At 35.2% G+C, this 72089-nt stretch overlaps 6 protein-coding genes across 8 annotated transcripts; 4 read left to right on the forward strand and 2 right to left on the reverse strand.

Moving 5' to 3' along the window:
* Positions 1–19799: 19799 nt before the first annotated feature.
* On the forward strand, positions 19800–22754 carry LOC147387306 (putative pyruvate, phosphate dikinase regulatory protein, chloroplastic). Its single transcript, XM_086420052.1, has 3 exons — positions 19800–20310; positions 20755–21394; positions 22420–22754. Exons 1-3 carry the CDS (start codon positions 19846–19848, stop codon positions 22521–22523), a joined length of 1209 nt encoding a protein of 402 aa, XP_086276178.1. The 5' UTR covers positions 19800–19845; the 3' UTR covers positions 22524–22754.
* A 624-nt stretch (positions 22755–23378) lies between these two features.
* Positions 23379–27138, reverse strand: LOC147387307 (uncharacterized). 3 transcript variants are annotated; one of them, XM_086420053.1, is made up of 4 exons: positions 26719–27090; positions 26447–26552; positions 24005–24176; positions 23379–23799 (listed from the first exon to the last, which is right to left on the reverse strand). In XM_086420053.1, the coding sequence occupies exons 1-4, from the start codon at positions 26854–26856 to the stop codon at positions 23739–23741; spliced, it is 477 nt and encodes a 158-aa protein (XP_086276179.1). In that variant the 5' UTR covers positions 26857–27090; the 3' UTR covers positions 23379–23738. The 3 variants fall into 3 exon arrangements, with proteins under 3 accessions (XP_086276179.1, XP_086276180.1, XP_086276181.1); XM_086420054.1 differs by having other exon boundaries at positions 26447–26546; positions 26719–27080; XM_086420055.1 differs by lacking the exon at positions 24005–24176 and having other exon boundaries at positions 23755–23799; positions 26719–27138.
* A 16724-nt stretch (positions 27139–43862) lies between these two features.
* Positions 43863–48838, forward strand: LOC147387308 (peroxidase 39-like). Its single transcript, XM_086420042.1, has 5 exons — positions 43863–44471; positions 46905–47047; positions 47129–47320; positions 47396–47558; positions 47811–48838. Exons 1-5 carry the CDS (start codon positions 43940–43942, stop codon positions 48224–48226), a joined length of 1446 nt encoding a protein of 481 aa, XP_086276168.1. The 5' UTR covers positions 43863–43939; the 3' UTR covers positions 48227–48838.
* Positions 48839–51243: 2405 nt separating this feature from the next.
* LOC147387309 (peroxidase 3-like) lies at positions 51244–57679 on the forward strand. The gene is made up of 5 exons (XM_086420041.1): positions 51244–51854; positions 56233–56375; positions 56455–56646; positions 56722–56884; positions 57140–57679. The coding sequence occupies exons 1-5, from the start codon at positions 51323–51325 to the stop codon at positions 57553–57555; spliced, it is 1446 nt and encodes a 481-aa protein (XP_086276167.1). The 5' UTR covers positions 51244–51322; the 3' UTR covers positions 57556–57679.
* A 172-nt stretch (positions 57680–57851) lies between these two features.
* On the reverse strand, positions 57852–58882 carry LOC147387310 (peroxidase 60-like). Its single transcript, XM_086421554.1, has 2 exons — positions 58867–58882; positions 57852–58159 (listed from the first exon to the last, which is right to left on the reverse strand). The coding sequence occupies exons 1-2, from the start codon at positions 58880–58882 to the stop codon at positions 57852–57854; spliced, it is 324 nt and encodes a 107-aa protein (XP_086277680.1).
* A 9145-nt stretch (positions 58883–68027) lies between these two features.
* LOC147387311 (peroxidase 3-like) lies at positions 68028–69570 on the forward strand. The gene is made up of 4 exons (XM_086420044.1): positions 68028–68323; positions 68403–68594; positions 68670–68832; positions 69062–69570. The coding sequence occupies exons 1-4, from the start codon at positions 68114–68116 to the stop codon at positions 69475–69477; spliced, it is 981 nt and encodes a 326-aa protein (XP_086276170.1). The 5' UTR covers positions 68028–68113; the 3' UTR covers positions 69478–69570.
* The last annotated feature ends 2519 nt before the right edge of the window (positions 69571–72089 follow it).

Consider the following 72089-nt stretch of genomic DNA (forward strand, 5'->3'; position numbering starts at 1 on the left):
TCATGGGAGCAAAAAATGCTGTTTAGAAGCTTTTTGTATCTATTCTTAACTGGATTTTTGGCCTGTCTTTGTTTCCTTAGTCAAATATATTTGGTTGATGGGTAATTTTAAGAATTAAATTGAGTTATGGTGCGTCGAATTCTGTGTTTTCCTTGATCATTCTTTGATTTTCATTTGCATTCCCTGTGAATTTTGTTGAACTGGTATTCCCAATATTCAAACTTTTAAAAACAGAAGAGGATAATACGATTAAATCGTAAGAATTCAAAAATTCCACCTCTGGGTTTCCAAAATTGGTGAGATCATAGATCCTTTATTCATTGAGATTTGCATTTAACATACATATATAACCAACAATTTAGTTATGCTAAAATTTTAGACTTAGTTAATGTGTCACAACTTTGCTTGATCTCAACAAGTATGTTTCTTTTTTTATTTTACATACACACTTGTGCCATGTACATTTGGCTTGTTAAAATTTTTCAATGAAGGATGAATATGTAAAGAAACTAGCAACATGAAAACCATATATTGTCAGTGATCGTTTGTAAAGCTTGCAATAGAGATGCAGAGATTAAGATTAAGAAATGGACTTTGGGTAAGTCGAATTCGTTCCACAGGGACAATGAGGATTTAAGGATTCATTCGGATAAAAATGCCAAAACAGAATTTAGAAACAAAAACAGATTAGTTTTAAAAACAAAACAAAGTTGTAGTAGAAACTAAATTGAAATCTAAATAGAAAATAAAGATTGAAATTCTAAGAGAGAGGATTAGAGAGTTCAATGTAGCCTTTGCAAACCATCCACAATGCAGATTAATTCTGAATCTAACTCAATCCATGTAGCAAGTCATTGCTCATGGATCGGAAAGTGGAGCCGTTTAATCAACGAAAGTAACTAGAAGTTATTCATGTAAATCCTAATCTGATTAAGATTGCTTAATCTATTTTTCGATTCTTCACAGAGCATAGTCATTCTTGAATTTATCTAAGTAATGGCTATCAAAGTTGAATCAGAAATATAAGCTAAAGGATCTAATCAAAGAAGAATTTACAGAATATTTAACAAGATAAACAAGAATAATGAATTTGAAACTACATTAAATGGATGGACTTGCTCTGGCATTATTGAACTCTCTAAGGAGATTCTAGCCACTCATTGCAAGATTCATAATTGCAACAATTAATAAAAAGCAAAGAACATGGGTGAAGAAGATGAAGATGATGATCGATCCGAATTGCTTCTTTTATAACTCTCCCAACAATTACACAAACAATGAATGTTTCCTCTTGATGTTCTCACTACACTCAAGATCTCACAAAAAGGAAAATTACAGAGAATTCAAGAGAAGAAATCAAAAATTAGAGAAGAAGAGAGCAAGGAGAAGACCCATTCTCTAAAATCAACCCTCAAATTTATAACATTCGTATTCGGGTAATTGGGTCAATTTTTCGGATGATTTGCTTCGAACTACCCATTCAGTTACAACCACCGAAGCAATTGGAAGCGTCTGTGAAAATCTCGAGGATAAATTCCTCGAGATGACCGTGGCGCGGTCATGCCTAGCCGCGGTGCAGTGACGTGGCGCCCAAATCGATCGAGATTTTTCTGGATGCTTCCTTTCGGCTCGTGTATTGTAACCGTAATTGTTTCGTGATTTGTTAGCTTCCACGTGCGCTACAATTAACACTAATATATCATTAGCTCTATTAATTGAGATAAATAAAATAATTTTGCAATTAAAGGAACTAACATTTATGCAATGGTAATCTTAGTGCAATTGTGGTCCCAAAATTGAATAATTGGGACCTTATCAGTCAGTCCAGGTTTGGGAGTGCCTTTCGTGTTCTTTTTGTCTTTTGTCGTATTACGAGTATTTAAGACTGTCAATCTGGTGGGTCCTAACCTTCAAATGCAGAACTATGGCCTTCATGCATCGTGAACACGAATTTTCTTTTTTCAGAATATAAGGCTAGGTTTGTGATTCAGTCTGAACTATGTTATTGATATGTTTATCTGCTTTTCTTTCAATTAGCTTCGCTTGTACGGTGGTGATTGTGGGGATAAGTGTTAAGAAAACAGGTACAATTGAAAAAAACAAAACAAAATCAAACATAAGATACAATCACACAAAGAAACACAGAGATTTTACATGGTTCACTCTAGATTGAGGTACATCCACGGATCACACCGATTCCACAATGAAGAAAAACTCGCAGTTATAAATTACACTCATTTACCAAAACGAGAAATATAAATACTCCAGGAAACCTAACTAGGATTTTACATAATATTAGTGAAATTACGAAAATACCCTTAAAAATTTTCTTTCGAGGGTTTCGCCAGTGTGAAGACGTGGCTTGATTTATGGTACCTCCTTGTTGACTAGTACTATCAGGCTCCACAAACCATAAAAATAAGTATAATGAAGTGGTTGACAAACTCAATATGGATATAGATTGAGTCAAGTATGTAATACATCTCACTTGCTTGCCCGATTTTTAGATTTGTAGTAATTCTTTTCTTCCAACAATCACTGGTGTAGAACATGTCTTAAAAGAAGAAAATATACATAGCCCATCAAATTTTGTGATCCATCCTCAACGAGTTTCATAGAGTCAAATACACAATCGTCCAAGAAGAGAAACCTCAATAGAAGTAACTTATTGGTCAAGTGTAAAACTGGAAGTAGACAAAGGCATTGGTTTTAACTCTGTTCTTACTACTTGTATGCTTTTCAAAGCTTTGACACTTAACTCTACTTCTTATTGTGTAAATGTTTTGTATTCTATTGGGGGGGACACTGAGCTCAGGCGGTGAAGGGGGGAACTGCCCCTTAATCCATGGACGTAGGCACAAAACTCGAAAATTTTCCCTTTAATTTAGTCACACTACCGAATCACGTCAAGGGTTTTCTATTTTTGGAAGAGAGACCTGTTTTCTCTGCTCCCGGTTTTTGCTAAAGAGATCTGATACATGTTGGAGCTTGTCTTCATGCCTAATATAATTTGCAAGGTGTATTTAATGCATCTTAACATGTACCTGCACATGTTAACAAAACCCAAGAAATTAATAAATTAGAAGGTACTTCAGCATGTTGCAATAAATTGCCTTGATTCGAAGGATCAATCAAATCCAAACAGACTATTTTACATTAGGAAAACAATCCGACTAGCCTTGCTAAGTAAGGATTCCACTCTTGGCAATCCAACACCACAGCTCTCTAAGTTGCTTCAAAAAACTCAGATTAAAAGAAAATCGAAAAACAATCCAAGGTTTTGAAAATAGATGGCTACCGAACTTCCACATAACTCCTAAAATTAAAATTGAAATTCAATGGTGAAAATTAAAAATGCTAAAATGACAAAAAGTATTTACTGCAATTCTCACAAGTCTGACGTGGGATGTGCACATAGCTATAGATGTGTTTCCTCGCGATACGAGTAAAAATGATCTATGGTTATGTATGCATGTCCACGTCAAAATTGTGAGAATCACAGTAAATTCTGTGTTACCCCAGCACGACTCAATTAATAATTCCTTTCTAGGATTTTTTTTCCCGAAGTTCATGAAAGGTTTTTCTAAGGCTAGTAAAACTCTTCGTTGATTGCTCACCTGCTTTCAATTTATAAATTTATTTATTTTCAAGATTTATGGCCACTTGATCAGTTAATTGCTCAACTCCTTCAATTCATAAATTTCCTGAATTATAATAATGAGGACGTGGTTCACTGACTTCTCTTTTTTATTTTTCTAATTTTTTAATTAGTTTTTGTTAGTATGGTTGTCGACAATAAATTTCAACGGATCTACCTCGAGATCCGCGAAAAATAATCGCAAATGATTTTATTGATTTTTTTGATGAAATGTGGATACAGATCTCAGTGTTTCCTCTGATTAACAGTCAAATACAAAAATAGTGATGATGACGTATGTAGCTTTTCTTCTCTCCGAGCTTCGTGCTTTATCGACTGAGAAGGATGCTTTGACGTTGGCTTTACTTTGTGCTTGATCTTCTGTAGAGGCTTCTGTAGATTTTCTTCTCTCCGGGGTTCGCGCTTTATCGGCTGAGAAAGTTTTCTTGACTTCCGGAGAAGAGCTTTATGCTTGATCTTCTCTTTAATCGGAGTCCGGATCTCTGAAGAACTTTTGCTTTGTCTCTGGAGGAGGGCTTGAGAGCTTCTTCTTCTCTAGAGGGAGAGCTTCTGTCTTCTGAGAGAAAGTGATCCCGATCCTCTCTCAATGAGAAAGGCTCTTGTATTTATAGACTTAAAGGTAATTTAGCTTTCCAATTATACCCTCAACTTAAGAAGGTTTAATTGATTTATTTAAAAGGCTAAATTTGTCCAAATCCAATTTTAAAGATTCTATGGATCATTATTGGGCCAAACACATTTGTTTGGGTGTAAAGCCCAATACTTAATATGTGGATCACTTGTATTTACTGGATCATGGGCTTTATCTGTGAAAACCCAAAATCCAGGCTTGTAAGAGGCACGTTCCTATTTAATGGACTTAATTTGGATTTGAGGCCCATTATAAAATTAGGGATAAAATTTGTAAAGGCCTCCTTAAAATTTTGATGCCTACAAATGCCCCCTCAAGGATGCATCATCGAATGTGAGGTTGAGGATGAGGTATCCTTGATTATGTCGACTGACACGTGAAAGCTTCGAGTTTAAAAGGATTTGCCACGTGTCTTTGGAAACTTGTAGTAGGACATTTTATTTATTTTTATTTTTATTTTTTTATTTTTTTATTTTTAAGAATGGGTGATCCTTGAGAATAACTTAACTCACATGAAGATGTATAACCCCAGTAGACTTACCTTTCCCGTAGTTGAAATACATGAGATTAAATTCATGTGTTTGGTACATGCATATACTAGAAGATAGTATTGGTACTTCATCAAAAGCACTTAGAAATAATTGTTGGGTTGCTTGGCTCTGAACCCCTCCTAGCTTCAACATTGAAAAATTTGCGCGAGTATTTCCTGTGAGGATCTTGCTGATGGAGACTAAAATAAAATTGATCATGATACACAATAATCATTGATCAAGGTATTTCTCACTTAAACTCCATCCTATGCAAACCAATGGCCCATGTATTGGCTTTAGAGGCCCACATATTCAGGCCCACTGCCTTTTTTTTATTTTTTATAAGCAACCAAAAGACTCAAGCCCATTAAATAATTTTTTTGGGCCTAGAATCATTACACCCAAAGTTAATTATGTGAGAAGCATAGGATCATATCTCCTTGTCATAATCCCCAACACTTGAACAAAACTTAAATTGGGGAATCTAACTTCTTCAAGAAAAGCTCTCTGTTGTGGTTCAAAGGCATGTAAATCATCCGGTAATGGCTTAGAGATCCAAAAATTTCAGCTCTCAAAAGAAAAAATTAACATTGGGGGTTAGATTAGATGGTGAAATCAAGTTTTTCACCTTCTAGAAATTCCAATGGCTGGATTGGAGTGGTAATTGTTTTTGGTGGTTGAACCAAAGGGTTTTTTTTTCTTTCGTTGAGGAAATGATAATCAATGGCTGAATCAAAATTTTGAGAATGGATTTGGATTGAAGGATCGAAGGATTTGGTCAATCCTCAAACGTTTCTGTTTGAATCAACTAACTAGAATTTTGGGATGATCTCAAGAGCCCCTGTGAGTCGCATCTGAGTCACCTCAGATTTAATTGGGCCGAGTTAAATGGGTAGCAATGGACCCAATTTGTTGATTGTTGGCTCAAAAAATTTAGTAAGATAAGAAATCTTACAAATTGGTAAGGCTAGTCTCACCCATAAGAAAAGTCCGAATCAGGCTCATTCGGTTTTTTTTTTTCACTTCGTCTCCAAACATTCAAGACGGGTTCAAGAAGGACTCTTCCTTCTACAAGCCAATCGGATCAATTCGGTGAAGATCTTTCAATCCTCTTCAAACACTAATATCCTATTTCAAGAAGGATTCATCTCCTATGAATAGAGCACACGACGGCTGTAGAAGGTTCATCGTCTACTATTTGTCTCGCCCTCCTTATTTTTCTTTGCAGATTTTGATGAGGGAACATCAAAGGGGGTAGTAACAACTACCTTTTTTGAAGATTTCTTGCTGGGTTTACCCATCTTAGGAATCTTATTTGATGTACAAAGAAATTTAGAAGAAGGGAAAGAGCATCAAAATCAGATTTGTTCTTGGGGACTGCAGCAAGTTGATTCTTTACAGTCTCGACGTTAGAAACTTCTTCAACGTGGCAACAACAACATTGGATTTATTCTTTTGTTCCTCAGAATCAGAATTGTCAGAAGAATTTGAGCAACTTGGAACCACTTTCTTTTCTTATTCCAACCGTTTTTCAAAACAGAGGTTGGGGCTGGTTTCTTTTTGGCAGCAACAACAGTTGGCAGGTAACCTCTTTTTCTTAATCTCGTTCATGAACGATTTTGTTTATTTGTGTCTCTCTTTTAGATGGATTTTTATCCACATTAATGGCTGCAAGAAGAGGACCACAGTTGATTTTCTCTGTTGAATGATGGAGTGATTGCATGATTGCAACGGTGCCAACTATGGGCGATATTTGTTTCGTAGGATTCATGGAATGATGCCACTGATGAGGGATATATCTTCTTCGACCCTCTCTCTCCTCTTTTTGAATTATTTTTTAGTACTGCAAGGAGAAGCAGGTTCATCATTGGCTAGTCGTGGAGTTCGAACTTCAAAGGATCTCTATCCACTAACTTGGTTGTGAGGTGCGCAAAAATCATCGAAGATAATGGTCCTTGCAGCATCCAAAATAAAATGGGGGCGAGTGCTGCAATTTGGGCTGCATTGTTCATGGTTGAATCTTTGCCGATGTGCCATAATGACTGGATTAGATCTGAGTACACTTTATTTCTTTTTACACCACTCTCTCTTCTAATTTTTGTTTGTTGTCCAGGAACACATCTTGTGTGCATTCCAAGAATACCACACTATTCCAACTTCTGGCTGCTACAGAGATCAGTTTATCTTTGTTTCAATTTCATTATTATTTTTTCTTTGTTGTTCTTTCATGCTAGAAGCAAGTGACCCTTCTTACATCTTCCAAGCATAAGTAGGGTGAAAACATTTCAATTGCTGGGAGTCCGAAGCACAAGGCATGCACCCTTTATTTTTAGCCAAGACTAATGATTCATGTCTCATGCATTCCAAAAATGCTTTGAAACAAAGTTGCAGGCTTTCCAAATTTTCAACCTTTTATCCCATGCTGTGTGTTGTGTTGGGTGTAAATTGGACTACAGAACTACTTCTGGAATCTGAACCACTAGTAGTAACCACCAGCAATGTTTTTTTTTTGAAGTAATCGGACCCAATAGCAGTTTGATGGAATGGCTACCACCAACTTAGACTCCTTGTCAACGAAACCAACGAGAATGGAGCCAAGCGATCAAGTTCCCATGCATAAAAACAGTTCCTCAATGGATTCTTTGCTTCTTGAAGATTTTGCCCAGATGAACCTCAGATTTGCAGCATCTTAATCGATGAAGAGGAAGACGATAAGCATGCCTAGAAAGATCTTCGGTGTAGATGATCATCAAACTCAACCACAAATCAATTGCTTCTTCATCACAAAAACAATATCATTCAATTGCAGATTACTAAAATTCAATTTTACTATTAATTTCATCATCACAATTTGGATTGTCTTCCTTTTTTTTTTTTTGCAGGTTAGCTTGGGTTCAGGATTGAGAACAAGGTCTATAAGAAATCAAGATCAATGAAGCACCATATAACAATTTTTCTTTCGTGATCTTTTCCATATTCAGTCATGGATTCATAGAAGAAATTTCGATCCCATGCTTATTAGCTAGTTTTTAGAGCGACGATGGTGGCGTATCTCAGAGCCGTGCAAATCGCTGACTTTATTTATGGACTTCCTCGTGATGGCTACTTGGCCAGTTGTTCAGTGGCTCTCCAGGCTGATGTTGGCGTAAGAGGCTCTCCATTCTCATCAAGAAAAATCGCCTCTCTCTCTCTCTCACTCGTTCTCCTCCGTTGGATCTGCTGAAGTTGCTATTGATGATGATGCTGCTTGCGCCAATGTAGCTCTTTCAATTCAGCTTCCTAGCCATGGAGATACTCATCAAAGGAAATTGTGTTCGATTGGAGTAACAGCGCACGAGTCAAAGAAAGTACATGGTGCACTCTAGATAAGTCGTTATGCTCCACTAATAGCCAAGCTTCGGCTACAACGCAAGTAGTAACGAAGAGGCTTCTCAGCCATTCAATATTTGAATTCGAGGATCCAACGGCGTGAGGGCAGGGGATTAACATAGTTTGTTCTTTGCTGAAGATAATCTCTTGAATCGTTAGGTCTTTGTAATGGCATTGGACGGTCATAACGTGATGCGCTCCAATTGGAACCATGGGAGCTCTCAATTCTACCAATGAGAGATGGTGATTAGGCAACAACATAGCAGCCATGGACGGTTGCGGTGATAAGCAATTGCTTTTTTATCTCTCTAACCTCCTTATTTCCTCTTAGAATAGATTTGTCTCTGTCAACAGCAGCATGCAACATAGATGATGGCAAAGGTAGCTATGGTGGATGAAGACCAAACTGAATTTTGGGTTTGAAAATTCATCCCACATGGTGGTTTGTTGATCTCCAACAACATCATGATCAATTCACATATTCTTCTTATTTTTATTAAATTTTTTTTTTTTCATATTTTTACAAGGGCAGAACATGCAGATCTGGTAGGAATGAGATGAAATACGATTGTAGTCACTATGTTCACAATCAACTGAATTGGGTGATCGACCTTCAACTTTTCCATTGTAAACCAGACTTCGAAGGAAAGCTTGTAAAGCCATATGAGGCAGAACTAGTAAATGGGTATGAGACTTGAGTAATCAAAAGACACCAAGCCCATTAAAGATTTCTTTGAGCTTAATTACTTAAACCTCAAAGTTGGGTTTGTTGTACATGTGTTCTCATATTCAACGAAGCAAACGATTTCACACTTCTCTGTCACGAAATGGAATAAAGTTAGCGTATTCTCCTCCAAAACTTTTCAACAAGAGTTCTAAATGCACACAATGGATTTAGTTTAAAATCCATGTTTCATGGCTTAATATCTTCGACATTCTATTTATTTATTTTTGTGACAAAAACTCATTGAAGGCTCGAGAGGTCGCACTTTGACATCTACAAATATGTATCTCCCTCCTTCCATTAGCATTAACATACTTTTTTTTTCTTCTTTTTGTCTCTTCTTTCAGTGTTCATGAACAAGGACATCTCTGTACAGCAAAATAAGGCCCTCTCTCATCCTTTATTTTCTTTATTGTCTTCCTTTGTTTATGGCAGGAACTTGACGTGGTGGTCAGAGGTGCCATGGACATGTTGTAGGTAGTAGGTTGGGATACTTGGACCTAGTGCTTTAGGTGGGGGTATTCCATTGTGGCCAATGATTGCTGACATGCTGCTGAGAACGGAGATTTGGAATGCCATATTGGTTATCACCTTCAATTGATCGTTGGACCATTAGTAATGATTCATTCATGTAGAGCAGCCTTTGCCTGACTACAATTGCTGCGAATTTTTTTTTAATATCAAAGAACGTGGTAGATCACTTCTTTAAGCAATGTGCATACGCTAAAACACCGCGTGATGTGAAATATGTACCCGTAGAAGAACCATGCGACGAGGAATTTGTACAGCTAGTTGGCCAATCTCTAAAGCAGCTGTTCATCAGTAATGCTCAGGAATGGACAACGTCAACTGGCTGACAAACGTCAATTGACTTGTAGAATTCATGATACTCAAGATTTGTAAAAGATCCATGCGACGACCTATTTGTCTAGCTAGTTGGCCAATCTCTAAAGCAACTGTTCATCAGTAATGCTTAGGAGTGGACAACGTCAACTGGCTAACAAACGTCAATTGGCTTGTAGAATTCACGATACTCAAGATTTGTAGAAGATCCATGCGACAACCTATTTGTCCAGCTAGTTGGCCAATCTCTAAAGCAACTGTTCATCAGTAATGCTTAAGAGTGGACAACGTCAACTGGCTGACAAACGTCAATTGGCTTGAAGAATCACTTGAAGTAAGATTTGTTCAAATAGAAGAACCATGCGACGAGCTATTTGTCCAGCCGGTTGGCCAATCTCTAAAGCAACTGTTCATCAGTAATGCTTAGGAGTGGACAATGTCAACTGACTGACAAACGTCAATTGACTTGTAGAATTCACGAGACTCAAGATTTCTATACGTAAAAGATCTATGCGACGGCCTATTTGTATAGTCAGTTGGCCAAACTCTACCGCTTGAGCATTATTGAGCATGATGATATATTTTTTTTGTTGATGTGGTTGAACCTGAAGTAACTTTACAGGCTGCCTACGTACCCAAAAACGGGATCAAACCATAACGTAGTTCAGATGGATGCTCTAAGTTTTGCCTAGACCGCCCTCTCGGGTTTTCAATCTAGCGAGCTCAATTCTTTTTTTTGGACCATTCACAGTTTTAACTCATGCGGGTCAGGAGTATCATGTAGTTTAAACTCGTACGATAATGAGCATTGCTAAACAGTTTAGACTCGTGCCGAGGAGCGTTGTCAAACAGTTTAGGCTCGTGCTGGGGAGCGTTGTCAAACAGTTTAGGCTCGTGCTGGGGAGCGTTGTCAAACAGTTTAGGCTCGTGCTGGGAAGCGTTGTCAAACAGTTTAGGCTCATGCTGGGGAGCATTGTCAAACAGTTTAGGCTCGTGCTGGGGAGCGTTGTCAAACAGTTTAGGCTCGTGCTGGGGAGCATTGTCAAACAGTTTAGGCTCGTGCTGGAGAGCATCATTCTTTTAAGCATAGTATCTTTTTAGGAATTTGCCGTTAATTGGACCAAGACGTAATCCTTCTGGTGTTACAAGAAGGTATGCACCATTAGTGTATACTTCTTTCACTACATGAGGCCCATCCCATTTTGGATCAAACTCCTTTCCAGAACGGAGTGAGAGGATGATTGGTCGTTGTACAACGAGAACTAAATCACCAACTTGAAAAGAACGTGGTCGGACTTTCTTATTAAATGCACGTGACAGACGAGCTTGGTAACACTCTAGTCGTTGTTGTGCTTCCAATCTCTTTTCGTCCAATGCTTCAAGTTCAGCTAGACGTAATTTGACATTCTCTTCGCAAGTTAGACCTTCTTGGATTGCAATCCTTAAAGAAGGTATTTGTCGTTCCAATGGGAGAACAGCTTCAACTCCATAAACTAATGAGTAAGGTGTGGCTTGTGTGGAGGTGCGGTATGAGGTTCTGTATGCCCATAATGCTTCTCCAATTCGTTCATGCCAATCTTTTTTCGATTTTGAGACAACCTTCTCAAGAAGCTTGCAAAGAGTTTTGTTGAAGGCTTCGGCGAGTCCATTTGCTGCAGCGTTGTACATTGTAGAACATCTCTGCTTAATGTTGAATTTCATGCAGAATTGATCCATCAACGTATTGCTAAAAGATTTCCCATTATCTGTCATGATATATCGTGGAATGCCGTAACGGAAGACGATATTACTTTTGATGAAGTCAACTACCGTTTCTTTCTTGACCTCTCGAAGGGGAACTGCTTCTGCCCACTTAGAAAAGTAATCTGTTGCGGCGAGGATATAGAGATGTTGCCTTGAAGATTTTGGGAGTGGTCCAACGACATCAAGTCCCCACCCGTCAAAGGGCCAAGATGCGATTGTAGGATGCAATGACTCTGGTGGTTGACGAATGTAATCTCCATGAAATTGGCAAGCTTTACACCTCTTTGCATGGTTTAGAGAATCTTTTACCATAGTAGGCCAGTAAAATCCCATCCTCTTCAGACTGTGATGGAGTTTTGATCCTGACTGATGTGAACCGCACACTCCAGAGTGTACTTCTTCTAAAGCATCTCGGATTTCATCATCTCCGAGACATCTCATCAAGATATCGTCGAAAGAGCGACGATATAACTTATCATTGAAATATAAAAATCGAGACGCCCTACGACGTATTTCGATTTTATGCTTTAGGTCGTCTGGCAGCTTCCCATGCTGTAGATAGTCAATAAGTGGCGTCTCCAATCTTTGACTTCGGCTATTTCAACAACGTTTGCTTCGTGAGACTCACAATTTTCATCTATCAAAGGAGGTAATACCCACCGATGACAGATAGGGATACTCATTGTCTCTCCTTCTGGCATAGCCAAACTTGCAGCAAGACTAGCTAAAGCATCAGCCTGCTTGTTTTCAGCTCTTGGTATATGCCTAATGATGATGTCTTCGAATTGTCTTACCAGTTGTACAGCATAGCAGTGATAAGGCACTAACTCATGCTTTCGAACGTCATACTCTGTCGAGAGTTGGTTAATGACAAGTTGTGAGTCCCCATACACATAAAGTTGGTGTAACTTCATCTCTAGCCCGAGTTCTAAACCAATGATCAGAGATTGGTATTCTGCAACATTGTTTGAACATAAATTCGTCAAGACAAACGAGAATGGCAATACTTCATTTTGTGGGGTGATAAAAATTACACCTGCCCCCGCTCCATCTCTTCTAGCTGCGCCATCAAAGAACATTCTCCAAGCTGGAAGCACATCAATAGAGAATACTTCTTCGTCGGGCAAGTCGTGAGACAATTCCCATTCAGTTGGAATAGGATGATCAGCAAGAAAATCGGCTAACGCCTGCCCTTTTACAGCCTTTTGAGGGATGTAAATAATTTCAAATTTTGATAAGAGAAGGGCCCATTTAGCTAGTCTTCCCGACAAGACTGGCCTTGTCATGATGTACTTGAGTGGGTCAGCTCGCGCAGTGAGTCGAATTGTGTGCGACAACATGTAGTGCCGGAGTTTCTTTGTGGCAAAGATGAGCGCTAAACATGTCTTCTCAATGGGTGAATAATTTACTTCAGCTCCAACAAGAGTTCGACTCAAGTAGTAGAGTGCACCTTCTTTTCCTTCATCATTTTCTTGAGCCAACAATGCTCCTAGTGACATTTCTTGTGCACTAATATAGAGAATCAGTGGCCTTTCAGGAATTAGTACAGAAAGAACGGGAGGCTTGAGAAGATACTCCTTGATGCTTTTCAGAGCATTCTCACAAGCTTCATCCCATTCTAATGATGTATCTTTCTTCATCAATCGACTGAAGGGATGACAACGCCCAGCTAAGTTTGAGATGAACCTACGAATGTAGGCAAGTCGACCTTGTAAACTTTTGAGTTCATGAATGTTCTTTGGTGTCGGCATTTTTTGAATGGCTTCAATTTTATTTCGGTCAATTTCAATACCGCGATGCCGAGCCACGAATCCCAAAAATTTGCCCGAGGTAACTCCAAAAGCACATTTTAATGGATTCATCTTGAGCTGATACCGTCGTAATCTGTCGAAGGTATCACGTAGATGTTGTAAGTGATCTTCCCTTTTCTTGGACTTTACTACTAGGTCGTCAACGTAACATTCGACTTTGTCATGTAGCATGTCATCAAAGATTTTCTGCATAGCTCGCTGGTAAGTGGCACCAGCATTCTTAAGTCCAAAAGGCATAACTTTGTAACAATATATACCTTTTGGGGTACGAAAGGCTGTAAGCTCTTCGTCTTTTGGCGACATTCGAATTTGATTGTAACCAGAAGATCCATCCATGAAAAACAAAGCTTCATGTCCTGTAGTTGCATCAACCATAAGTTCTATGATTGGGAGCGGAAAATCGTCTTTTGGACATGCATTATTCAAGTCGCGAAAATCGACACATACTCGAATTTGTCCATTCTTCTTTCTTACTGGAACTATGTTGGAAATCCAGGTTGGATAATTTACTTCTCGGATGAAGCTAGCTTCTATCAACTTGTTGACCTCTGTCTCAATCTGTGGTATTAACTCTGGTCGAAAACGTCGTTGTGCCTGTTTTATTGGACGAACTCCGTGTTTAACTGAGAGCTGATGAACAGCGATCTTCGGGTCAAGTCCTGGCATTTCTTTGTAAGTCCAAGCAAATACATCTCGGTACTCTTGTAGCAACTTGAGGTACTCGGCTTCTTCATGCTGGTTTAGAAGAGTGCTAACGAACGTAGGTCGCGGCTCTTCAATTGTCCCTAGATTTATTTCTTTTAAGTCATCTACAGTGGCTTGTCCGCCTTCTTCAAAGACCGGTGGAGCATTTTCGAGTTCTTCATCTGACGACGTAGAATCTTCTTCAGGGAATTCCTCGATGGTAATATGATTTACCAAAACGACATCTTCAGAATTGTCTGTTTCAACAGTTGAAGTTCTGCTGTTGCTCGTTTGGTTTGTGAGGATGATGGTGCGTCGTTTCACAACCAATGCATCTGATATCGAGACTTCTAAAGTCGTTTGTCGTTTCATGCGAGATGGAATAGTGCTATGCAAGCCACTACTATCTTTATGCTCCACATGTTTATTCATTAGCTTAGGTCGACGTCGCGATTCTTTTCGTATTTTTACCCCAACATTCTGACCAAGTCTAGATATAGCAGACGCACGAGGTTTATGAATCCGTACTTCATGATGATCATCTAAAGCACCTAATCGGTCAAATACCGACGTGGTCGAGATGTGGCCACCAATTCGATCAAAGACCGATGTTCGTGGAACTGGTGTTTCTTCAGACTCATCAATGATTTCTACTGTAGTATGTTGCGAAGCAGCCGTCTTCATCTTAAAAATTTTGATTGGAGCTTCTGATGTATACCCTAGCCCCGCTCGTGTGAATGAAACCTTTTCTCCAGCTCGAACGAGTTTGACTTGTGTTGAAGTTAAACCATGAATTTGATCAGTTGGTAGTAGTTCACCCAATCGTACGGGTTCACCTTTTCCGTAACCAGCAATTTAGAATAACTTTGAAGTTTTAGGACCGAACCAACTTTTGGACTCTACTTTTGCGAGGTTGTCTTCATGGTTCTTCGCAATTGACGTAGTTGGGACAACGTTTTCCACTGGTATCCTCACTATGTAAGATTTTTGGAGAGGTGTAACCGGGAATGTCAACTCTTCTTTCAACGTCTCCAATTCGATTTTAGAGACAGGAAGTTTAGTTTTTGAAGAAATCTCTTCGAAAGGTGATTGTCCCGGCTTCCGTCTCGATTGTGGCACGTAGCAAAGCATTGGGGTTGGCGATACAACTGTGGATGACGCGTTCACCATTGATTGACCCACTTTCATCTGTCGAGCTTCTGATTCTTGCTTCTTTACTTGTTCTTTTTGAAGTTGAGGACCAGGAGAAATCTTATCGGCATCATTCATAGCATGCTTTCCTTTGTCGGGTTTTTGCTTATTGGAAGGAGGTACCGAAATTGGAAGTGCTTCTTGAATGACATCCCCTTCAAAATAGAATTTCGCATCTGCAAAATATGTTTCTGCCTTGTCAAACGGTTGATCTTCGGCTATTACACGTTTCTGTACACCATCTTGGTAATACTTGAAACATTGATGTAATGTGGATGGTACTACCCCAGTTTCATGCAACCACGGTCGGCCGAGAAGCAAGTGATATGAAGTTTTACAATCAATCACGTGGAAGAGTGCTGTTGACTCCAAATCTGCGATTGAAAGCTTGACTCTTATCATGCCGATAGCTCTTTGACCACCCAGGTTGAAGCCCTGAATCATCAACTTACTGCGAGCAAGTTGATCCGATGAGATGCCAACTTGTTTCATAGTACGAATTGGCATGATATTGACCGCAGAACCACAATCCAGGAGGATTCTTTGAATTTTAGTTTCCCTCACATAACCTGTAACATAAAGCGGCCTATTGTGAGGTCGAGACCCCAATTGGAGATCCTCGTCAGTAAAGGTGATTGTGGCCATGCACAAACCATCTTCTGGTAGATCTATGTTGGGTTGAACTTCTTGCTTTGATTCAGTTGAGCTTTGCTTTGAAGTAAGCTGAACTTTTTGAAATTCTCTGGACAAATCCAAGTCGACCTGCGAATCTTCTGTTTTCGAGGTGTTATTGTCTTTTTTCAGTTTCTGGTCTCCATCACAGGAAGATCCAGGATGTTCTTCTGATCTACTATCGATATCATCTTCAAGCACCTCCGCTTCCACTTGGTGACATGAAACCGTGTAGACTTCCTTCAAGAGCTTCCTTGGTAAGAATTCTAAAAGAGTAACCGGCACACAGGGTGGTTGTTGCAAGATGTCTTCAGGGTCTGCGGGCGGAACTCGGAAAGCCTTCTTCTTTGTTGCTCTCTTTCGATTCTTTGACCCTGTACTTGGTTTTGACTTTCTTCTCTTTCTCTTTGGCTTCGAAATAGAAGGAGTCGACACATATGTAGGACGTCTTTTTCGACGAGTGACAACTGTCCAACCTTCATCATCAACTGAAGCAGACTCTGAGATGTCTGACTTTGATTTTGAAGCCAAATGAGATTGTGGTCCTTCTTGAAGTGAAGTGGGAAAGGTGATGATTTTTCTTTGATGTGGTCTTACCCCCAGCGTGGGATGGGCCTTTTCAACATCGGAATGTACGAATATGAATTGTGATGGTTGAGGTAGAACTTTTGGGATTTGAAAAGATGAAATCTGCGTTGCATACTGACTTACCAAGAATATTGGATCAAAAGATCCAAATGTGACAGATGTCATGTTGGAAGTAGCAACATTTTCGGCACAGTCAAGTTCAATTTTCCCTTGACGTGCCAAATCCATGATTTTCTCCTTGAAGACGAAACATTTTTCAATCGGATGACTGATCACCCTGTGATAGCGACAATACTTCGGATCATTGTCGCGACCTGCTTTCTCGGGTCGTTTGGGCACTGGAAGTTCAATGAGTTTTAATTTCAGCAACTCTTCGAACATGCCCAAGACATCAGCATCAGGAAAAGGGTACTCTTTTGCTTCAAGCTCTTTGAGAGTCTTCCAAGCTTTTCCTTTTTCTTGTGTTGAATCAGCTCGCGGCTGATCTTCTCTTCTCTTACCTGTGATCTTGACAGGTTTGCTGGTGGTGGTAGACAAGACTTCTTTAGTTTTGAAAGACTTACCGTCCTTCTTTTCCTGTCTTCGAGGCTCGCTTATTCGTGGAGTTTGATGCACAGCTATACTCTGCTCCATGTCGTGGGCTCGAGTAGCCAGCTCTTCAAAAGTGTGTGGCTTGATTCCTTTCAAAATGTAAAGGAGTTGCCAGTGCATCCCTTGAACACACATCTCGATAGTAGAAGATTGCGAGAGTCTATCCATACAGTTGAGGGAAAGATTTCTCCATCGCTCTATGTACTCGATGACTGGTTCATCCTTCCTTTGTTTGACGGCGGCGAGCTCCACCATACTTACTGTTCTTCTAGTGTTGTAGAAGCGGCCGAGGAACACCCTCTCAAGTTGATCCCAACTGTCTATTGAGTTGGGTTCCAAGTCAGTGTACCAATCAAACGCATTGCCGCGGAGGGAGCGAACAAATTGTTTCACCATGAAGTCACCGAATGTACCGGCGTTGTTGCAAGTTTCGATGAAGTGGGCAATATGTTGCTTTGGATTGTCTTTTCCTTCGAACTGTTGGAATTTTGGTGGTTGATATCCCGCTGGAAGACGCATTTGTTCAATACGTTGAGTGTAAGGTTTGGAGTAAACCAATGAGGACTGTGGCATGCCCCCATACTGAGCACGAATGGTGTCAGTAATCATTGCTTGCAGTTGTTGAACAGAAAGCGAAGCGACAGACCCCTGTGGTGGATCTCGAGTAGCTTTTCGTAAACCAGAATAGTCTGCTCGTTGTTCCTCTTCGTGCGGAGCCATGTATGCTTCAGGGGTGAATCCTGGAGGACGTGAGGGTCCAGCACTCGACTCATTCTCTTTGTCTTTCTGCTCCAAACGGCTGGCGAGAGTTGCAATTTGAATATCTTTTTCTTCCATTGCTTTTGTTAACTTGTTGATGGTATCTGCTATCTGAGCAACTTGTTCCTCCATCGTTAGTGCACCAGCTGTCATTACTGCTCTGATGGATGTGTGAGTTTGTGACGGAGAAGTGATCGATAAAGATCTAGATGATCCCTCGCTTGACTTCGAATCAGATCCAGAATCTGACGAGTCGTCTTCTACCATGTCCGCCCACGATTCTTTCATGGTAAGTACCGTTTTTGTGGCACGTTTCTTGGAGTGATGCTGGAGAGGCTCCATTAGCTTGATTCCGCCAGTCTTTGTCTTTGTTCGTATCACATGATGATCGCGACTAGTAACTTGATCAGATTCAAGATTGGAAGAAAGGGTTTTCTTACCTTTCTCAGTAGTGGCAGATGCGATAGCGTTGACGTTACGAGATGCCATTGATGCTTTAGGTGATGTTCTTGCAGTTGACTGAAAGATGAGAGGCTGAGATGGTCCCACCGGGCGTGCCAGAAATTTGTCGACAATAAATTTCAACGGATCTACCTCGAGATCCGCGAAAAATAATCGCAAATGATTTTATTGATTTTTTTGATGAAATGTGGATACAGATCTCAGTGTTTCCTCTGATTAACAGTCAAATACAAAAATAGTGATGATGACGTATGTAGCTTTTCTTCTCTCCGAGCTTCGTGCTTTATCGACTGAGAAGGATGCTTTGACGTTGGCTTTACTTTGTGCTTGATCTTCTGTAGAGGCTTCTGTAGATATTCTTCTCTCCGGGCTTCGCGCTTTATCGGCTGAGAAAGTTTTCTTGACTTCCGGAGAAGAGCTTTATGCTTGATCTTCTCTTTAATCGGAGTCCGGATCTCTGAAGAACTTTTGCTTTGTCTCTGGAGGAGGGCTTGAGAGCTTCTTCTTCTCTAGAGGGAGAGCTTCTGTCTTCTGAGAGAAAGTGATCCCGATCCTCTCTCAATGAGAAAGGCTCTTGTATTTATAGACTTAAAGGTAATTTAGCTTTCCAATTATACCCTCAACTTAAGAAGGTTTAATTGATTTATTTAAAAGGCTAAATTTGTCCAAATCCAATTTTAAAGATTCTATGGATCATTATTGGGCCAAACACATTTGTTTGGGTGTAAAGCCCAATACTTAATATGTGGATCACTTGTATTTACTGGATCATGGGCTTTATCTGTGAAAACCCAAAATCCAGGCTTGTAAGAGGCACGTTCCTATTTAATGGACTTAATTTGGATTTGAGGCCCATTATAAAATTAGGGATAAAATTTGTAAAGGCCTCCTTAAAATTTTGATGCCTACAATGGTTATAAGGATTGTGCCCTCATTAAAGGGCTCTTGGGCTCAACTTGTATCATCTAAAAACATGATCCAATACATCAGGTTTGTAGAAGATAAAATTCTATGAACTTTGAAAAAATGATTTTAAAATTCGATTTCGCATCTCATCTCATCAATGTCAGATACTAAGTTGTCTCAGATGAGTTTTTCAATACGTTTGAGACATTTTGTTAAAAAAAATGAAAAATGAATGTGAGATTTAATTTCTTGTCCAAAAGTTTGACTTGTCCATCTCGTCCATGCCTGATACTGAGACGATTCAGATGATACATCTCGATCTCGGATGAGTTTTGAAATCATATATATAAATCACTTAAAAATTGCACAAAGTTGATGCAGTGTTAATAAAAATTGGTGCGGTAATAGGAACTCTCTCTTCTTCTTTTTTGTCGTTTCTTAAATCTTCCACAAATTTCAATTTGGATAATACTGAAGTAATGTTGTAAGGTGAACATTTCTGACGTGGAAGTGTGTCGGAATCATAAATATTTTTCATCGAGATCTCACACGTATCTCAATGAATGCATATATGGCTTCTACCCTTCCACGTCTGAAACGTCCTCCCGAAATGATACTCCAGCACAACTCTTTCAATTTTCCGCTATTTTCGTTTCTACTCCGAAACGAAGCGAGGAAAAAAAATGATGGATTCTTCGAGCTTCAGCTTCTCTCCCACTCCTACCTCTGCAATTACTGATCCTAAATCCAACCCTAGAAAGCCCTCCACTCTCCCTATTAATCAGAACAACCAACTTAACCTGGAGACTGATTCCAAGCCACAGGTTCGGAAGCTCAAGGGTAGTCCCCAGCTGAACCGATGGTCCAGAGCTCGTACCATACGAGCTGGCCGAAGGTTGGACCGTCCGGTCCATCTCACTCAGACCGATCCGGTTCAAGCTGTGGATGATTCCACGAATCTCTCTCTTCAAGGGGAGATGACACACAGCGAAGATGAGAGCGATACAATGATGGAGGGGAAATCAATCTACATGGTTTCTGACGGAACTGGATGGACTGCTGAGCATTCCGTTAACGCGGCGTTAGGGCAATTTGAGCACTGTTTGGTGGATAGGGGCTGTGCTGTAAATACTCATCTGTTTTCAGGGGTAAGTATGCCTTTTTGCTCCTGTAATTGATGATTCCATGATATCATATCATCCGAAGAGAAGCTTCAATATGAGGAGGTGTTTGGTTACTGATGTAAGTTTATCCCTAAATCGGGTTTCTTGCAAATAAAACGGTTCGATGATTGGGGCATAAATTAGGATTTAAAAATAAAAAAGAATAAATAATAAAAATAATATAAAAAAAGGCTGAAAGCAGTTCAAGGTGGTGAAAATGGATTGGAAACAATTCCCTTGAAGTTTGTTATTTATTTCTAAATTATTTTTTGCATGAAAAGAGTTCAATAATAAACTTATGGCAGTAACCAAACACTATCACTAAGATGATTTGCTTGGAAGTTTGATAGGAGCAAAAGATTTTATGGTATTTTTACTTGCTTCGATGAGTATGATTGAAATATATTTATATGTTACTAATACCCTCAGATTGATGATGTGGAGCATCTAATGGAGATCATAAAGCAGGCAGCCAAAGAAGGTGCAATGCTACTCTACACTTTAGCTGACCCATCCATGGCAGAGTCAGCTAGGCAAGCTTGCAAGCTTTGGGGTGTCCCATCAAATGATATTCTAGGACCCATCACGGAGGCCATCGCGACCCATATTGGTGTCTCTCCATCCGGCATTCCTCGTGGAGCTCCAGGCCGGACACGTCCTCTCTCTGAAGAATATTTCCGCCGAATTGAAGCCATTGAATTCACAATTAAGCATGACGATGGGGCCCTACCCCAAAATCTCCACAAGGCAGACATTGTCCTTACTGGGGTCTCTCGCACTGGAAAGACTCCATTGTCAATTTATCTGGCACAAAAAGGATATAAAGTGGCAAACGTACCAATCGTGATGGGTGTAGAATTGCCAAAGACAATCTTTGAGATAGAACAAGAGAAGATTTTTGGGTTGACCATAAACCCTGTGATCTTGCAAACGATTAGAAGAACAAGAGCTAAAAGTCTAGGCTTTGGCGGTGAAATGAGGAATAATTATTCGGAGATGGTTCACGTGAGAGAGGAGTTGGTGTTCGCTGGTAGGATCTTTGCTTGTAATCCAATGTGGCCAGTCATCGGTAAGCAAAACAGACTTTTTTAGACTTCATTTGCTTTTAGTTTTTATATTATATGTTTGTTTTCAACATCTTCATTGAGAACATGGAGAAATAAAGTTAATAAGTAGAGTAGAATTTAAGATAAAATGGTTAGCTTATCCATCTATTGCCTATCATCAATGTTCATGGTGCCTTCTCCTTCACATGTGGTGAATGTATGCTATCAATCTGGACAGATCAATGTTATGGGTAACCTCTCGGATTAAAATCTAATCCATTTTTGCCTAATCAGTGATCTTCTTACTGACTGTTAACGTTAATTTTTCCCTCAACCATTCAAAGATTTATGTCACGGATCTAGCCCCTCTTGTTACCTAGCTCCTGTGGAACACTCAAGCTAATCCCCATAATCTAGTTCAAGTTAGATTTACCCATGTGTCGTAGGAGTCACCACAATTCACTCAAATGAATTCTCACACACAGTTGTGTAGAACTTGGAGGGTTTACACACTCTTCAAGCTTGAGTACAAATGAGGTCTCCTTCCCTATTTATAGACTTGGAAGGAGGGTACAAGAATTATCTAGAAAACTTTTACATCATTCCCCAATTAGAGAACCTTTCTAAATTATCTATACTTCCTAAAATCTAGAACTCACCAAAGAAATATCTAGACACGTTCTAGAAGTTTCTATTTTGTATAACACAGATCACTATCGGAACTTTAAAGATTTTTCTATCATAGTCTACACTTATCTAGAACTCTTCAGACATTTCTAAAACTTTCTAATTTTTCTAAAACATTTACAAATGGGAGAATTTCTGGTTGCGCGATAAACCCATGACTTGTAGCACTAAATCGAAGTTAACACTAAGCCGGGTTCCCCAAAGAAGTTTCCCCCATTAGTATTCCCTAATTTTACATATAAGACAAAGTAACATGCTAGACTAGTGGTTGCTACACCAGTTTCTGCTTGAATGAAGGAAACGGTTGGATCATGCAAGTATTTGTTGTTATTGATCATATTGTTACTTACTGTGATTACAGAGGTGACAGGAAAAGCTATTGAAGAAACAGCAGCAGTAGTTTTGAGGCTTTACCATGACCGCAAACAAAAGTGCTCTATGTCACGAATCTCAAAGCGCTACTAGTTTGTAAGTTTTTGTTAATGACATCTGTTGGACAAGGCGTTGATAATTTACCCAAAGATACCCTACCTCTGGCTGAACCATCTGTCTAGATACAAAGCGCTAAGGAGTATGCTCTTATATTGATTTTTTTCCTCGTTATACTACAAATACAAAATCATGCAGCCATGTGTAAATGACGAAACAAATCTATACAAGATAAATAATTCTAATTTGAGACCAATTCTCTTCTTATGGATTTGTTTTTCTCTGAAATGATACTGGTTTCTTTACATTGTTTTTCATCACTTATTACTTGAACAGAAGACAAATATTAACAAGTCTACTGGAGAGTTTCTTTTTGTGAGGTTTACATTCTTGTTTTCTGCTTCAATTGTTATTGTGAAGTCAACAAGCTTCAGTCAGCATCACTCCCTAGATGCACAACACTTATCATTTGATATTTGACCAACAATGGTAATTGAGGGCAATTCGTTTGACATTTTAACTAGGCTCACCTCTCTTTGTGTTGGCTAGATAAGATTTTTGGAGAATCGCATTATAATTGAGTGAAAGTCACCCTAGAACTTCTGGAGAGTTAGCATGTCGTAATTCCATTAAGTAACTTGGTTTGGACATGAACTTCAACTAAAGTCCTAGAATTGGTTAGATACCATAAGTGAATGTTTGAAGACAACCAAAAAAAAAAAAAAGCAAAATTTGTGGGGATAATGACATACTTGAGGACATTTCAGGGTTTTTGGCCTCTCTTGTATGATTCTATCGTTCAATTATATGGCAATTGTTGGTTAGAACTTTAATTTACACTTAAAGGAGTTGTTGGACTGAGGTCATTACTTATAAAAGTGTGGGGTGATATAAGAACACAATAAATGCATTTTACTTATTTATTCGTCGGCTTGATAATACTAATATCTTGTCCATGGTGAAATTGTTTCTATAACATTGTGTTATATCGATAATCAGTCTCCTCCCCAACTACTAAACATACTTCGATGGCCTCACTAGAGATACATATGGCATTGCAATACTCAAAATGTGCCACCTATCATAAACCTAGCTTAATAATTCATGATTATAAACAAATTAAAGAAAGCAACAATTATTGATTTTTGTTGTTGCTTTGATTCCTTGTATTGCTGCAGTGAGTTAATATTGAATCTAGGAGTGCTGAAGCTATCTGCCTATCTGTTCTACATTCTATACACCAGAAGAATTTTAACGGGTTTTGCCCGTGGAAAGAGCTAAGTATATTAGTATCATTGTCCCCATGCTCGACCTGCCACACGCACACATACTATCATCAATTTCAAATATAAATAAATAAGAGATTTTACAACAGAAAAATAAGCAAGTTTGGTGATTTCTAGCCATTGGATTCAACCATTCTTGATGAAGCCCATGATGATATGCTGGAATCCTACGGCTACAAATCTCTAATGTTGGGCTAAAAGTGTACGATGTGGCATTTTGAAATGACTTACAAGGTTGCGCAAATCCAAAGGACCCCCCTAGGATCAAGCATCCGAACAGATGGCTTCTTGCCGTGTCTTCTGCATCTGCTTTCAGTTACAATCTTGATGATCGATTGTGGTTTTGTGTTGATTGGCTCTGTGGGCCCTATTGGTACTAAGGGGACGATGTTGGACTTATTAACTGTAAACATGGGTTGGGCCACATGAATTGATGAAAGATAGAAAGACAAAAATAAAACAATAGATGAGCTGTGCCAACCGAAAAAAAAAAAAAAAACCAAGACCTAAAATAGTTGACCCAACACCTAAACCTAACAACTCAAAAAACACCATAAAATATCTGTTTATAGAAATATGTTAAGGGAATTTTTTTGGGATTCAAAACTGTCTTACTAGAATTTCTACCATTTTAACAATTCTTTGAAAATTCTAAAACAATTGATTTTTAAAAAGGGTAAATTCCCAAATAATTACAGAAGCTTTTTATATTTCTGAAAGGTTGTTAATGTTGACAAAGCCATCACATAATGTTCACAATTTGTTAATATATATTAACATTACGTGCTAGTTGTATCAACATATGTACCACTTTTCTGTATTTTTAACTACTTTGGTAATTATTTGAAAATTTTAAAATGCAATCTAAAGCAATAATATTTTATGGAAAAATACATAGTCATCAATAAGATCAAAATTACTGGGCTGTGCCAGCGCATGTTTTAAAATATTTATCAAATTATTTTCATATCTATTTACTTTTACTGAAACAAGTATCCACTATAATGTTAATTTTAAGTTTAATTAATGTACAACAGAGCGGATACCTGTTTTAGTACAAAACTACAAACAAATAAATAACGAAGGTAGTTTTGTAATTTGGAGATGCTTGACACACGTGTGGGTTTGGGTTTGTGTGATTGGTCGTCATCGGGATTATTTGAAATATTGGATTGACTCTAATCTAAGCAAAAAAAAGAACAATTTCAACAACATAATCCTTAGAATTGTGGGACCAAACTGAAAAACTCTTGCCGATATCTATCCAAATTGATTTAAAAATTTAAAAATAAAATAAATTAAAGGGTGTTTGATTGCAAGGAAAATAATGTTTTGCAAAGGCAAATCCTATCATGGAAAATAATTTAGATTTGGGAGTTCCACAGCCATCCAATTTCAAAACTTTTGATCATGTTTAAAATGAATTTAAAAAAAAAACGAAAAATTAGATATGAATTTTTCCATGGAATCTAGAGTATTCTGGTGTTGGATTGCAAATATGGTAATTCATTTGAGCCAAAAGATCTTTTACTAACTTAATAAGATTTTAAGTCTTACTAAAGATTCTTTGATTTTAGGATTTCAAAAAACAACTTCTTCTCGCCTTTATCCAAGGTTTAAAAAATGGACGACCATTGAATTTCCACTTAACTCCAATTTTAAAATTAAAACTCAATAGTAAAAAATAACTTTTTTTTTTCAAAGTTCATAGACTTTTGTCCTCTACAACCTTGAAGCTTTTGATAATGGCTTTTGATGTCACAAGGTGAATCCAAGGACCCTTAGCAAGGGTGAAATCCTTACTAAAAGTTAGCGGAACTCAATTATTATAAGTGAAACTCTTTCCTTATTAACTTAGTAAGATTTCCAGCTTAAGAGTCATTTTGTGCAAATGGATTACCAAATCAGTAATACAGCACCATAGCCCTATAAGTTTCATGAAAAAACTCAGAAAAAAAAAAAATTCAAAATTTTTTTTTTTTTTAAACTTAATCCAAGGTTTTGAAAATGGATGGCTATCGGATTTTCACGTAACTCCAAAACTTAAAATTGAAATACAACGGAGAAAAATAATTTTTTATTATGAATTTTTTCTTTTTGGAAGTTCATAAAATTTTATCCTCTACAACTATAAAGCATCAAATCATATTCTTGGAGGCCACAAGGTGAGCCCCCAAGGATCCGTGGTAAGGGTGAAATCCTTACTAATGTAGTAAGGCTAATCGGAGTCTTATTTATAAGAACCACCATCAGGTTTCGGCCACAATAAGGTGTAAGTTACAAAACCGTGAGAATCGTCGCAAATCCTTTTCCAAGGGTTGGGGGAGAGAAAAAAATTTCCCACCTTTGGTGGAAAATCTCGTGCGTCAAGGGAAAATTTTTTCCGCCTTTTCTAACTACTTGTGTTCTCAAAAACCAAAAAATACGAATTTTTTGTGGTAAACGATTTGTTGTGGGATTTTCTCGGCAATCAAACAGCCCTTAAGAGAAAGCTGTTTGACCCGAATCGACCCGTTCCAAGTACTGCTCAACCCATTCACATACCAAGATATGGTTCTCCAAGTAAACCGAATCCGGAAGGAGAGAATTGCAATTCCTCAACCTTGGTTTAACTAGATTAAAATGGAGTCTCTTGTCCAATAATTCTTGAAAAATCAAAGTAAGGTAAGTTACCATCAGTTGATGATCCATCTTCAACACCAACAGTAGAAGCTAAAGTAGTTGTGATCCTTTCTCCTCTTTCAGACCCTTTTGGACTAAGCCCTCTCTGCAACTTTACCTCCACATATAAACACAAACCCAAATCATTAATCTGTTTAATCACACTTTAATAATATATTTAAAAAAAAACATCAAAAAGCATGAATTAAAATGATTTTCATCATTAAAACTAGTTACAAAGCATGGGTTCTTACAATTAAGAAGATTAAAGAAAACCATCTTACAGTAATCCTTGAATTTGAAGTGATGTCTTTGTTATCGATGCCATTAGACAAGCTTTCTATGTCCACAAAGAACCAATCAGACATCTTGTTTCCATCTATGTGAGGAACACTTTCTTCATCTTGATCAGAAATCACCATTTTCTAAGAGAAATTCAGAGAAAAAGACTCACAAACTTAAACATCACAAGATAGAGAATCGATAAAAACCAAGCAATCAAAGGCGCCCCATCATAGACTTCGGATTTTCCGCCATTTTTGTTTCATATGGAGGATATATTAGATATTATCAAATCAAAACGGAACGAAAAACTAGGAGAAAAAGAATCAAGATAGTGAGAAAAAGATTATTTCTTTAACTGCTTTATATATTCGTTTGATTTAAAGAAAGAAACTCTATCTAATCTTATCTAACATAATTAGAATCCAAACTAAATACTTTTGTCCTCGTCATCAGAATCTTATCCTTTTTGTTTAAAAAAAAATAATATTGCTTGTAGTTATATATAATAATTTGATAATTAAAATAGAGAGTTACTATTGTCACACCAATTTTTACTAACTCCACACTAACTGTGTACAATTGTTTGGTGATTTATATAGGAATAGGTGTGGCATTAGTATTAGTAAAAGTTGATGTGGCAATAGTAGGTCTATTAAAATATTCATTTTGTTTCTCACCTGTTTATGGGCCTAACAAAATTAGCCTGATGGATGTATATTGACCATTCATCAGACCAAATCTTGTTTGGGCTTACAACCAACTTATGGACTTATTTCACAAAGCCCAAAAAAATTAAAATAACTTAAATCGGTTGGTAATAAATAAAAATAAATAAATAATAAAAAGGAGAAGGCACACTAACTTTTACTTGGACTACCCCAATTCATTGTCATTGAAGAATTAATCCTCATCATGGATTGAAAGCTATAGAAAAAATTGTTCAAATCCATTAATAAAGTCAATCACTAAAGAAACATGGCACATGACGGCTTTCACTTTGGTCCAAACATTTCTCTAGCCTTTTCCCAAGGATTTTTTTCCCCATAACCTATATAGCCTTCGAACAATTTTTCACTACGTTAAAACTGGAAATTCGACGTAAAAATTTGACGGTTCAAGGCCCACGAATTTTAGAAATTGAATTTTGGCAGTCTAGGACCATCGAAATTCTTAATGTTCCAAGATTTGATGGTTTAGAGCTGTTGAATTTCTCTCATTCTTCATTAATTTGACAGTTTTGACCTATTGAAAAAAAAAATTTGACAATGAAAAATTTGATGTCAATTCAACTTCTTGGTCCATTGAATTTTATGAAATTTAATAGTCCAAAACCGTCAAATTTGCACTTTTTCACATTGTGCTTATGGGTTTTCCTGCAGTTCGTAGAGGTCCTAGGTAATCTTTTCTTTAAATTGAATATAAGATATGGGATTGGCTTGATAGCAAATGTTAATAACCTAAACCAATATTCCAAAAGGTTTAGATTTGTTGGAGCACATCAAATTTAAATTTAAGTCCTTGACCACATAGGCACATAAAAACAATTAAGCCAAGATAATGTATGGGTTCTTCAAATAAAAAATATTAATGAAAACTTTCTTACAGGGATCAAATTTGCAGTGATATCTTTATCGAAGACATTAGAACATACTTTCTATGTCCATGAGGAACCAATTAGAGGTCTCACTTTTATTTATGCAAGAAAAAATCACCATTTTCTGGGTATCCACAAAAGAAATTCAGAGAAGCATTCTCACAAACCCAAATCCTAAACAGAACAAGAAAGAAAATCAATAAAAACCAAGCAATTAAACCATTTTTGTTTCATATTTTATAAAAAGAGTAAAAATAAAGAATTTTGAAAAATCAAATTCAAGATAGATAATTAGATATCATCAAAGAAAGAAAAACTAAGAAAAAAATAAAAAATCAAAATCAAAATCGTGAGAGTTAAGGAATAAAAGTACTTTTTTTTAAATTAATAAAATATGGATTTGTCTTTATTTACTTTATAAAGTAGAATCAGGATCACGATCACGTGTAGCGTATTCGTTGCACGTTTTGGTTAGAGTTTATAACACATCTGCCTCACCAAACAGCCCGACTTGTTTAGCCTCCAACCAAAACGTGTAGACGCACTTGATCGTGATTCTACCTAACCTTTAAAGTTGCTACAGTAATAAAGTAGAAAAAGGAAATTGCAACCTTTGCCTAGTTTTCAAAATTATAAAAAAAAATTTCAATTTTTAATATGTAATCTTCAATAACTTTTAATCAATATTTTAAAGTACAAAAAGCACTTTTTGATATATATATATATATATATATATAGGGGGGCGTTCAATGGCCAACTTTTTAGCAAACTTTTTGGCAAAACATTTTTCAAAACATGATTTAGAGGTTTTGGAATGAGCTGATTTTTGGTGAGGATGATCTCTACGGTGAGGAGATCATCATCACCAAAAATCAGCCCATTCCAAAACTTCTAACCCCATCAAAAACAGTTTACAAAAAAAAGAACGGTCCACGATTTTTCAGCTTGTAAACATGGGTTAGAAGTTTTGGAATGGTCTGATTTTTGGTGAGGATGATCTACTCACCGTAGTGATCATCCTCACCAAAAATCAGCCCATTCCAAAACTTCTAACCCATGTTTTGAAAAATGTTTTGCCAAAAAGTTTGCTAAAAAGTTTGCCATTGATCGCTACCCTATATATATATGGGTCCCGTTCGCCACCCTTAGTTTTACCACACACTTTAACAAATGCGTTTTGTCTTACATGGGTTAGAAGTTTCGGAATGAGCTGATTTTTGGTGAGGATGATCTCTATGGTGAGGAGATCATCCTCACCAAAAATCAGCTCATTCCAAAACTTCTAACCCCATCAAAATTGATTTACAAAAAATGGACGGTCCACGATTTTTCAACGTGTAAACATGGGGCTAAACATTTCGGAATGGGCTGATTTTTGGGGAGGATGATCTTCTAATCATAGAGATCATCCTCACCAAAAATCAGCTCATTCCAAAACTTCTAACCCATGTAGGACAAAAAACGTTTGTTAAAGTGTGTGGTAAAACTTAGGGTGCTGAACATTTCCCATATATATATATATAGGGGGGCGTTCAAGGGCCAACTTTTTAGCAAACTTTTTGGCAAAACATTTTTCAAAACATGGGTTAGAGGTTTTGGAATGGGCTGATTTTTGGTGAGGATGATCTTTACGATGAGGAGATCATCATCACAAAAAATCAGCCCATTCCAAAACTTCTAACCTCATCAAAAACAGTTTATAAAAAATGGACGGTCCACAATTTTTCAACTTGTAAACATGGGTTAGAAGTTTTAGAATGGGCTGATTTTTGGTGAGGATGATCTCCTCACCGTAGAGATCATCCTCACCAAAAATCAGCCCCTTCCAAAACCTCTAACCCATGTTTTGAAAAATGTTTTGCCAAAAAGTTTGCTAAAAAGTTGGCCCTTGAACGCCACCCATATATATATATATATATATAGGGTCCCGTTCGCCACCCTTAGTTTTACCACACACTTTAACAAACGCGTTTTGTCTTACATGGGTTAGAAGTTTCGGAATGGCCCATTCCGAAATGTTTAGCCCCATGTTTACACGTTGAAAAATCGTGGACCGTCCAATTTTTGTAAATCATTTTTTATGGGGTTAGAAGTTTTGGAATGAGCTGATTTTTGGTGAGGATGATCTCCTCACCATAGAGATCATCCTCACCAAAAATCAGCCCATTCCAAAACTTCTAACCCATGTAGGACAAAAAACGTTTGTTAAAGTGTGTGGTAAAACTTAGGGTGCTGAACATTTCCCATATATATATATATATATATATATATATATGGAAATGTTTAGCAACAAATATTTTGGCAAAATATTTTTTAAAACATGGGTTAGAGGTTTTGGAATGGGCTGATTTTTGGTGAGAATGATCTGTATGGTGAGGAGATCACCATCACCAAAAATCAGCCCATTCCAAAACTTCGAACCCCATCAAAAATGATTTACAAAAAATAGACAGTCCATAATTTTTCAACTTGTAAATTGGGACTAGAAGTTTTGGAATGGGCTGATTTTTTGTGAGGATGATCTCCTCACCGTAGAGATCATTCTCACCAAAAAATCAGCCCATTCCAAAATCTCTAACCCATGTTTTGAAAAATGTTTTGCCAAAATGTTTGCCAAAATGTGTTTGTTGTTGAACGGGACCCATATATATATATATATATATATATATATATATATATATATATATATATATATATATATATATATATGGGTCCCGTTCAACAACAAACACATTTTGGCAAAACATTTTTCAAAACATGAGTTAGAGATTTTGGAATGGGCTGATTTTTGGTGAGAATGATCTCTACGGTGAGGAGATCATTATCACCAAAAATCAGTCCATTCAAAAACTTCTAACCCCATAAAAAATGATTTACAAAAAATGGATGGTCCACTATTTTTCAACTTGTAAATTGGGGCTAGAAGTTTTAGAATGGACTGATTTTTGGTGAGGATGATCTCCTCACCGTAGAGATCATCCTCACCAAAAATCAGCCCATTCAAAGACCTCTAACCCATGTTTTGAAAAATGTTTTACCAAAATGTTTGTGGCCGAACGGGACCCATATATATATATATATATATGTATGTGTTTGCACATGCCACTTTATAAAGATAGAGTGCTTCGACCTTCAAAATTTGGATTACAAAAACACCCCCACCTTTACATTTAAAATCAATATAATGAAAGTCATTTTCATCAAAAACCAAGAAACTTGCAACCCATGACCATATAATCTCGTTAGTTTTCAAAATTTCAAAAATGTTTCTTTTTATCATGTAACCTTCAAAAACCCTTTATAATCTGTTAAATTACCTCAAAAGTTATCCTCTAATTAATCTTCTAAATTACAGATAAGCACTTGTGATACATGTGGGATTGTACATTTTACTATTATTGTTATTATTGTTATTTTGATAGCGTTAGGAGTATCCTCACCTTTGATGAAACTAATCTACCTGGGGCCACACGCACCATCCAACATCTTGTCACGTGTTACGACACTTAAGTAGTCACATTTCTATGGAGGGGCATGTAGAGATTCAAGGACACGACATGGGAAGCAAACCCAATCGCAAATTATAACCAAAATTGAAAACCTAGGTTCAATTCCCTTTTTATTGGAATCAATTAGAGTAAGTTTATAAAATGGAGTCAAACTAGTAGGAACCTGAATCTTTAGGTTCTATATGATGGATTTCTAGAACCTAAATCATTAATACTATGTACAATATTTAAGGTTTTTATACATTTTAAAATTAAAATATATATTATGTAGAGTTATTCAATTTTTAATACAAACTATTCATTGGAGTTTAAAACCTACTATCATTACTTGTAAAGAAGATGAATTCTAACTTTTTCCAAAAAAAAAAAAAATTTAAAATCTTTAATTCTTATCTTTAGTAGATTTTTTAAAGGAAGCCATAGCACATGGTATGTTGATTTTTTCCATTTAATTTTTGAGAACTAGAAGTTATGGTACATGTTGTGAAAGAATAAAATTGCAAAACAAGAATAATCATTATTTTCTCTCAAATTTTACAACCCTAAAGATCTCTATTTATAAAGTTGAGAGATGCTAAAACACATTTATCCCCCCCCCCCCCCAAAATAGAAAATCCTTAGGAAAATATTGCACGATTACCCTTTTTTGTAATTCTAAATTTTTTATTTATTTTATTTTATTTTATTTTTATTTTTATTTTTATTATTTGGGGCCCCATCACTGGTGTTTGATTACCAGGGCTCTACTCGACAACTCTACATAGCGCAACATAATATAATACATCTCATACAAAACACCGGTGCTTCTTGGGCGCCCTATCATTTTTGGGGTAAGTCCTAGAGGGGAGATATAGTTTTTGGGCTAATCTCAAAATTTCTAGGACAAATCTCTTAATGCATCACAGCCTTTCTTATATAGGCCTATTACCAACTTATGACATTATTCACAAATTCCAAAATTAGAAAATTGCTCAAAAATCCATTAAGGTTTTGCTCAGCTTTCAACCCAAGTTTTTCTATGGAATCCCCCTTTTTATTTTATTTTATTTTATTTTAATCACTTATGTTATTAGTTCGGTGATAGAATCACAAAGTGCTTTTAGAAATTAAAGGACAAAGTTTGATACTATTTATTAGATTATAGAGATGTAATGAATAAATGTCAATGAGATACACGAAATCATACATCGACGTAAATTGTTAAATTAAAAGAAAAAAATTTAAGTCATATATCTATATAATAAAATATAATGATGGATTCCACTCCAATCACAGTTGAGTAGTGTCCACATTACGTACCCCATTTTATTGCCTTCCGTCTTCATCGCCTTAACCCCATTTAGAGAGAATAGGTGTTCTAATTATTACCTGCTTCACCCACCTTGTTTTGTTGTTGTAGCTTGGATGGAATTTGAGATTTTCCTCATTATCATCACAAGAATTTGATTCCTCCCGTAGACGCTCATGCACTCCGTCTTTGGAGCATGAGAAAGAGAGAGAGAGAGAGTCAACTATTATTTTTCATGAAAATATTTAGGAAAAATGAATTTGGAGCACTCTTAATTGAAAACATGTACCGACTATTATAGTCCCCTAGTAAAGAATATGAACCATTTAAGTCTCACGTAATAAAACATTACTTTGTTAAGGATCTTTTGAAGATTTTTTAAGAAAAATACCTGAAAAGGAACTGAAAATCCTTTTAACAGCTTTACAATGTGTTTGATCTAAAAATATAGAGTCAATTAAAAAAATCGATCAATTTATTTAGTTATTAATATTTTTGTGCAAAATAAAAAATAAATATTTTATTTATTAAAAATTGAATTCAATATAATTTAGTTGACACATTTGTGTATACTTGCTAATTTTTTAGTAGAATCAATTCAATGAATACTCAAGTCAAGTTTTAAAATTATGATTTAATTATTTAAAATTATTTATATATTTTAATAAAATTAATATTCATAGGCATAAATCAGTTTGATGATTATCATCCTCATCTCCATCATCATCATTGGTGTAGTGAAATGACCATAGTTAAGGAGTATGTGATTAATTATAAAATATAGGAGTAGCTCAAACATGTTTCTTTAAACTTTAAAAATCATTGAAAAGGTAATTATGGTATTTTATCTTAAAAAATCATTTTAAATTAATATTTGATAAATTGGATACTAAAGAGTTCATATTTTTTTGGAAAGGATTTTTTGGTACATATTTTCAAAAAATAGGTCTTTGCAATAATTGTCGCAAATATTTAATACAGCCTCATAACTCAGTAGATTTTTTAACCCAATTGGTTGTAATTTTGAGTTGGCCTGTCCAAGGACCCGAGTCATCAAGCAATTCAATCAAGTCCATTCAATTCAGCTTAGAGTTGAGTTGACTAATGAAGTTTTAGAATTATGACTAAATGAAGCAAGCTTACTGAACTGATAAAGTTTTTGAAAAGTTATCTTCATAGTTTAAAATATTGTATAGAGGGTTTGAGAAAATATCTACAAAAATTAAAATTATGTTAGCCAAAATACTTTTAAACAATGAGATATTCAAAATTATTCCAAAACAGTCATTGGTAGAAGATTAATTATTATTTCATCAAAATAAAATGTCTTGATCAAAATATTATGAGCTGGTGCAAAAAACTTAAGTAGTTCTTTAACCCACTTGTGGAAAAAAAAAGAAGAAAGAGTCATGCTGGAGTAACCTCAAGATTGGATCTCATATTGCACACTCTGGTGTGAAGGTGGATAGGTATCAAGTGAAAAAGCATCTATGGTTCCCATTCACGTCAGGGTGCGCACTATGAAGTTCAATCTTGAGGTCACTTCAGCATTAATCAATATATATATATATATATAGAGGGAACGGTTCAGCAGCCTTAAAGTCTGCCAAGTTTGGTGTCAAACATTTTTCAAAATATGGGTTAGAAGCTTTGGAATGAACTGATTTTTTGTGAGGATGATCTCTATGTTGAGGAGATCATCCTCACCAAAAATCAGCCTATTCCAAAACTTCTAACCGCATCAAAAGTGATTTACAAAAATTGGACGGTCCACGATTCTTCAACTTGTAAACTAGGGTTAGAAGTTTCAAAATGAGCTAATTTTTTGTGAGGATGATCTCTTCACCGTAGAGATCATCCTCACAAAAAATCAGCTTATTCCAAAACTTCCAACCCCATCAAAAGTGATTTACAAAAAATGTTTGGCACCAAACTTGGCAAACTTTAGAACTGCTGAACCGCTCCCATATATATATATATAGGGTCGGGTTCCGTATACCCCTATTACGACTCACATTGCGACACACCGTTTTGTCTTATATGGGCAAAAATATTTGGAATGGGCTGATTTTTTGTGAGGATGATCTCTATGGTGAAGAGATCATCCTTGCCAAAAATCAGCTCATTATGAAACTTCTAGCCCCATGTTTACAGGTTGAAAAATTTTAGACCGTTCAATTTTTGTCCATCAATTTTGATGGGGTTAAAAGTTTTGGAATGGGCTGATTTTTTGTCAAGATGATCCCCTCATCACAGATATCATCCTCACAAAAAATCAGCCCATTCCAAAAAATTTTGCCCATATAAGACAAACGGTGTCTTGCAATGTGAGTCGTAATAGGGGTCGTAATAACGCCATCCACACACATACATATATATATATATATATATATATATATATATATATATATATATATATATATATATATATATATATACGGTTCAAGGGCCATACGAGAAGACATATGAAAAAACTTTCGTTTTTCAAAATAAGAGTTAGAGGTTTTGGATTGAGCTGATTTTTTGCAAGGATGGTCACTATGATGAAAAGATCATCCTCACAAAAAATCAGCTCAATCAGAAACTTCTAAATCCATCAAAAGTGATTTACAAATTAGTGATAAAAATTGGTAAAAAATCGACGGTCCACATTCTAAATCACTTTTAATGGGGTTAGAAGTTTCAGATTGGGCTGATTTTTTTTTTTTTTTTTTTTTGGATGATCTTCCCATCATAGAGATCATCCTCACAAAAAATCAGCTCAATCCAAAATTTCTAACCCATATTTTAAAATTTTATTAAAAACGAAAGTTTTTACATATGTTTTCTCATATAGCCCTTGAACCTGACCCATATATATATATGGGTTAGGATCCATGTACACATATATCTACAATATGTTTTGTCCTATGTGGGTTAAAAGTTTCGGATTGGACTGATTTTTGATGATGATGATCTGTACTAGAGATCATCCTGATCAAAAATCAACTCAATCCGAAACTTTTAACCTCATCAAAAGTAGTTTACAAAAAATGGATGATCCACGATTCTTCAACTCATAAATATGTGGTTAAAAATGTAGAGATCAATCCGAAACTTTTAACCTCATCAAAAATGTTTTACAAAAAATGGATGATCCACGATTCTTCAACTCATAAATATGTGGTTAAAATTTTTAGAATTAGCTGATTTTTGGTGATGATGATCTTCTCGTCATAGAGGTCATCCTCACCAAAAATCAGCTCAATCCGAAGCTTTTAGGCCACATAAGATAAAACATGTTGTTTATATATATATATATAAAGAGAGAGAGAGAGAGAGGTCAGCTTTGCATCTCTACAAGTGTTTATGGTGGAAGATACAGTACTCATGCTAGTATGGGAAACAGTCGTGCTGAAGTGACCTCAAGTTGGAATCTCAGATCACACTTTTTGACGTGAAAGTGGATAGGCAGTATAGATGCTTTTTCACTCACATCTTGACGAAAAGCATTTATGGTTCTCACACACTTTCAAGTGAAAAAGTGCAATATGAGGTTCAAGCCAAGGTCACTTCAACCTTATTCTATAGGAAAGCATGCATGTGGCTTCCATGGTCAGTGTGTAGTCATGCCTTGTGGAATGTTAGAACTTAAAAATAAGAATATTTCACTGTAAATGCCCCTAAACCCAAAACAATTATCAGTTATACCAATCTTCTTTCATTTTTTGAATTTATTTTTAATCTCTTATTTAATTATATTTTGGCGTACTTTAAAAAAAAAGGGGGGTAAATTCAATGCCAAAGTCTATCAAATTTACTTAGATTTAGTCAAATTCAAACTAATTCGATGGACCTTAACTTGAATTTATCCCTTTTTTCACGTAGTGATATTTTCTTTTCTTTCACACCCTGGAGTCTATTTATCGTGGATTGAATCGAAAAAGACACTTTGAATAGTTTTGGCAACTAAGAAGTGACTTTAAAGGCGAAAGATGGTTTGCGATTTTTATACATTTACCTTTCTAATCACATAATCAGCTACGAGTGGGATCCAATGTTTGAAAAAGTCAGTCCAGCCCAACCCGATTACTTCTATCTATTCAATATTTTCATAGTTATATACAAGAACTACAAGCAGAAAAGTGATTTGTGAAAAAGTTTCTAATAAAGAGGACATGATTTCAAGACTTTTTGGCTGGGCCAAGGCCGGACTTGAACTTGTGGTGTTATGAATTGGCCCAATTTATCCAGCCCATCCCCAGCCAATAACAACCCAAACAAGTCTCTATTTTTTTTTAGTAAGTGTTAAAAAAAAGTAAATCATATTACTAATTATTGTACAAATAATTTTTTATTATTGCAATGTGACCAGAAAAACTTAACTTGTTTTTCTCTACAAAACCAAATAAAATTACTTTTTGAAAGTACAAAAAAAAGATTCGTGATAATCTGACTACCCCATGTTGCAAATTCAATCAACTACCTTGACTGACAAGTTTGGGAACCGTAGATCTACACTCCTCGGATACATGGCTGCATTACCCCCATAAAAATGTATCTCGAGGAAATTGTGTATCCCAAAGAGCACAAATCTACGGTTCCTAAACCTATCACATCAGGTAGTTGATTGAGTATGCCACGTGGGGTAGTCAGATTATCACTGTAGACATGAGATTTTTGAATCCGAAGCTCTCTACTACTTGGATTTGGAGTCACCACCATTCTTTTTTAGAAAATGGTGTGAATGAACACCCAAAAAGTGTTTTTGTAAAAATTTTTTTTGTAGTGACTCTCCTACGGAAAACAACCATTGGTCCACCCAATATCTAGTTAAGGGATTCATATTAAGGTATAGGGAATATGTTAGACACTCTACCGCCTCCCCCCCCCCCCCCCCACCATTAGTGGTAATTTCAGATTCAATTATTTTTTAAAAAAGAATAAAAATTCGAAAAAATCTAATTTGTGCCTTCGAATGTGAGGGACTTTGGTTTCAGCTTAAGTTGTTGAGGGATTCCTTATTGAGGAAGGGATCCCATCATGGTCTATGCCTTTGGACAATCTTAAAAAATGTAGACTCTTTAGTCAAGAGCCTAAGGTATTAGTCTCAAAACATTTTTGTGGTGTGTGTATTAGTGTAGAGATTTTTTCAACCTCTACCCTTCCTGCTGAACTGAAGTCCAATCTATCGGAAGTAAGGGAGGGTACATATTAAATTTAAAGAAAAACGATATTTTTTTGTCCTTTTCAAGATGGATTTGTTCAAATTGAGGTGCCTACAATCATGACTCATTAAAAAAAAAAAGTATTGTTTTGGAGATTGTTAATATGTGGATAAATAAGTAAGGGATCATTTGGGTAGAAAGGGTACACCATTTAGCATTAGAGTATGGGCTAAGTTGGTCCAAACTCACAATCCCAACAACACTAAATTATATTGTGATAGATCTATATGAATATATAATAATATATAACCGTAGTGATATAGTGCCTCCTACACCTTAATTATTAGATTTGATACTTCATTGTTTTTTATTTATTTATGACAGGTGTGTCAGAACTTAACGTCTAACTAGGGGTACAGGAAGAGCCACAACTAAAGCCAAGGCATATCAGTCCTTCCCCCAGGCACGTGCAACGCCTGCACATCAAAAAAACCAGGTAAGTGAGGGTGTGCCATCACGGGTGGCCTCGAGGAAATATTGCTCATGCTAGGTATTGAGCTCACAACCTATGGACTCTCACCTCTAAAAATATGGGACCATGAGCTACCATGAACTTGTTGAAATTTAAACCATCAAAAGAAAGACGGACTAAATTTTCAATTAAAAGGGATACTCAAGTTGAAAATCTTAAAAAACCGATGGGAATATCCTAAAGAACGTGGATATTAAAAGCAAATATGAACCAACTCTCAATAATAGAAGACTTGATGTTGGACATAGTGAACTGGGGGAATAGCAGACTACAAATCTTTGGGATAAGGCTTTCTTTACTGTCGCAAAAACAAACTATCAGCTAAGTAATTTTGTTGGTGAGTTGGATTAATCATTTTGTTGATGAGAAAGATACATGTGTTAATTAATTAATTTTGATGCAAGGTTGTGTGTTCCATATCCAGTATGAGCAATATTTCCTCGGGGTCACCCTTACTTACATGGTGCGTGTAATGTGCAGGTATTGCACAAGCCCGGGGAGGGTTCCGAACCTGGCTCATTTGGTCCCCCCTAGTTGGACACAAATTTGGACACCCCGGTTGTCAAAAAATATATATATATTTGATGGAAGGAATAACCTTTATAATAATAATATTAATAATATTAATAATAAAGGAGCGAAAGAATAATAAGGTTCATATAACGTATTATTTAAGTAAAGAATAATAATCATCATTTAGAAAAGATTATACGAAATCACTAACACAAAACACTCATTAGAAACTTGATTTGACCAATTACAATTAGCAAATGTAACAAGAATTGTGTTATTTTTACAATGTCAATGACAAAAATGCCCTAGCTTTTTGAGAAATTTATTCACAGATATTTCTTTTGGGAATAGGATTCATCTGGTAGAAGTGCTTCTATTGGACACACTTCTATAAGAATTACGATCATAAATTGATCTTTGGTGCTAATATTGTACTCAAGATTAAGGGGGTGTTCTTCTATTGGACACACTTCTAGAAGAAAAACATCTTTGGCAAAACCTGTTTTTTTTTTCTTTCAAATTTATAGATTGACCATACAAGTCCTCATAATCATTCAAAAGAGATTTTAGCTTTAATAAAATATTAGAATTCAATATCGTGTGGCCCATTGACCTCATGATTTTAATAGTTTACTTGCACAAGGATTCTATAGTTAAAGATATCAATATTGAAAGAGAATCTCAATATCGTTAGAATTAGTAACTACTTTCTTAAGTTTAGTAGGAAACCTTGAAAGATAGGAATCTTACTAAGAAAGGGACTCTGAGCCATTTATCTCCATCTATAAAAGAGGATCGACACCCCATAATAGAATGATAATGAGAGATGCACAAACACTGATAGAGTTTTAAATATAGTGATCTCCATCAATCACTAAAACCCTAGCCGATCCAATTAGAGAGGAGAAAGAATGTGAGTCTAGAATGAAAGGGATTTACGATTTAGAGTTTGCGCACTTCGTTCTTCGAACATGTAGATTGCAAAAGGCACACCTTCAAAATCTTGGATCAACGATCATTGGTTATAGCAGAAGGTAAGTAACCTAGGTTTGATTCAATATGAATAGGTTCTTGAGATATATGCATGATTCTAGATCATATTGGGAATTATAGATTAATGGTAATGTTAAAGATTTTGTATACTTAAAATCTAACACAAAGAACTTCTAAAAACTTCTGAATTTGATTAGGAATGTACTTAATGACTACCAATTTTATTATGATTGGATTAGCACAACATGGAAAAAAGCCATGTTCGACAGTCCAAGGCCGTCAAATTTCATAAAATTCAAAGGACCAAGGCGTAAAATTTTTCTTTGTCGAATATATATATATATATATATATATATATATATATATATATATATATATATATATATATATTCGACAAGCTGAAACCATCAAATTAATGGAGGATGGGAGAAATTTGATGGTTCTAAGCCGTCGAATCAGGGAACATAAAAAAATTTCGACAGTCATGGACCGTCAAAATTCAATTACTAAAATCCGTGGGTCTTGGCCTGTTGATTTTTCCTACAAAGTTTCCAATTTTCATTTAGTGTAGTATAGGATAAGGATTATCTATCAATTGTTTTGAGCTAAGTAAGCAAGAAGTATTAAAGAATAAAAGAATTGAGGGCAGAGCCTCTTTGTTTACAAGCCTAATGGTAGGAAGAGACATGAAATCTCTCCAAAAGCAATTTTTCAGGAGTGCAACTCATCTGCCTGAATTTGCTTGCCATACATGAAGAGTGGCCCATTAAAAACTTTTTAATTGATCTCTAGCTCGATCAGGCTGATCCAAAGCTTGCCATCCATTATTCCTGAGGTCTTTCCTAATGGTTTAGTGATAGAACCCAAAGCTTGCAAGCTCAATGTTTCAACTTGAGCAGACGGCTTCTTCAGAATACCAATCTGATCCATTTAAATCAACGATTTAGGAACTATAGCCACAACAATCGGTACGACTAAAATAATATAGATTAATAACCCCAGTTGCAAGGTGTGTAGGGGAGTAATAAAAATCGGGAGTTCAAGATCGATCCAAATGGGATTGTATCAATATTTTATTTTTATTTAGATTTTTGTCAGATTTAGGATTTATATGAGCATAGTTTTAATTGTAAACAACTGCTGAAGTTTGAATGTGTTATAATCCTTTTGTAATGTTGAGGTAATAACTTGAACCAAAACTTTCCTCATGTTTGAATGGTGTGTTTTAATCTTTAATTAGGATGTGATAAATAAATCAAGAAATTGGGGTGCCAGTAGCAGCTCTCTTTATTTATGATAGTAACGGTAGCCTCATTCATAGTAGTTAGTTAGGAGTTAGGAAAGACTAAGTGGCTGTTAATTAGCATTTATTTTCAACACTTAATGCTGAAAAATAAGTGAAGTTGGGTCACTTAATTTTTTCGTTGAAGTGGTAAGCACTGATCTTTTTTGACACGACACAGATAAGTATGCCCTTATAATAAAGGATATTATCTCTTATATCTCATGGATAATTATATAAGCACCCCACAAATTAATAAGGCAACCCACATCATAACTGAATTATTTTATCTTACATGGGTTAAAAGTTTTGGAATGAGATGATTTTTTGTGAGGATGATCTCTACAATGAGGAGATCATCCTCACAAAAAATCAGCCCATCCCGAAACTTCTAACCCCATCAAAACAAGTTCAAGAACTATAAATCGTCCATTATTATGTTTTTTTGGAAATCAATTTTGATGTGGTTAAAAGTTTCAGAATGGGCTGATTTTTTACGAGGATGATTTTCAGACCATATAAATCATCCTACCAAAAATCGGCTCATTCCAAAAAAATTATCCCATATAAGACCAAAAAAATTTTGGCTATGGTATGAGTTGCCGTTATTAATTCGTGGGGTACTTTTATAATCATCCATCATTCATTTCCATAGAAAATTATTCATCCAAAATTAAATTATTTCATCTTTGAAATAAGATGATGGGATGCTCCAATTGTTACTATGATAGAAAAGATCATGCATGTTGTATGAACAGATTTAAATTCGGATGTGAAAGTTATTATCTTATAATTTAAAATTTGGATACCACGAATTGTATACATAATTTTGGATATCAAAACATATTATATTTTTATATTTATGATCTTTTAATTATGTGTGATGTGAATTAACAATTAAAACAATTAAATAGAATATATTGTGATTGAAAAGGGTAATATAGTTATTTAATCAGTTTTCAAATGTAACTAACAAATAATATTCTGTGATTATAATGCTTAATTTGAATCAGTTCAACACAATTCAAAGAGGTAAATAGATAAAATTCTCAACACTTAGATACAACACTTATACAATTTCAACAATTGTAATCTTTCAACACTTATTTACTCAGTTTAACAGACGGCCCTTAAGTCTTGAGTCTATTTCTTAAACATGGACGTTGATAGTCCACAAGACTTGAAATTCTAAAACTCGACTCGGGGTCTACCAAGTCAAGTCAAGTCAATTTGATGAATTATGAGTCAACTCGGTTCACTTAAATAATCACCTCAAAGTATGACCGCGAAACTGAATCAAGTTGACTCATCGAGTTTCAAAATTAAGATTTTGGGAACTAATTTTAGTTGTATCGTGGCCACAGTTATTTGCTTAGTTTGATAGACAGCCCTTAAGTCTTGAGTCTATTTCTTAAACCCGGACGTTGATAGTCCACAAGACTTGTTCAATGATGTCCCCTCCACAAGACTTGAAATTCTAAAACTCGACTAGGTGCCCACCAAGTCAAGTCAAGTCAATTTCATGAATTATGAGTCAGCTCAATTGAGTTAAATAGTCATCTCAAAGAGCCACTACAAAACTGAATCAAGTTGACTCATCGAGTTTCAAAATTAAGATTTTGGGAACTAATTTTAGTTGTATCGTGGCCACAGTTATTTGCTTAGTTTGATAGACAGCCCTTAAGTCTTGAGTCTATTTTTTAAACTTGGACGTCGATGGTCCACAAGACTTGTTCAATGATGTCCTGTCCACAAGACTTGAAATTCTAAAACTCGACTCGGGGTCCACCAAATCATGTCAAGTCAATTTCATGAATTATGAGTCAGCTCGATTGAGTTAAATAGTCATCTCAAAGAGCCGCCACGAAACTAAATCAAGTTGACTCATCGAGTTTCAAAATTAAGATTTTGGGAACTAATTTTTGTTTTATTGTCACCACACTTATTTGCTCAGTTTAACAGATGGCCCGTAAGTCTTGAGTCTATATCTTAAACACAGATGTTGATAGTCCACAAGACTTGAAATTCTAATACTCGACTCGGGGTCTACTAAGTCAAGTCAGGTTAATTTGATGGATTATGAGTCAACTCGGTTGAGTTAAATAATCGCCTCAAAGTACGACCACGAAACTGAATCAAGTTGACTCATCGAGTTTCAAAATTAAGATTTTTGGAACTAATTTTAGTTTTATTGTGGCCACAATAAAAATCATTGATTTTTCAACATGTAAGCTTGTCGGAAGGTTCAACGCTGCTCTATTTTCTCTATATATTTGCTCTATTTTCTTCTCAATTCTCTCACAAGCTAGTTCTCTTACCTTTAAGACAGAAGAAGAACCTGCACAAAGAACCGTCTTCCTTAATGGCTTCTATCTCAATATTTCTTCTTCTCCTCTCTACATTTTCTATTGTAACAGCTCAACAAAGATACTCCAACATACGCTTAGATTCTTCCCTCTCACCCAACACCAACCTCACCTCATGGCTTTCCCCTTCAGGTCAATTCGCCTTCGGATTCTACCCAATATATCAAGATAGCTTCATCATAGCAATCTGGTTTGCCCGAATTCCCGAAAAGACCATTATATGGATAGCAAATGAAGATAATCCTCAAGTTCCAAATAATGTTATATTGCATTTGACTAGTAATGGTGGGCTCGTTTTGAGATCCTCACAAGGCGATGAAAGATCCATTACCAATATTTCTGAATCTGCTTTCTCGGCTTCCATGCTAGATTCTGGCAATTTCGTTATCTATAATTCCGATTTGAAGATCATATGGCAGAGTTTTGATTATCCAACCAACACGATTGTACAAGGCCAGCGCCTTGTGGCGGGGCGAGAATTGATGCAGCAAACGCCTGACACTGCCCCATACTCATATTGGGCTTCAGGTACGTAATAATAATAATGGAATATTTAGTAAGTCTACAATATGTTTGCACAATGATTTCATACGAATTTTGGTGCTCATAACAAAAGTTGGTGTGGCAATAGAATCTCTCTAAAAGATTATGATAATGAGATTATTTTCAGTGATTATGTAATTTAAGGAGTTTGTCTCTACAATAACTTTGTAGTCATCAAAATTTAAATGGGTCCCATCGTTTTGATAAAGATGATTGGGGTCTATTTAAATTTCATTGTATCTGACTGTTAATCAGAGGAAAATACTAAGATTTGAATTCTCTTTTTCATCAAAATAAATAAAATCATTTACGATCTTATTTCACAAATTTCGAAGTAAATTTGTAAAATTTGTTGTCGACAAACTTCAATAAAAAAATCAATTAAACAAAAATTAACATCTTGATCTATAAGTTGATTTGCCGTAAACATAGTGCAATATCATTGTAAATAAATTGATATTCCAATTTAATTTTTTTATTTTAAAATCTCTTAATATTAAAAAATGTATAAAGGATAAGATAGAAGCATGGTTAGAACTTTGGATCTGACAACGGTAACCCCAATAGGTTTGACTCAATTTGCATGATTGGTTTAAAACTCGTCATTGATGGGAGCAATATCTTTGATTTAGACAGATTAACAGACCAGCAGGCTAGTTAATCGGGAACCCTAATTTTATAGTACCGAGAGATTGAAAAACACACACACACACACAATCTTTAAATAACCCTTTATTTTCATCTAGTATCTTATTTACCCCCACTCCCTCACCTCCCTCCCTAATCCCTACTTTTGGGGAAGTAGAAAAAGATAGATTTTTGGATTAAAAATAAAGGATTTTGTACAAAGAGATTGAAGATGAGGATGAATTTAAAAACAAAAAGAGTCGTGATAATCTAATTACCCCATGTGGCACACTCAATCAACTCTCCTAATGTGATAAGTTCGATAACTATAGATATGTACATCTCGGGATAGACAATTTTCTTAGGATACACTTTTTATGGGAAAGTGCAATTTTGTATCATGTGGCATACATATCAATGGTTCCCGAACTTATTACTTCAGGAGAGTCGATTGAGTGTGCCACATGAGGTAGTCAGGTTATCACGATTCTAGAAAATATTTATCTTGGAGGTTGAAAAGCTTTAAGATAGAATTTTGGTAGAAAAAATCAGAGTATTTTGTTAAGAGGTTGAAGAAGAGGGTATTTAGGTTATTTTCATTAATTTTTCAGAGAAAACCAAGGTCAAGGGTGCATGTCATCATTTTGAAAATTGGGTGTCGAAATCAACCTTTATTTAATTTTGTTAGATTCGACCTTTCTTTCTTTTAATACATTTTATATTACTTTATGATTTACTTGTTTATTTTAATTGAAATTTCAAATTGATTTAAATTACAAATAACTATGATATAATTTGATACGATAATAAGATACATTCATGATATGCCATTTTTTTATATTACAATCTTAACACTGAATGCAGATTAATCTTTGTATTTCATTCAATAATTTGTTACCATTACATATCAATAACAATGATCAAGTTAACAAGACGTCATGAGGTTGATTAAGTATTAAATTATTTAAATCGATGACTGACTAATCAATGATAAGGTATTAAATTTATTGCAAGATTAAGCCTCATATTTCATTTAAACATCTTTTAATATTTATTTATTATTTTAGGTTCATTAGGTTGATTAAGTATGTAGCAAGCAGTTTGACATCCAACAAAACCATATAAGTTTCTTTGCAGTCATGATAAAAAATAAAAAGGAAGGGGGAATTATTAAAAGAGGGTTAAATATTTTAATATTTATTATAAAAAATCAATTTAAAAAAAAAATTATGAAAAATGAATGAAGTCGCTGGAAAAATCAAGTGTTTTAGTAACTCGTTGGATTGTCAAGTGTTTTAAGTGGATGCTAAATAGTTGGACAGTCTAGCATTTTAATCATCCCGAGAGCATTTTTGGTAAATTAATGTATTTTAACACATTAAAACGTTGGACTGTCCAGCGAATTAATTCGTTTTTGGTATTTTTTTTAAAATAAATTTTTTTTTGTAAATATAAAAATATTTAAACATCTTTTAGTAATTTTTCCCAAAAAAAGAGAAAAAGAAAAAGAAAAAGAATGATATCTGTCCGTGCAAATTGACCCTAACCCACTATTACTAGACAAAACCCAAGTATTCAAATATTCTTCAATTTTCTCATCAAAGACAAGGGCTACCTAATCCATTTTTTAATAACCTAATGCAAACTTAAATATTCAAAAACAGTAAAGTAAAGCACGTGCTAGTTAGATCAGTGGAGAAGTTTTGCTTTTTTATATTTTAGCTTAAATTAAATAAGAAAAAGGGCTATGTTGGGATTATAGTTTTGATTGTTTTGTGGGTTCAACTCTAGCTCAATTGAAGATGGGTTTTTATGATCAAACTTGCCCGAAAGCCGAGAAGATTGTGTTAGACTATGTGAAGAAGCACATCCCTAACGCCCCGACGTTGGCAGCAGCCTTTTTAAGATTGCACTTTCATGACTGCTTTGTGAGGGTTAGTATCACCTGTTTTCCTCTGTTTGATACTGATTTTTCTCTACATTTATTTAATGTTTTGGAAATTTCTTTTTTCAAGGGCTGTGATGCATCTGTGCTGCTAAATGACACATTGAGCAATCAAGCAGAGAAGAACGCTGCTCCAAATCTAAGCCTCCGTGACTACGACTTCATTGACAGAGTGAAGAGCTTACTTGAAGCTGAGTGTCCCGGTGTTGTTTCATGTGCAGATCTTCTCTCTTTGGTTGCAAGAGACTCAGTTGTTACCATAGTAAGGAACACAAAACCATAACAATGTCATTTGTACTGTTTTTTCCATTTTAATTTTTCTTAATTTACTTAACAGGGAGGACCCTTTTGGAAAGTTCCCACGGGACGTCGAGATGGGACTATATCAAATGCCTCAGAGGCCGTATCGAACCTCCCCTCACAAAGTTTCAACTTCACCACCCTACAATCAACTTTTGCTCGAAAGGGTCTAGACGTAAAAGATCTGGTTTTGTTGTCCGGTATAAACAATCCCTACTTAAGTTGAGATCAATGCACGTGGTCAATCATACGTGGTTGGCATGGCAAGGGCAGAGAACCATAGATCTTTTTCTCGGGGATACAGGAAAAAATATGTGGTTTTGTGCACTTGCCACATCAACCGTGCACAAACCGCGTATGATTTATCGTGTGCATTCTTCATTATTCTTAATTATACCTTCCACTAAATCATTCAAACATATTAGTAACTTTCGTTAACTTTGTCGTCCTAGGTGCTCACACGATTGGTATTTCCCATTGTTCTAAAGTTAGTAACCGTCTCTACAATTTCACGGGAGTAGGGGATCAAGATCCTTCTCTAGATAGTGAGTACGCTGCTAATTTAAGGGCTAATAAATGCAAGACACCAAACGATAACACGACAATACTTGAGATGGATCCGGGTAGTTTCAGGACTTTTGATCTCAGCTACTACAGAAATTTGGTTAAAAGGCGGGGTCTATTTGTGTCCGATGCAGCTCTTACCACAAGTACCACTTCGAGATCTTTGGTTAATCAACTCCTCCAAGGTACATTATCTGATTTCTTCACCAAATTTGCCAATTCCATGGAAAAGATGGGTCAAATCGAGGTTAAAACTGGAACATCGGGTCAGATAAGAAAGCATTGTGCATTTGTGAACAGCTAGACCACGGTTTGGTCCTCATTGTTTTATGTCCTGATGAACTTGCACTCAAAAAGAGGTAACAAAAATGGGTTTGCATCAAATTCTGCGATGTTGATGTCGTTTATTTACATTTCTGCAAGTCAGTCTAATCTCTCCTTGGTGTCCTGTTAAAACACCAGTATTCCTAATTTGATCGTGGCCTTCACGAATTTTCACCTGAAAACATTTGGCTTTTGTACGTATCATGATGCCAATTTGCGAGTGATATCGGTGAAGGCCAACCCTTGATCTAACTGAAGAACCGCTTCTCCATTGAGTACCCCATTATAGAACGAACTATCTGGCTTAAAGGGTGTATCGCTTGTCGGAGTCATGAACACTGTTGGATCCTTTCTTATGTTAAATATCTGATTAATGGGTCTCAAGCATTTCTTCTTGAGAAGGTCAAGAACACTTGGATCCAAATCTGGGTCCGAAAGACCCGTACCTCTGAAGTTATATAGCCAGTCGACAAAGAAGCCACAGTGGCATCCGATAGCATGAGCACATAAGAAAAAATAGATACATATACCAAACCATAATGTCGAAGAAATTCATAAAATGACCGAAAATGAGTTCGTATGAGTTTCTCAATCAATTTAGCTTACTTAGTAATGTTGTAAGATCATCGATATCAAGGCCAATGTTTTGAAATACACTTAAAGCAGCACCAGCAGAAAAAGAATAAAAAAGAAGAATCGTTCCGGAGAGACCTCAAGATTGGTCTTCATATTGCACACAGTAGCGTTAAAGTGGATAGGAACCAAAGATGTTTTTCCTCAAAATATAAGTGAGAAAACATCTATGATTCCCATCCACGACAGGGTGCAATATGAAGTCCAATATATATATATATAGGGGGCGGTTCAAGGGCCATATGAGAAAACATATGAAAAAACTTTCGTTTTTCAAAATAAGAGTTAAGAGGTTTTGGATTGAGCTGATGTTTTGCAAGAATGGTCATTATGATGACAAGATCATCCTCACAAAAAAATCAGCTCAATCAGAAACTTCTAAATCCATCAAAAGTGATTTACAAGTTAGTGATAAAAATTGATAAAAAATCGACGGTCCACATTCTAAATCACTTTTAATGGGGTTAGAAGTTTCAGATTGGGCTGATTTTTTTTTTTTTTTGGATGATCTTCCCATCATAGAGATCATCATCACAAAAAATCAGCTCAATCCAAAATTTCTAACCCATATTTTAAAATTTTATTAAAAACGAAAGTTTTTACATATGTTTTCTCATATGGCCCTTGAACCTAACCCATATATATATGATGGCAAAACATTTTTCAAAACATGGGTTAGAGGTTTTGGAATGGGCTGATTTTTGGTGAGGATGATCTCTACGGTGAGGAGATCATCATCACCAAAAATCAGCCCATTCCAAAACTTCTAGCCCCAGTTTACAAGTTGAAAAATCGTGGACCGTCTATTTTTTGTAAACCATTTTTTATGGGGTTAGAAGTTTTGGAATGGGCTGATTTTTGGTGATGATGATCTCCTCACCATAGAGATCATCCTCACCAAAAATCAGCCCATTCCAAAACCTCTAACCCATGTTTTGAAAAATGTTTTGCCAAAATGTTTGTTGCTGAACATTTCCCATATATGATTAATGCTAAAGTGAGGTGGACCACGTCAGGGTGTGCAATATGAAGTCCAATCTTGAGGTCACTTTTGTGTATTATGAAAGAGAAAATCATGCGTGTTGTATGAACAGATTTAAATTTGGATGCGAAAGCTATTATCTTTTAATTTAAAATTTGGGTACAATAAATTGTGTACATAATTTAGGATATCAAAACATATTATTTTTTACATTTATACTCTTTTTATTATGTATGACGTGAATTAGCAGTTAAAAAATTAAATACAATATATTGTAATTGAAAAGGGGTAATATAGTTGTTTTATCAGTTTTCAACAATAAATAACAAACAATATTTAGTGATTACAATATTTAATTTGAATCAGTTCAGCATAATTCAAACAGGTAAATAGATAAAATTCTCAACACTTATACAAGTTCAGCAATTATAATCTTTCAACACTTATTTGCTTAGTTTAACAAACGGCCCTTAAGCCTATTTCTTAAACACGGACGTTGATAGTCCACAAGACTTGTGCAATGATGTCCCCTCCACTAGACAAAAATTCTAAAACTCGACTCAGGGTCTACCAAGTCAAGTCAAGTCAATTTGATGAATTATGAGTTAAATCGATTGAGTTAAATAATCGCCTCAAAGAGCCACCACGAAACTGAATCAAGTTTACTCATCAAATTTCAAAATTAAGATTTTGGGAACTAATTTGTGTTTTATTGTGACCACAGTTATTTGCTCAGTTTGACAGACAACCCTTAAGTCTTGAGTCTATTTCTTAAACACGGACGTTGATAGTCCACAAGACAATGATGTCACCTCCAAAAGACTTGAAATTTTAAAACTCGACTTGGGGTCCACCAATTCAAGTCAAGTCAATTTGATGAATTATGAGTCAACTTGATTGAGTTAAATAATCGCCTCAAAGAGCCACCATGAAACTTAATCAAGTTGACTCATCGAGTTTCAAAATTAAGATTTTCGGAACTAATTTTTGTTTTGTTGTGGCCACACTTATTTGCTCAATTTAACAAACGACCCCTTAAGTCTTGAGTCTATTTCTTAAACACAAACGTTGATAGTCCACAAGACTTGTTCAATGATGTCCACTCCACAAGACTTGAAATTCTAAAACTTGACTCAGGGTCCACCAAGTCAAGTCAAGTCAAGTCAATTTGATGAATTATGAGTCAACTCGGTTGAGTTAAATAATCACCTCAAAGAGCCACCACGAAACTGAATCAAGTTGACTCATCGAGTTTCAAAATTAAGATTTTTGGAACTAATTTTAGTTTTATTATGGCCACAATAAAAATCATTGATTTTTTAACATGTAAGCTTTTCGTAAGGTTCAACGTTGCTGTACTTTCTCTATATATTTGCTCTATCATCTTCTCAATTCTCTCACAAGCTAGTTCTCTTACCTTTAAGACAGAAGAAGAAATTGCACAAAGTACCGTTTTCCTTAATGGCTTCTATCTCAATATTTCTTCTTCTCCTCTCTACATTTTCTATTGTAACAGCTCAACAAAGATACTCCAACATAAGCTTAGATTCTTCCCTCTCACCCAACACCAACCTCACCTCATGGCTTTCCCCTTCAGGGCAATTCGCCTTTGGATTCTACCCAATATATCAAGATAGCTTTATCATAGCAATATGGTTTACCCGAATTCCCGAAAAGACCACTATATGGATAGCAAATGAAGATAATCCTCAAGTTCAAAATAATGTTATATTGCATTTGACTAGTAATAGTGGGCTCGTTTTTAGATCCTCACATGGCGATGAAAGATCCATTACCGATATTTCTGAATCTGCTTTCTTGGCTTCCATGCTAGATTCTGGCAATTTCGTTATCTATAATTCCGATTTGAAGATCATATGGCAGAGTTTTGATTATCCAGCCAACACGATTGTACAAGGCCAGCACCTTGTAGCGGGGCGAGAATTGATGCAGCAAACGCCTGACACTGCCCCATACTCATATTGGGCTTCAGGTACGTAGTAATAATAATGGAATATTTAGTAAGTCTACAATTTTTTTGCACATTTATCTTCATGAAGATTAGGATTATTTTTCAAATTTAATGGTATGTTTTAAATTATAATTGTTTTACTTGGGAAAATGAGATTTCAAGATGGGAATGTCTAATTGCACATTTACACAACAAAATCAATTTTATGAGAAATATTTTTTGATTGGACTCCCAAGGAAAATGATGATCTTTTGAGAGTCGATTCTAACACAATCATCCCTATCTACAAAACTACAATCCAACTCTATTTTTGTCCTTGTCCTAGGTGCAATTAAAAGGAAAAAAAAAAATTGCTCACAGGAAAATAAATCCGGGATTCAAAAGAATCCTGACTCAACCACTCTCATGAAGCTACACGTGTTAAGGGCATCCCCAAGTTACAAAGCCACTCTTATTAGGTTTTGTGTGATTGATCATCTGGGATTTTATGAAATTCTGAATTAACTTTTTTGTGGGCAAAAAGTCTCTCCAATCATAGAGGGGAAACATTTTGCAAAGAAATCCATTTTCTTGAACTTAACGAAAATTAATTTATTGAAAATTTTATTTTGTTCTATCAAACATACCCTACCCTGCAAATCAGTTGCATATCATTACAAAATTATTTATTTGATTAGCTGTTTTTTTGCAATTGAAAAGAATTTTTGCAGTGATGTCTTATTAAGTAAAACTACAAGGTGGCATGTGCAAAACGCAAATCCAAAAGGGCTTATTTATAATTAAAAATAAAAATTAAGGGTTTTAAAATTACATAGTAAAAGCTATGATTATAGGGTCAAGAGATTGCAATTTTCTTGGCTTTTGACTAAATTGATCTTTAAGTATATTAAGTTTAAAATGTAAATATGGGGGTGTTTGTGAGATCTAAATTTTGGTATGAAACCACTTGTTACTCTACCTTTTAACCTTCTCTCATTATGATTAGGAGTGCAACTTGATTCGGTTTGAAATTGGAACCGAATTGACATAGGTTGGTTCCATTAAATAAGAATCATAACCGAACAAAATTCCATTGGAACCGAACCAATCCAAATCGAACTAAAGTCGGTTCAATTCTATGGGTTGCCAATATTCTATAAATTGTAATATTGTTTAATGAAAAAATAAATATATAAAAAATATAAAATTTCATACAATAAATCAATAATCACAATGTGAAAAAAGCCCAAATTTGACGGCCTTGGACCGTCAAATTTCATAAAATTTGACGGACCAAGAGGTCGAATTGGCGTTGAATTTTTCATTGTCAAATTTTTTTTTTCGATGGGCTGAATCTATCAAATTAATGAAGGATGAGAGAAATTCGACAGCTCTAAGCCGTCAAACCTGGGAACATTAAGAATTTCGATGGTTTTAGACTGTCAAAATTCAGTTTCTAAAATTCGTGGGCTTTGGCCCGTCAATTTTTTCTGTAGAATTTTTCAGTTTTTACATAGTGAATCTATTTATAAAAAGTCATTAATTTATTCATAAAAGATCATTAGTCTATGTCCTAACTCTTAAAATAATTCATAATAATTATTATATGCATATATATTTATTTATTTATTGCATAAGAGTTCAATTCTCGGTTTGGTTCAGTTCTATATAAACTTAATCTGATAACCAAACCAAACTGGTCGGTTCTTCATTTTTGTATCCCGAAACCAAACCGCTACTTGTTCCAAATCACCCCAAAGCTATCGGTTTGGTTCGGTTCTCGATTTGAACCAGACCAAGTTGCACTCCTAGTTATAATAGTAAAGAAGAGAAAAACCTTTAATTAATTTATTCTACTACATCCAAAAAACTATTCAATTACAAAAATATTTATAAATACGTGGGCTTTTAAACCTTTAGGGGTTTAAGCTCATCTACACGAATTTAGGAGTCACCACCATTCAATTAAGGTGTGAATGAGCATCATAAAAATGTTTAAAAATTTCTTTTTTTTTCCTTTGACTTGCAGTGATTCTCATATCCAAATGGATAGGGAAAAAGTCTTCTTAGAGATTCTATGATAAGGAGATTCGATTGAGGGACAAAGAAGGTGTTAGACATCCTGTCCCTCTCATCCTAAGATGATTACTAATAATTGATCAAGGGTGAGATTAGAAATTCATTTTTTGGGATTTTAAAGATAGAGGAAGTTATTAAGAATTTTAGAAAAATTGACTGAAGTTTTTTTTTTAGAAAATAAGCAAATTAAGATGATGAGCAAGCTTCTACTAGAAGTAAGTGCTTGTTGGATTTTTTCGTGAGTTTGAAACTTTGATAGAAATCTACATAGATTTCAACATTTAAAATCTCAAAGCTTCAAAATAAGTTTATGTGCTCTTTTAGGAGACTTTATTTATTGATTTGGTCTTTTGGTGACGTTCATGATTTAAATCACACCATATAGTAATCAAAATTATATACATGCGATTTTGCCCACTTTTAAATTATTTTTATTAATTCTAAAAGTGGGGGTTAGGCTTGACTCTTTTCAAGTACCTTGCTTTAGTTGTTCCATGCATTGGATTGTGTTAAGGCCAAAAAAAAAACATTCTTAGAATTGACATATTTTGTTAAGAGGTTAAAGAAGAAGGTATTGAGGTTATTTTCATTAATTTTTCAGAGTAAAATAAGGTCAAGGATGCATGTCATCATTTTAAAAACATGAGTGTCTAAATCAACCTTTATTTAATTTCATTTTTCTGTTTTTATTAAAAATAAAAATGCAGTTAGCTGCACCACAAGCCACAAGGTAAGGAGTCTAAAATATCTATGCAAATTAAAGGCATAAGAAGAGGGAAACTTAGGTTATATATACACATTATATAGGAGACTCGAACCCAAGACCCAACCCACCCCTCTTGGTAGACAGGCACGTGTCATCAAAAAGCTACCCACGTGGCTAATCCAAGGGTTTCTATAAGACGGGCAGTCTGGCGATCCATACAATAAAATAAAAGATGTAACTCTACAAAAATAAAAAGTTTTGGCTGGTAATGTTGCTGGGACCAAGAAAGAAGGGGCCCCAACCTAAATTGTTCTCCTTTTGAAATTGAGTCATGCTGGGGTGACACAGGATTAACTGTGATTCTCACAATTCTGACGTGGACATGAATACATAACCGTAGATGGTTTTTACCCATATTGCGAGAAAACACATTTATGGTTATGTGCACATCCCACATCAGACTTGTGAAAATCGCAGAGTAGCACTCAACCCTAGACATTTTTTTAAAAAAAAAATATTTGAAATCATTTGATTCCATTGTAATAAAGATCTTTCTTTCTGTTAACACATTTTATATTACTTTATGATTTGTTTATTTTGAGTGAACTTTCAAATTGATTTAAATTACTAATAATTATGATATAATTTGATACAATAATAAGATATTTCATGATATGCCATTTTTTTATTACAATCTTAACACTGAATGCAGATTAATCTTTGTATGTCATTCAATAATTTGTTACCATTACATACTAATAACAATGATCTAGACGACAAGACGTCATGATTCGGACTGTGGAGAGTGGCAGTAGGTACCCAACTAAATTATTAAAATTGATGGCTGACTAATCAATGATAAAGTATTAAATTCATTGCAAGATTACGCGTAATATTTCATTTAAATATCTTCTAATATTTATTTATTATTTTAGGTTCATTAGGTTGATTAAGTATGTAGCAGGCAGATTGACATCCACAGAAACCAAATACATTTCTTTTGCTGTCATGATATATTAGACCAAAAAAAAAAAGAGGGGGGGGGGGGGGGGGAATTACTAAAAGAGGGTTAAATATTTTAATATTTCTCATAAAAAATTAATTAAAATTTTTTTTTTTATGAAAAATGAATGAAGTCGCTGGAAAAATCCAATGTTTTAGTAACTCGCTCGATTGTCTAGCGTTTTAAGTGGATGCTAAATAGTTGGACAGTCCGGCGTCTTAATCATTCCGAGGGTATTTTTGGTAAAACAATGTATTTTAACACATTAAAACGTTGGACTGTCCAGTGAATTAATTTGTTTTTTGTGATTTTTTTTAAATAGTGTCTTTTTTGTAAATACAAAAATATTTAAACCACTTTTAGTAATTTTTCAAAAAAAAAATAAATAAATAAATAAAGAAGAAGAATGAGATCTGTACATGCAAATTGACCCTAACCCACTATTACTAGACAAAACCCAAGTATTCAAATATTCTTCAATTGTCTTCTCTAAGAGAAAGGCTACCTAATCCATTTTTTGATAACATAATGCAAACTAAAATATTCAAAAGCAATAAAGTAAAGAACATGCTAGTTAGATCAGTGGAGAAGTATTGCTTTGATTGTTTTGTGCTTGATGGGTTCAACTCTAGCTCAATTGAAGATGGGTTTTTATGATCAAACTTGCCCGAAAGCCGAGAAGATTGTGTTAGACTATGTGAAGAAGCACATCCCTAATGCCCGGACGTTGGCAGCGGCCTTTTTAAGATTGCACTTTCATGACTGCTTTGTGAGGGTTAGTATCACCTGTTTTCCTCTGTTTGATACTGATTTTTCTCTACATTTGTTTAATGTTTTGGAATTTTTTTTTGAAGGGATGTGATGCATCTGTGCTGCTAAATGACACATCGAGCAATCAAGCAGAGAAGAACGCTGCACCAAATCCAACTCTCCGTGGCTTCAACTTCATTGACAGAGTGAAGAGCTTACTTGAAGCTGAGTGTCCCGGTGTAGTTTCATGTGCAGATCTTCTCTCTCTGGTTGCAAGAGACTCAGTTGTTACCATAGTAAGGAGCACAAAACCATAACAATGTCATTTGTACTGTTTTTTCCATTTTAATTTTTCTTAATTTACTTAACAGGGAGGACCCTTTTGGAAAGTTCCCACCGGGCGTCGAGATGGGACTATATCGAATGCCTCAGAGGCTGTATCGAACCTCCCCTCAAAAAGTTTCAACTTCACCACCCTACAATCAACTTTTGCTCGAAAGGGTCTAGACATAAAAGATCTGGTTTTGTTGTCCGGTATAAACAATCCCTACTTAAGTTGTGATCACTGCATGCGGTCAATCATACGTGATTGGCATGGCAAGGGCAGAGAACCATAGATCTTTTTCTTGGGGATACACAAGGAAAAAATATGCGGGTTTGTGCCCTTGCCACATCAGCCACGCACAAACCGCATATGATTTATCGTGTGCATTCGTCATTATTCTTAATTATACCTTCCACTAAATCATTCAAACATATTAGTAACTTTCGTTAACTTTGTCGTCCTAGGTGCTCACACGATTGGTATTTCCCATTGTTCTAAAGTTAGTAACCGTCTCTACAATTTCACGGGCGTAGGGGATCAAGATCCTTCTCTAGATAGTGAGTATGCTGCTAATTTAAGGGCTAATAAGTGCAAGACACCAAACGATAACACGACAATACTTGAGATGGATCCGGGTAGTTTCAGGACTTTTGATCTCAGCTACTACAGAAATTTGGTTAAAAGGCGGGGTCTATTTGTGTCCGATGCAGCTCTTACCACAGATACCACTTCAAGATCTTTGGTTAATCAACTCATCCAAGGTACATTATCTGATTTCTTCACCGAATTTGCCAATTCCATGGAAAAGATGGGTCAAATCGAGGTTAAAACTGGAACATCGGGTCAGATAAGAAAGCATTGTGCATTTGTGAACAGCTAGACCACGGTTTGGTCCTCGTTGTTTTATGTCACATGGGTTTCTTTCGTTGTCTACAATTGAAATTATTGAAGAAGTAATAAAATTTTATTTCAATGTGTGACAAATTGAAGAACTTGCACTCAAACAGAGGTAACAAAAATGGGTTTGCATCAAATTCTGCGTTGTTGATGTCGTTTATTTACATTTCTGCAATTCAGTCTAATCTCTCCTTGGTGTCCTGTTAAAACACCAGTATTTCCTAATTTGATCATGGCCTTTGCGAATTTTCGCCTGAAAACATTTGGCTTTTGTACGTATCATGATGCCAATTTGCGAGTGAGATCTGTGAAGGCCAACCCTTGATCTAATTGAAGAACCGCTTCTCCATTGAGTACCCCATTATAGAACGAACTATCTGGCTTAAAGGGTGTATCGCTTGTCAGAGTCATGAACACTGTTGGTTCCTTTCTTATGTTAAATATCTGATTAATGGGTCTCAAGCATTTCTTCTTGAGAAGGTCAAGAACACTTGGATCCAAATCTGGGTCCGAAAGACCCGTACCTCTGAAGTTATATAGCCGGTCGACAAAGAAGCCACAGTGGCAGAATCCAATAGCATGAGCACCTAAGAAAAAATAGATACATATATCAAACCATGATGTCAAAGAAATTCATAAAGTGACCGAAAATGAGTTCGTATGAGTTTCTCAATCAATTTAGCTTACCTTGTAATGTTGTAAGATCATCGATATCAAGGCCAATGTTTTTGAAATACACTTATAGCAGCTCCAACAGAAAAAGAATAAAAAAGAAGAGTCATGCTGGTGAGACCTAAAGATTGGACTTCATATTGCACACACTGGCGTGAAAGTGGATAGGAACCAAAGATGTTTTTCCTCAAGATACAAGTGAGAAAACATTTATGGTTGCCATCCACGACAGGGTGCAATATGAAGTCCAATATGTATATATATATATATATATATATATATATATATATATATATATATATATATATATATATATATATATGATTAATGCTGAAGTGACCTCAAGATTGGACTTCATATTGCACACCCTGACGTGGATGGTAATCAAAGATGTTTTTCCTCAAGATACAAGTGAAAAAGCATCTATGGTTCCATCCATGTCAGGGTGTGCAATATGAAGTCCAATCTTGAGATCACTTCAGCATTAATCAAAAGATATCTACTAGTATTTATGGTGGAAGATACAATACTCATGCTAGTATGGGAAAGAATCGTGCTAGAGTGACCTCAAGTTGGAACCTCATATCGCACTTCTTGATGTGAAAGTGGATAGGCACCATACATGCTTTTTCACTCATATCTTGATGAAAAGCATCTATAATTCTCAAACACTTTCACGTCAAGAAGTGCAATAAGAGGCTCTAGCATGAAGTTACTTCAGCCTTATTTTATAGGAAATCATGCATGTGGCTTCCATGGTCAGTGTGTAGTCTTGCCTTGTGGAATATTTGAGCTTAAAAGGAAAAAAAGAAATTCACCATAAATACCCTCAAACCCAAAACAATTATCAGCTATACCAATCTTCTTTCAATTTTTACTTTTTTATGTTTTTATTTTTTAATTCTCTTCTTCAATTATATTTTGAGGGTACATGAAAAAAAAGGGGTAAATTCGATGTCAAAGTCCATCAAATTTATTTAGATTTAGTCAAATTTGAGTTTATTCGATGGACCTTAGCTCAAATTTATCCATTTTTTCACATGGTGATATTTTCTTTTCTTTCACATGAATCTAAAACCCTGGAGTCTATTTATCGTGGATTGAACCGAAAAAGACACATTGAATAGTTTTGGCAACTAAGAAGTTACTTTAAAGTCGAAAGATGGTTTGCGATTTTTATACATTTCCCTTCCTGTGGAGCATTACACCATTCGCAATTTGTTGGGGGGTGTGGCTGGAGAGGAATAGACGCATCTTTGAAGGGAAACAAATGGATTGCACAGACATGTTTGTATCTATTTTGGGTTTTTTGTTTTGTTGGTCTAAAGTTTATAAGGAGTTTAGGGGGCTGTTTTTCGAGGACTTTCTTTACAATTGGGAGGAGATTCATTGTATTTCTCGTGAGTAGTTCCTTATGTAAGGTTCTGCTAGGTTGGTCATCTCGACCGGTCTAGCCTTATTTTCATGAATATAATGATACTTATCAAAAAAAAAAAAAAAAACATTTCCCTTCCTAATCACATAATCAGCTACCTGTGGGATCCAATGTTTGGAAAAGTCAGTCCAACCCTACCCAATTACTGCTATCTATTCAATATTTTCATAGATATATACAAGAACCACAAGCAGAAAAGTGATTTGTGAAAAAGTTTCTAATAAACAGGACATGATTTCTAGACTTTTTGGCTGGGCAAGGTCGGACTTGAACTTAAGGCGTTATCAATTGGCCCAATTTATTCAGCCCATCCCCAGCCACTACAGCCCAAACAAGTCTCTATTTTTTTAATGTGTTAAAAAAGGTAAATCATATTATTAATTATTGTACAAATAATTTTCTATTATTGCAAGGTGACAATAAAAACTTGTTTTTCTCTACAAGACCAAATAAAATTACTTTTTGGAAGTATGAAAAAAGAATCATGTTAATCTAACTACCCCAGGTGTCAAACTCTATCAACTACCCTAACTAACAAGTTTGGGAACTGTAAATCTACACTCGGACCCCATCATGATTCATGCCTTTGGACAATCTTGAAAATGTAAACTCTTTGATCAAGGGCCTGAGGTCTTAGTCTCAAAACATTTTTGTGGTGTGTGTATTAGTGTAAGGATTTTTAAGAAATATTTTGAAAATGATTTTTCAACCCCTACCATTTCTACCAAATCGAAGCTCAATCTATCAGAAGTAAAGGGGAGGGTATACATTACATCTTAAGGTTAATCTAAAACAAATTAAAATTAAAATTAAAAGAAGGGAAAAGTATGGAAGGGAGAGAGAAAATTATTTTCTTTTTTTGGTTATTGTCCCCACCCTACCTTGTTCTTTTTCTTCATTTTTGAATTTCTTTATTTGTTTTCTTGAGGTATGTTTTGTTTTTTACTTGAGTAATAGATCTTGAGAGTTGGGGTGATGAGTTGATGGATAGATGAGAGTAGAAACTTGATAGAGGGGTTTAAGTCTTGACTTTTTGAGAGAAAAATGAGGGTTTTATAGGTGTTGAGGGTTACTTTTAGGGGTAGGATGGGGTGAAAATGTAAAAAAGGTAGAGAATGACATGAGGTTTATAAGTAAGGTGTGTGAAATTTAAGATTAAAGGGAAAGTATATATGGAAAGTGGTGTAAATGAATTGTTTTAAATCCAAATGGTTTGAATATTTGGAAGTGGATTTTAATTAAAATAATAGTGGTATATGGGCGTGGTTGTTGATATTTTGAGAGAGTGTAAGAAATGAAGACATGTGTCTGATAAGGTCACAATTATTCGATTTTGGGATCGTAATTACACTAAGATTACCATTGTGTAAATGTTAGTTCCTTTAAATAATTGTAAAATTAAATTATTTATCCAAATTAATTGAGTTAATGAGATATTATTACTAATTTTAGATAAATAAAATGTACGTGGAAGTTATCAAATCACGAAACAAAGACGGTTACAATGTGAGAGCAAAAAGGAAGCATCCAACAAAATCTCGATGAATTCGGCCGCCACATCACCGTTTCGCGGTGATTTAGAGCCATCTTTCCTCGAGATTTGTACAGAAGTTTCCAAATATTTCGGTGGTTGTAATTGAATGGGTCTTTCAAATCAAATCATCCGAAAAGTTAACCTAATAACCCAATTACGAATGTTATAAATTAGACGGTTGATTTCAAAAAAGGGGTCCTTCTTGACCCTCTTCTTCTCCCTAATTTCTCTGTATTTTTCTTAGTTTTTCTATTAGAGAGAGTGTTTTGTAGTAGTGAGATGATCAAGAGTTGATTGTGTTAGTTTTTCCCCTATTAGTTCTTATTGTAATTCTTTGGAGAAGCCATCAAAGAAGGAATCAAGTTGCATCTCTGTTTTACATTCTCTTCTTAATCTACTATCTTCTTTTACTTTATTATTGCTGCAATATGATCCTTGGAATGATCGGCTAGATCCTCCTTAAAGAGATCAAGGATGCCAGAGCAAGTTCATCCTACCTATGCTGTTTTAATTTTTTATTTCAATTTTATATGTTAAATCTGTGAATCTCTTTATTATAAGATCATCTAACTCATGATTCTAATTCAAGCTTCGATCAGTATTACTTAGATAAATTTAAGAACATTCATGATCTATGGTGAATGGAAGCATAAATCGGATAATCTTGTCTAAATTAGAGATCTTCATGGATACTCTTGGGTTACAATTAATGGTAACAACAAATCATCTGCCGATCCACGAGCAATGACTTACTACGTGGATTGAGTCATTTTTAGAACGATTCAGCATTTTGGATGACTTGTAATGGTAGACTTGAACTCTGTAAGCCCTTTTTCACTAGTTTAAATCCATATTTTCTATTGTTAATTTTCATTTTCTGATTTGCTACGATTCTGTTTTGTTTTTAAAACCAATCTGTTTTTAAACTCTATTTTAATTTTTAATCCGAATAAATATTTGAATCCCAACTGTCCCTGTGGAACGAATTCGACTTACCCAAAGTCTATCTCTTTTAATCTCTATTTTACACAGCAAGTTTTACAATCGATCAATATCAAAAATGCCCTAGCTTTTTGAGAAATTTATTCACAGATGTTTCTTTACGGAATAGGATTCATCTAACGGAAGTGCTTCTATTGGACACACTGCTATAAGAATTATGATCATAAATTGATCTTTTTGGTGCTAATATTGTGCTCAAGGTTAGGGTTAAGCTTAAATCCATCATGCACCTTGCTTTAGTTGTTCCATGCATTGGATTGAGTTAACGCCAAAACTTTTTTTTTTCTTGGAACTGACGTATCTTGGCGTCTTTGAGCACCTAACTAATCCTCAAGAAACTTGCATTCGTCTCTTCACCCCAACACGCACTAAGTAATTTTTAGGATAAATCCTTGAAGATGGCCCTTAAGGAGTGATTCAAACTCAAGACCTCCCGCTTACTAAGGTGTGGTCTTAGCCATCTCACCCACCCTATTGGGGTGAAATGGAAATTTCTACTAATTGTCAGACTAGTTGGGCCAAGGCCTGAATCAGATAGAGGCAAGCACAAACCAAGTTATTTAGGTTCTTGGGTAAACTACCATTTCATGCACTGAATATGATAAATTACCATTTCAATACATTGTTCATTTTAATTTCCAAAACATACTTTTTAGTGAGATTGCCGATTTTATAAAAACAATGAGATCGTCACTTTAAGAATAAATAATGATCTTGCTACTTTTTTATTGAGATTATCACTTTTTGAATAAATATCATCGATCTCGCTATATTTTATCAGCGAGATCGTCACTTTAAAATATCCATGATCTCACCATGCAAGTTTTCGGAATTAAAATGAACAGTGTATTGGAATGGGAATTTTAACAAAAGTTGTGCATTTTTTCAGAATTTTCTCTAAATTCTACCTCATTAACTAGTAGTAATAAACTAGATTATTAAAATATTATTTGAGTTTAAAATACATATTTTTACAGTTCAAAATATTAACACTAGAGCTCATGTGAAAATTATTTCTAATGAAACAAATTTACATTACTTGGACACTGGGATAAAAAAAAATTTAATTTTTAAAATCCTTGGGGTAAAAACAATTATTTTTTTGAAAATAAAAAAGAGTATTGCTATTGGCACCCCAACTTTTACTTATTACACCTCAATCTCTTAATTATTTATCACACCCCAATTCAAGATTAAAACACACTCTTCATACACTACAAAGATTTGTCTCAAATTATAATCTCAACATTACAAAAGATTATAACACTCGTTCAAATGATTTCTATAGTTGTCAACAATTATGATTAGGCTTATATAAAATCCTAAACCTAAAAAATAGAAATCCAGCCACAAAAAACCAAAAGTTTATTAGCATTGCCGCCCCCTTCTTCCCCCCCCCCCCCCCCCCCCTTCCCTCCTTATTTTTAATTGGATTGTAATAAGTAAAAGTTGGGGTGCCAATAGTAGCTCTAGAAAATGCCAATCAAATTTTAATAGTATTAGGTGAGAATATCTCTCATAGCACGTGTTTATGGGATTATTATAAGAGTCGTGATAAAATAATTCGCCAGATGACATACTCAATCGACTCATTTACGTGACAAGTTCAGAACCGTAGATCTCTATGCCTTGGTTCACGCCATTGCACTTACCCATTAAAAAAGTGCATCCCGAGGCAGAAAGATCTACTGTTTCCAAACTTGTCCATGTCAGTAAGCCAATTGAATATGGCCCCTGGGGTGTCATTTTATCAGGACTCTTATTATAATTAACATTATTATCCCATAATTAACAATGAGTTATCCATCACCTTCACCTATCAAGTGTTCTGTAAAGCCTCTCATGCATCTATACCTACTGTACCCCCACGTTCCTAACAACTCAAAAGCCTAACCAACTCAATTTGGGAATAAACTATATGGACAAAAATAATATTGACTAATTAATAAACATATATTTCATGTTTTTTTTAATGGAAAACGAAATAAAAACTAGTTCTTAATTGTAGAAATATTAAAAATTATTTTTGCTGACTCATGAGTCGTCTATTACCTCAATTCAATGGACAGCCATTCAAGTCTAGTTTTCAAGTTTTAAAAAATTATAAAAATATTTATTTGGATAAATTACCATTTCATGAGCTGAATTTGACGAATTTATGATTCCAACCAACTATTCAGTTTAATTACAAAAACGTGAATCTACGAATCACAGGTTTTTCATGTCACAATCTTTGTTGTTTTTTATAGCGATGATCTCACTATATGTAGCGAAACCTGCAAAATTATCACTTGATACCTGCGAGATTATCACTTTAAAACCTTTATATCGTTATCATTCACATTTTAGTACCTTTATATCGTTATCATTCACATTTTAGTAATTAAAATGAACAATTAATCAGAATCGTAAAAATATCTCTATTTATTTTTTATGTTTATCATTTTGATCACTTTTTTTTTCCTTAAATTGCGTTTGTTTTTAAATTAGAGAGTTACTATTATCACACCAACTTTTATTTTGAGCAGCCCAAAATCCGTCATCAATGTCTAACTCTCCAATGATTTCATATGACTTTTGGTGCTCATAACAAAAGTCGGTGTGGCAATAGAATCTATCAAAAAGATTATGATAGCGAGATTACAAAAACGTCAATAAAATAATCATTTAAAAAAAAAAATTTAACGTCTCGATCTATAAGTTGGTTTGGCGTAAACGTGGTGCAAGATCATTGTAAATAAATTGATATTCCAATTTAATATTTTAATTTAAAAATCTCTTAATATTAAAAAAATGTATAACGGATAAGATGGAAGCATGGCTAGAACTTCGGATCTTACAACAGTAACCCCAATAGGTTTGACTCAATTTGCGTGATTGGTTTTAAAGCTCATCATTGATTGGAGCAATATCTTTGATTAAGACAGATTAACAGACCAGCAGGCCAGTTCATCGTGAACCCTAATTTTATAGTCCCGAGATCGAAAATCATGGCTTTAATCATGCTAATTTTATATGAATAATGTCGGTGAGGAGCGTGTGACAATTTCCCCCACACAACTTTTAAATAATCCTTTACTTTCATCTAGCAATATATATTATTTGCCCCCACTCCCTCACCTCCCTCTCTAATCCCTATTTACCCTTACCCCCTCACCTCCCTCTAATTTTTGCAAACACCACCTCCTCCCCCCCTCCAATTAATTGAAAAAGACCTAAATGTACTTTTCTTCAGTTTTCAAATAAAAACCTTTGAATTTTTTTTTTCAAAATCATTCATCTTCAAGTTCTTCAATTGTATTATTAACTATAATTTGCTCTCACTATAATAAAATCCTAGCTCCTCCCCTGCATGCATGAGTACATTATGTCTAGCACGTGAGATGATACGTGCTAATATGTTTTGGTGCATAGGTTGTGCATACCCATCCATGCTAACACATCAATCATTTTGTATCGAGCAATTGTTTGTATAAAGAGATTCTATTAACACACCAACTTTTACTTATAACAAACTAATACTTTTGAGATTAAAGAGTTTCTGTATTAATTTGGTGTGCTATACATAAAATTTGGTGTGTTAATAAAAGCTTTCATCTATATATGGATGATGTGCCTCTTGACCTCGGTATTCATTTAGAGATAAACTTAAAATGACCTAAATGTCTTGGTCTTCGACCTCTAGTTAAATCCCTCGTCATTTCCCTCCCTTCCAAATTCTTCTTTTCATCCTCTACAGTGAAACTTTTTAACATTTTCTTTAGATTCAAACATTCAAGATTAGATATGACTTTTAGGGAAGTAGAAAAGGATAGATTTTTGAATAAAAAAATACATGATTTTGTACATAGATGTTGAAGATGAGGATGAAATTGTTAAAAAATAGAGTCGTAATAATCTAATTACTTCACGTGGCACACTCAATTGACTCTTCTGACATGACAAGTTTGATAACTGTACATCTGTACACCTCATGATACACGATTCCTTTGGGATACATTTTTTATGGGGAATTATAATTTTATATCCCGAGACGTACATATCTGCAGTTCCTAAACTTGTTACATTGAGAACGTCTATTCAAATTATAATGATTCTAGTTTTAAGATAGATTTTTGGTGGAAAAAATTGGAGCATTTTGTTAAGAGGTAGAAGAAGAGGGTATTTAGGTTATTTTCATTAATTTTTCAAAGAAAACCGTCCAAGGATGCATGTCATCATTTTTGAAAACGTTGGTGTCTAAATCAACCTTTATTTAATTTATTTTTCTTTGTATTTTCTCAAAAAAAAAAGCAGTTAGATTCGAAGCTGGACCACAAGCCACAAGACAAAGAGTCTAAAATATCTATTTAAATTAAGAAAGGCATAAGAGAGGGAACCCCAAGACCCAACCCACCCCTCTTGGTAGACAGGCACGTGTCATCAAAAAACACTCACGTGGCTAATCCAAGGGTTTCTATAAGATAGGGCAGTCTGGCGAACCATAGAATAAAAGATGTACCTCTAAAAAAATAAAAAGTTTTGGCTTGTAACGTTGCATGGACCAAGAAAGAAGGGGGCCCAACTTAAATTGTTCTCTTCTTTTGAAATTTCACTTTAAAGGTTACTTAGAACTGCCTTCTCTTTGAAGGATGCTTTCAACTCCAAACCTTAATTTTCTAACTTTGAACATTTGTATATCTCTGGATTCTTATTTTCTTCCTTTCTAGACTAGCACTCAACCCTAGACATTTTCAAAAAAAAAAAAAAAATTTGTTTGAAATTATTTGATTCCATTGTAATAAAGATCTTTCTTTCTTTTAATACATTTCATATTACTTTATGATTTACTTGTTTATTTTGATTGAAACTTCAAATTGATTTAAATTACTAATAACTATGATATAATTTGATACGATAATAAGATACATTCATGGTATGCCATTTTTTTATTACAATCCTAATACCTAATGCAAATTAATCTTTGTATTTCATTCAATAATTTGTTACCATTAGATATTAATCACAATGATCTAGACAACAAGACGTCATGATTCGGACTGTGGAGGGTGGTAGTAGGTACCCAAATAAATTATTTAAATCGATGACTGACTAATCAACGATAAAGTATTAAATTCATTGCAAGATTAAGCGAAATATTTCATTTAAATATCTTTTAATATTTAATTATTATTTTAGGTTCATTAGGTTGATTAAGTATGTGCTGGCAGATTGACATCCACCAAAACCATATACATTTCTTTGCTGTCATGATAAAAATAAAAAAATAAAAAGGAGGGGGGAATTACTAAAAGAGGGTTAAATATTTTTTATTAATTTACGAAAGATGAATGAAGTCGCTGGAAAATCCAGTGTTTTAGTAACCCGTTGGACTGTCTAGTGTTTTAAGTGAATGCCAAATTGTTGGATGGTCCAGAGTTTTAATCTTTCCGAGAGTAATTTTGGTAAAACAATGTATTTTAACACATTAAAACGCTACTGTCCAGTGAATTAATTTGTTTTTGGTGATTTTTTTAAAATAGATTCTTTTTTGCAAATATAAAAATATTTAAGATTCTTTTAGTAATTTTTTCAACAAAGAAAAAAAGAAGAGTGAGATCCGTACATGCAAATTAATCCTAACCTGCTATTACTAGACAAAACCCAAGTAGTCAAATATTCTTCAATTGTCTCATTTAAGACAAAGGCTACCTAATCCATATTTAATGTAAACTAAAATATTCAAAAACAATAAAATAAAGCACATGCTAGTTAGATAAGTGGAGAAGTTTTGCTTTTTTATATTTTGGCTTAATTCAAATATGAAAAAGGTCTATAAATCTTAATCCAAGGTAGGAAACATTAATACAGAGAAGAAACACATAGTAGAAAGAGAGAACTTTCTTCTAATAAACCAAAATGAGAAGGATGGGCTATGTTGGGATTATAGTTTTGATTGTTTTGGGGTTGATGGGTTCAACTCTAGCTCAATTGAAGATGGGTTTTTATGATCAAACTTGCCCGAAAGCTGAGAAGATTGTTCTAGACTATGTGAAGAAGCACATCCCTAATGCCCCGACGTTGGCAGCCACCTTTATAAGAATGCACTTTCATGACTGCTTTGTGAGGGTTAGTATCACCTGTTTTCCTCTGTTTGATACTGATTTTTCTCTACATTTGTTTAATGTTTTGGAATTTTTTTTTCAAGGGCTGTGATGCATCTGTGCTGCTAAATGACACTGCGAACAATCAAGCAGAGAAGGACGCTCCTCCAAATCAAAGTCTCCGTGGCTTCGACTTCATTGACAGAGTGAAGAGCTTACTTGAAGCTGAGTGTCCCGGTGTTGTTTCATGTGCAGATCTTCTTTCTTTGGTTGCAAGAGACTCAGTTGTTACCACAGTAAGGAACCCAAAACCATAACAATGTCATATGTAATGTTTTTTCCATTTTAATTTTTCTTAATTTGCTTAACAGGGAGGACCCTTTTGGAAAGTTCCCACCGGGCGTCGAGATGGGACTATATCGAATGCCTCAGAGGCCTTAGCGAACATCCCCAGACCAACTTTCAACTTCACCACCCTACAATCATCTTTTGCGCAAAAGGGTCTAGACGTAAAAGATCTCGTCTTGTTGTCCGGTATAAACAATCCCTACTTAAGTTGTGATCGATGCACACGGTTAATCATTCGTGGTTAGCATGGCAAGGGCTGAGAACCATAGATCTTTTTCTTGCGGATACACAAGGAAAAAATATGCGGTTCTGTACCGCGTATGATTTACCATGTGCATTTGTCATTATTCTTAATTATACCTTCCACTAAATCATTCAACCATATTAGTAACTTTCGTTAACTTTGTCGTCCTAGGTGCTCACACGATTGGTGTTTCCCATTGTCCTGCATTTAGTAACCGTCTCTACAATTTCACGGGCGTAGGGGATGAAGATCCTGCTCTAGATAGTGAGTATGCCGCTAATTTAAGGGCTAATAAGTGCAAGACACCAAACGATAACACGACATTAGTTGAGATGGATCCGGGTAGTTTCAGGACTTTTGATCTCAGCTACTACAGACTTTTGGTTAAGAGACGGGGTCTATTTGTGTCCGATGCAGCTCTTACCACAGATACCACTTCGAGATCTTTGGTTAATCAACTCCTCCAAGGCACATTATCTGAATTCTTCACCGAATTTGCCAATTCCATGGTAAAGATGGGTCAAATCGAGGTTAAAACTGGAACATCGGGACAGATAAGAAAGCGTTGTGCATTTGTGAACAGCTAGACCATGTTTTGGTCCTTGTCTTTTTATGTCACATGGGTTTCTTTTGTCGTCTACAATTGAAATTATTGAAGTAGTAATAAAATTTGGTTTCAATGTGTGATAAATTGAAGAACTTGCACTGAGCAAGAGGTAACAAAAATGGGTTTACATCAAATTCCACGATGTTGATGTCGTTTATTTACATTTCTGCAATTCAGTCTAATCTCTCCTTGGTGTCCTGTTAAAACACCTGTATTTCCTAATTTGATCATGGCCTTTGCGAATTTTCACCTGAAAACATTTGGCTTTTGTATGTATCGTGATGCCAATTTGTGAGTGAGATCGGTGAAGGCCAACCCTTGATCCAACTGAAGAACCGCTTCTCTGTTGAGTACCCCATTATAGAACGTACTATTTAGCTTAAAGGGTGTATCGCTTGTCGGAGTCATGAACACTGTTGGATCCTTCTTGCTTATGTTAAATATCTGATTAATGGATGTCGGGCATTTCTTCTTGAGAAGGTCATGAACACTTGGATCCAAATCTAGGTCCGAAAGACCCATACCTCTGAAGTTATATAGCTGGTCGACAAAGAAGCCACAGTGGCAGAATCCTATAGCATGAGCACCTTAAGAAAAAATAAAAAATAGATACATATATCAAACCATAATGTCAAAGAAATTCATAAAATGATCAATCCTTTAATAAGGACACCTCTTGTTTTCCATGAATGCCTATTCGGCTAGTTAGGACACGTCATTTGATTTTTTTATTATCTCTTAAGAGACACCTTTCCTTTTTCAAGAGATATTATGTCTCTTAGAATCTTCTATTTTCAAGAGACATCATGTCTTTTATTATTCTATAAATAGGTCATTTTGACGTTAGTTTTTTAATTCAAATTTTTTTTCTTTTTCTCTGTTATTTTAACTTACTTACATTATGATTTATCGTCTGCATTTCTTAAAAGTACAAACTTAGCGTTCGAGTCGTTAGATGTGTAGATTGAAGTGTTGACTCTGCACATGTGATCATTGTATTCTGAAAGACAATTGTTCATTGTGAGTACCAAATTGCGGGAACAAAATTGTCTTAAGGGCATTGTGTTCAATACAAACCTCGATCAATCTTTATTTTGTTCGATTCTCGGCTATCTACCATATAACAGTTGAAAGAAATATAAAAACTTACTCAGATTAAACAATCATGAAAATGTAAACTAAGTAATCCGGCTGGGATAGATGGGTCTATCTTGAAATGTTGTTCTACGACTCTTCGAACCAAAAATTCTGCTTGAGGACATGAATTTTTATAAAATGTAGCTGTAGAGACAAAGCAGAAGTTACAAGAACGTCTAGTAGAATTAGGAGAGCTGAGAGTAGAGCTGCCATTAGAGTAGCTTTGGTTCTCTGCTTTGTGAATAGAGGTCTAATAGAAGATCAAAAACATCTTATATCTTATATAAATTAAAGAAAGTTTCATAAAAATATTTAAGATTCTTTATTATGCATGATCTATGAAAAGTAAGACCACTTGGCTTCTAATTAATTTCTATGACTACTATGCTTCTAGAGCTTTCAGGTTTTAGAATTTTATATTCTACATTTCTACGTACACAATACATATGCATTGCATGTATGTAATTGTCTATTATGCCCCCAAATTCATTAAGTAATTGCTAAAATGCCCTTAGTTTAACAAGAATAATCATAGTTTTAACTTTGCTTTGTGATTTCGAGCAATTAGATTTTTGAGTGTTTTTCACCATTGGTTTGGAACCCATTATTGAATTTGTTCATGAGCCCTTAATGAAGAAATCAATTTTGGCATTAAAAACTAAAATCCCAATCACATTGGAAAAAAAAATTAATAAATAAATAAAACAAAATGTAGTATTGGATCATATATTAGTTCATTGGACTCGAAAATCTCTAACCTAACTAATATGATCAAACTAGTGGCCTTAGTAGGGCTTTTGGGTGCATCATGTGGAGTAAATTAAAAAGCATTTATAACTGTTTACCCATATTATATAATTTGTTATAGTCGATTTTCCCATTGCGTTATTGTGTGTTCAAAAATCTTAATTAGTAAGATTGATAGTCTGACTATGTTAGTAGGTTAATTCTATTCAAATAGTACCATTAGGGTTTAACTGAGATGGTAAGGACAACTGGGTATTCTCCCCAAGTCACATCTTCGAATCTCTAGATGCCCCTCCACCTAAAAGTACTTATATTTAATTACTAACATGTGCTAGGGTGGTCGGCATGTACGGTCCTCCAAAGCTTAAAAAAAATAAAAAAAATCTATTCAAATAGTTACTACCATGAGATAGTGTGGATAATTTTTTTTTTTTTTTTTTGGCCTAATCAGAGTTTCGGTCATAGTAATTCAAGGGTTTATTTCAATGTCACAATAGTTGATTAGTTGAACGTTTTGGGACCCGGGGCAGATTAGGTAGTTTGTGAAATATGGACCATGAATGAAATCTAGAATATTGAGCACAACAGTGACACCACAGCTGGTCTCTAGAGGTCAGAATCAGTCAATTTCAAAAGTCTATAAAACCTCAAATTACAGATATACCCCTGGTTTTAGTTCAACAAGAACTAAAAGGAATGCTACAACAC

This window comes from Akebia trifoliata, chromosome 13 (genome assembly GCF_017979445.1).
Source record: "Akebia trifoliata isolate Shusen 1 chromosome 13, ASM1797944v1, whole genome shotgun sequence".
NCBI lineage: Eukaryota > Viridiplantae > Streptophyta > Magnoliopsida > Ranunculales > Lardizabalaceae > Akebia > Akebia trifoliata.

Coding starts and splice junctions, on each gene's coding strand:
- LOC147387308 (XM_086420042.1), top strand. CDS start 43,940: ATGGCTTCTATCTCAATATTTCTTCTTCTCCTCTCTACATTTTCTATT. Junction 47,321..47,395: donor GAGACTCAGTTGTTACCATA/GTAAGGAACACA, acceptor TTTACTTAACAG/GGAGGACCCTTTTGGAAAGT. Junction 47,559..47,810: donor AGATCTGGTTTTGTTGTCCG/GTATAAACAATC, acceptor TTGTCGTCCTAG/GTGCTCACACGATTGGTATT.
- LOC147387307 (XM_086420053.1), bottom strand. CDS start 26,856: ATGGTGATTTCTGATCAAGATGAAGAAAGTGTTCCTCACATAGATGGA. Junction 24,177..26,446: donor AGATGGATCATCAACTGATG/GTAACTTACCTT, acceptor CCATGTTTACAG/TTAATAAGTCCAACATCGTC. Junction 23,800..24,004: donor CTTTGGATTTGCGCAACCTT/GTAAGTCATTTC, acceptor TGCGTGTGGCAG/GTCGAGCATGGGGACAATGA.
- LOC147387309 (XM_086420041.1), top strand. CDS start 51,323: ATGGCTTCTATCTCAATATTTCTTCTTCTCCTCTCTACATTTTCTATT. Junction 51,855..56,232: donor ATACTCATATTGGGCTTCAG/GTACGTAGTAAT, acceptor GTTCAACTCTAG/CTCAATTGAAGATGGGTTTT. Junction 56,376..56,454: donor TTCATGACTGCTTTGTGAGG/GTTAGTATCACC, acceptor TTTTTTTTGAAG/GGATGTGATGCATCTGTGCT.
- LOC147387306 (XM_086420052.1), top strand. CDS start 19,846: ATGATGGATTCTTCGAGCTTCAGCTTCTCTCCCACTCCTACCTCTGCA. Junction 20,311..20,754: donor ATACTCATCTGTTTTCAGGG/GTAAGTATGCCT, acceptor TAATACCCTCAG/ATTGATGATGTGGAGCATCT. Junction 21,395..22,419: donor TCCAATGTGGCCAGTCATCG/GTAAGCAAAACA, acceptor CTGTGATTACAG/AGGTGACAGGAAAAGCTATT.
- LOC147387311 (XM_086420044.1), top strand. CDS start 68,114: ATGAGAAGGATGGGCTATGTTGGGATTATAGTTTTGATTGTTTTGGGG. Junction 68,595..68,669: donor GAGACTCAGTTGTTACCACA/GTAAGGAACCCA, acceptor TTTGCTTAACAG/GGAGGACCCTTTTGGAAAGT. Junction 68,833..69,061: donor AGATCTCGTCTTGTTGTCCG/GTATAAACAATC, acceptor TTGTCGTCCTAG/GTGCTCACACGATTGGTGTT.